A 72,089-nucleotide genomic window follows, 5' to 3' on the forward strand; every position below is an offset into this window, starting at 1 on the left:
TTATATTTTTTATAATATTGTTTTGAAACACTGAAAATTCAAGGAAAATAGTAAGGATTTAATCTAAATTAAAATTTATTTTATCATTGTATTAAATATATTACACATTTATTCACCATATCTTATGTAGCATTCATTCACAAAGGTTCAATTTACACTAAATGGTTAAATTTACACTATATATAGTCTATATTTCTATAAAGGAAAAATACCTTTTTTCCTAAAATAATCTAGGCTAATTAATTAAATGTACACAAATCAATATAAATTAATCTAGGTTTATTAATATTAGTTGGGAATGTATAATTTAAACACTATTTAGAAAGCTAAATGTAAAGGGTGAACCACTTAGTTCTGGGAATTGGGATAAAGAATACATTTGTTCCATGTAGAACTTAGTTACCCAGTTTCAACAAACTAGATGTCTATAAGGTGATAATTGTCTTTAGCCTCTACACAAATTTGAAACTTTTTGTGGGTTGATCTCATGATAATTAATTATACATGTTGTGGCTTTGGGTTGTAACCCAACAAGCTCCACTTATAATATAAAAGCATAATATCTAGGAGCTCTCCAAGAAAAGATGATCATTGTACTCAACACTACAAGCCTCATTGCAAACCATAGCTGACGCTCCCACAACACGATCAATGTATACTTCAAGAATTCCTTATAATACCATAATTTACATCCTCATAATAAAGAATCATATGTATTTAAATGATAAATTTTCACATAAGAAAATATATCATGCATATATTCCCATGTTAGGAGAGGTGTTTCAATCTTGCAAAATAATAAAATCTAATTGTTGGGTTGTAAAATTTAATTTTGGCTATGAAACCAAACTTTAACCAACTAAATTGGGTTACAACAACATGGAGCTCTATGGGATCTTCAATTAAAAAAGAGCTCAATCCTATTCTCAAATCAAAAGTTAGGGCCTTTACAAGTTAAGCCACCATATTAGAAATGTAAGAGCATCTATAACACATATAAGAGAGTTGCAAGCTTAAGAGTTACACATGGTGACCAGAAATGTTTACTAACCAATGACATGTTAGTATAATTTTTAAAAAGCATATTTGGAGGGTTTTTAAATAATGGAATGCCCAACTTATGGAGTTACATATAACAAATTATGATAGCTTAAGATAGGTCTAAGAAATATACTATTTTAAAATGAAGACTCTTCTTGGGATTTTGAGTATTGGATCTTGATTGGGGCATTTAGGCATCACTTTGAGGTGTTATTAGCTCATGAATTTGTAATTTTCCTTTGTTTTTTATTTAAAAAATAGCGTTAACAAGGGCACTGATCCTTTACATAGCCAAAAGGCTATAAAAAAGAGAAGAATCGATAGGAGTAGAGTGTGCAGCAGGAGCAACAGATGTAGGAGCCAAAGGGGCAGAAGGGTCCACAGTAGCAATAACATCGATAAAGGCTTCATTACCAGTAAAGGGAACCTCATCATGGGAGGAGACATCATCCTCTAGAGAGGAGTTGACAGAATCATACCTAGAAGCATTGATCATCAAGTGATCTTCAGTAGCATCCTTCCACCAAGTAGCAACACCTTTGTGATGGGAGAGAGAACAGTCTGAAGCTAAGTGACCCATTGATAAGCATCTTCTGAAGTGAAAGGGGAGGTCTTCATAATCCAATGATTAAGGCCATGGCCTATCCCCAACCATTAGAACCACATCCCTAGGGAGGGGCAGAGATATGTTAATATTGTTTAATAAGAAGGAAAAGGTAGAATGAACCATAGAAGTCATGATATCATCAACCTTCAAGAAGTTGCCAATGGAGTTATGATGACCTCAAAACAAGAAGGCTCCCAGAAATGGAGGGGAAGATTAGGAAGATGGACCCAAACCAAGATGAATAGTAAGGGGTTCAATATGGGGATTGAAGGAAGTTGTCTAGGGCTTAATAGAGAGAGAATGATCTCCCCAATTCGACAACTTACCTAGAACCAAATCGCGATCAAGAGTAGAAGTAAATGAAGAAATGAAGAAGCCTTTAGCACAAGTAAAAATCTCAATACCATGAGCAACTAAAGGCTTCCAAGAAATACTCACCCAACGATGAAGGTTTGGAAGTGAAGGCTAGAACCTGGTAAATCTACAAACCAAAGTGTAGTGTTGATAAAACAACATTTTCCACCACCTCCTAGCCACAAACCACAATAGGGGAGGTCTTGGCACAAGGAAGAGGATGAATTCCCTTGTGAGGAAAAACAACAGATCTGACCATGCAGGCAAAGCTTCACCTAGGAGCAAAAGAAGGAAGTTTGGGAGGAACAAGATCACCAATATAACAGGGATCTTGGCACCAGCAACACAAGAAGCAACCAAACCCCCGAAGTCAACACCCATAACCATAGATGGACCAACCACAACAACAAAAACTCCCTTTGAAGCAGATGGAGCAACCACAACTCCAGCACCCATAGCAGCCAAATCCACGAGTGGAGGAAACTCACCCATAACATTAGAACAGTTAGGCAAGGCATCCACCTCCCCAACGAAAAACTGAGGAAAAGGGGCCATCAACGCCGCTTTTGTGGCCCAAATCAACAAATTGGAAAGTTCTAGGGTTATGCTAAACCCTATCTTCAAACCCTCCAACTGATTTGGCCAATTGACAAGAGTAACCAAATGTGATTAAACTCCCCTGCACTTTAGGCTCTATAGGACTTAGGCAGGTATACCTATTCACCAACTGACATCTTCAAAATGATGCTTTTTATAGAAGATTATACTTAACAATGTATTATGATTTTGATGTTTATCTCCAAGTGGCAATTACTTATGAGATAAGATTCCTTTACTTCTATTTATTCCTACTTCCTACTTTTATATCCTACTTATATCTCCAAAACCGAAACTAAAAATATGTAAATGTTTTGAATATTATTAAATATAATTTAATGGTTGATCAATGCCTTTCCACCTCTTAGGCTACAAAGTCACTACCTCCTAGAATCTCACGTACAACCCCTATGAGACAATTTTTAAATCCATTGCTGGAATGGATCTATCAACTATTCCAACCTCCAATACTAATCCACTATTTCTTGTTACAACAATCAGTCTAGCTAAATTCAACTTTTACTTGAAAAGACCAGTAAGACAAGAATCATAAGGATAAGAAGGTCTCAAATGAATCTTGTTTGTCAAATTGCTATAACAATGAATAATTTTTTCATAAGGAAGTTTAAGACAACAATCACTTGCTTGAAGTAATAATCACAAGAGAACTGATATCTAGAATAAAATATTTTCTTTTAGCACAATTGAATTGAAAACACTGGATCATCCATTGGAAATAAAAATTTCAGAAATAAAAGGATTGTCTTCTATTGATTTCTTTTGAAAATGACCGTATTGCATATTTATAATAAATTGAGGGGTCAAGCCCCTTTCAAAGAGTCTATTGAGATTGAACTAAATATATGATAAGTAAATGCTTTAATATCTAATTAGGAACAAATAGACTTTGGTTAAATGATCAACGTATCCCTGGCTCAAATAAGTGTCAAAATCTTCAGTGATGCCTTTGATTACGCTCTCTGCAACGAATATCTCGTCTACACAATTGTTGATCGTGTCAGGGTCTCCCTTTTGAGTTGCCTTCATTGCATCACCTAGATACTTTTGATATTCTTGAACCCACACAATTTGTTCCTTCAAATTTCCATCCTCGCTTGTTAGAGGAGCTATTCCTTTTCTTGCAAATAAAGTAAAAAATCTTGACTCATCCATGAGTTGTTCTACATATTTTTTGTAGGCTTTTATTAACTCTTCAATCTCTTTGATCACAGTTGGATTTGGGTTACTTCTTTCTTGGACGACATCATGTATGGTTGGTTTTCTTTCTACAGCTTCACCTCTTATCGATATGATTTAAACATGTCCTCCCGAAAAGTTCCAGTGTTGTTAGTTTGAGGGACCATAATGTGATCGGTATGACTACGATAAGGTCCTACTGATTTACTTGCTTTGAGGTTCTTTTGGTAAAAGGAAAGCTGAGCTTGATCATTATGCAAAGTATTTGTATTTTAAAAATTGTAGACGGTTTCAAACACTACCACTGAGGTTTATGAAGACCAAGGTGTATGGTAATGGGGATTTTAGGCCTATGTGACAATCCTTGCAAAGGGAGATCATTTCATTTAAGTGCTTTTGGTCTTTTCATGGCTTTATGCTGAGTTCCACCTTGTGGGAGCCCATTTAATCCACATATAACACATTTGTTATTTATGTTTTTTATTAATGAACTTGTAACAATAATAACCTCATCTAGTAGGTAAATAAACCATTCTTCTCATACCAGTATCACTAGCTCAAGAATATGTATCAGCAATATAGGGATGCTTTTCAGGTTAATAGAATATAAGGATTTGATTGATGGAAAGGGTCATGAAAAATGACTACACGAAACACCTAAGGAGGAAATTATTAGTTCCAACCACCGCTGAGGAGGAGGAAGAAGACTTCAAAATAGCAGAGGAGGCCCAAAATGATCACAAGGTAGATTCGATAGTAGTATCATTCGGAGCAAGGGATTCATTGGGTAGAACGGGAGAGACGACCATTTCAACTTGTAGATTTAATTTTCCTTTGTTTGTTTCTTGTATTGATTCCTCTATTTACTTTTTATTTGAGATGAAGTTTATATAGTGTATTTATGAGGTTTTTCATATTGCTCATATTACTCTAGATTTTATTGTGGGTATTATCTCTTATGAAGGCTCCTTGCTTGAATTGTATTGTAACAAGTATATACATGATAATGCATTCATGTCACTACTGTGCTTTCTCTTTGAATTTGTGACTAATATCCAATCCTTCATGAATTATGTATAACACTCTTTGATGCATGCAAACACATAGTGGGGAGCAACTTTTATTATTATTTTTATATCTATTTATTACCTTACTTAGTCCTAGATGAATGTATTATTCCTACCCTTCTTTCATAATATTTGGGTATAACACAATATATTAGGATATATCACCCCTTGTATGTCAACCCAAATATTATGGATACATCTATTCTTACTACAATTTATATTTATTTCTACTTGTTTATACTCATGTGCTCTCCATTTTATGTCATTATTGCAAGTACTACATTCTTCCTCCTATATATCCTTGGGGATGATGAAAATTTTAGAGCATCAAAGCTATCTTTGTATTAATCTAGAGTATCAAGTTAATATAATGGCTACGAATTCTCCTTTGAGCCATCGAGTTATGTTATCCATATAGTTTTTAATAGGAATATATGTCTACAAACCAATAACCACTGGCATCTAAACCTGACACAAAGCTTACATATTGAATATGTAAATATGTTCTACATTAACTCTATGAGGAGAGAAATACATGTATTCAATGTAAGAAAATTTTATAGTATTCTAACATGTAAAGGAACATCTAGAAAGGAACAAGAATAAGAAAAGAAGAACAAACATATATAAATTTGTTACAAATATACCTTGCAAAAATAATTTCACGAAAAAACTATCCTGTAATACACATGTACCTAATGTAAGATTCAAACATAATGTTATAATACTTTCATAGAGCCACTTTGCTTCATTTCTATTAATACTACTCAATCCTAGAGAGAAATTTGTGGCATAACCTTGTAAGAAATAACACATAATGCTTCCACCTCAAGCCCTCAATATATAGATTTAAGAAGATCTAAAAAAGTCACCTAAAGGAAATATTGCGTACCTTAAAATTATCCTAAAATATCATGTTAAGAATCCTAATGAATCATTACAAGAGAATGACTTCCAAAATAGACTGTAACTCCTTACACAACCATATTTAACCATGAAGACCATAATTGGAAAATGAAACAATCAAGAACTTCTTCGTGAAACATTAATTACATTGCACACCCCCTAAATAAGGAAGATGCTCTTAAAACTTCCTTATATGATCACATAATTGGTGCCTCATTATGATTTTCCAAATCCCCAAGGAATAATGAAATAATGAAATATATGTGCTCACACTCACATGGGAATCCTATTTTTCCCATTCCATAGTTCTTGGATATGCATACATAATCTATGAACACTTAAATTACATCAGAACTTAGGTTAACCAGTGTGAACAACACATTTAATTCTAACAATTTTTCAACCTCGTTCTCATTAGTATATCATATTCTCTCTATTTATAGCATCATAAGCTATTAAAAAGTTTTATATTTTTTACCATAATTAAAAATCTTTATTAGTAGAAACCTTGGATTGTCCTTTATGGTCACCTTTTCCATCTAAACTTTTCTTCCATCACAATCAAATGCCATGGTAAATAAATCATATCAAGGGCCAAAATAGTGAGCAAAATAGTGATTTCCACTATTATGTGATCATACTACTAAAAAATAGTAATAACATGATTATGCTATAGTTTGGAAAATACCAAGCCATAACATGTTCAAGAGTTTTTTTGTTCTAAAACACAATCATGTTATCTGGAACATAAAAATTGATCACGTTTTATATTCAATAAAATGTGAAATGAGATCACATTTTGTGAAACATAAAACCTAATGGTGTTTTAAGTTAAAAATATGGACAAATGTGACCACATTTTGAAAATATGATCATACTTTGTAACATTCTCATGTTTATTTTTTTAAAAAAATCTTACCCCTTTTTCTTTGGAATGGCTTTGGCTAACGATCTTAAAGGGTTAAGCTTCTATTTTCCTTCAATCGATATATTTTATCTTCAATAATATTTTTCAATTTTAACGTCATCAAATTTATCCATTTTATAAAATCTTATAGAATTACTACCAAAATGTCACACATCTTCTTAGCTTTCTAATCATATATTTTTTTCTATATGAAGTACATTAACATATTTTTAATTTTTTTACTAATCTTTCTATATTTCTAAAGTGCATATATATTGATTTTTCTTTATAACTTTTTGATCCACTTATCAAAATTTGAAAAAACATATAGAATTATTCTAGGCATTCAAAAAATAATTATCTTTTTTGAACAAGTACACACTTACACATGCAATTTTCAAAATGCATTGAATCTGAAAAAGCACAAATATATATTTGCAAATTGTTACCTTATGAGTAGCTCCTATTATATTAAAATTCAAAAATAAATGGATACAACACATATCTTTTGCGTGACAATAAATTGTTACATTCCAAGAGTATTATAACTTGTCAATGGCCTATAGATTAGAAGACATCTAAGCCTAGAGTTTAGACATTTCCAAAAGTCAATCTCTTTGTGGTGGAAGTTGAAGCTTCTCATGGTGTTCAATAAATAAGAAAAATACATTCATGTTTCCTTAAAAATTGTGATCACTTGTTTCAAATATTCAGTACCGTGGGTGATTTAAAAGAAAAAATAAAAAAATGCATCGGTAGTGAGACTTGTGTTTGAATTAAAGTTAAATGATGATATCCCATTTATCACTTCATTTTTGAACCTCTAGTTGAGGAAGTCATTTACAACCAACATTCCCTGGCTATCACTTCTTAGAGCTAGCATATAATTTGTTAAGAGCATCTCCAATAGAACCATTTCATAGATTTAATTGATATTTAGGGCATTCTACCTGACTACCTTCCAAATCACCCTCTCCACATACATTGATTTGATGTGAAAAAATTGTGCAACAATCTTTAGAGATCCTATTTCTTTGCATGAATAGATGCAAATAGAGATACATATTTGGTCTGGCATCCATGTTGCTTATGAAATGCATTTCATGCTAATGGTTTATAGATTACATTCAAACACATGTGAGACAATGGGTATGGATAGAATTCCTAACTATTGATTTACATCCATGCCTAGGAGCATGAGAGTTGTTATGTCAAATTAATATTTTCTTGCTTGGTTTCTAATTTTTTTTTTTATACTTATGATTTTGTCACGCATCCAAATTTTCTGAAAATATGATTTCCCTATACTAATCAATGTCATGATTAGACAAGATGTTCATAGCCTTTTTTTTAATGATAAATTTATGTTTGAAATAGAAGTCCCCAATCATATCTGAGTATGTGAATAAATTTTTTCTAACCATATGGAGAATTTTTAGCTAATAAGCCTTCACATGGATAATGTTCTTATTATAATTTGTTAGTCCCATTCAATATCTATCAAGACAAATTTATTTGAAGTGCACATTCAAAGGCCATCAAAATGGGAAACAAATTTTGTCTCATTGTTTGTGCCATCTAGCAAGATTTTAAAGCAATCCCAAAGGATAATTTCATTATCATTTCTTATTTAAGATCCAACTCCAAAGACCATGTGATTACCTCTAAAGGCCATGTCAAAGTGAAGTTCTACTCAAAGGGGCCACACACACACATACACACATTCTAGTACTCACTCTTCACTATATATAGATCATGTGAATCTACAATATACTAAATGCAACAAAAAAAATGGGGTGCATAATGAACACTATGTTATTTTCAATATGAAAAATAGGAACACTTTTGTGTGCTTACAATATTTAACCCTTTTAATCTTAAACATTATTCTTTTAAATAAGTTAACAAACTAGATTCAAAGTACTATAATTCTTGTTCACGTGATAACTTCAAATTTTGATTGCATAAATAGCAATTATTTATCTAATATGAGTTTACTTGATTTCACAAAAATGGTAGCCACTTTGCCCCCCTTTTGTCTACCATTTATATGTACTTACCCACCACTTTTGGTTGGATCAACCTCTTAGATTTTTTTTGTCAAATCTCCTATTTTGAAGAAATCACTTACGTTTTCACTAGGTTTGTACACACACTTGGCAATCTCCCATATATACTTTTTTGGAAAATTTGAAATATACTAAATAGATGATTGACTAAGATGGTTTTCTATAAACATAGCTAATGTTTTCTTGTTCTTAAGTTTATGTGTGCATATCTCTTTTTTAGGGAATGCACAAAGGTTGATGCAAAATGAAATAAGGTCTCATAGTAGAGGAGAAGGTCCCCCAAAAATTTAGAGTTATTTGAATGAAGATCATATGCACCACTCTAGCTCAACTACAACATAGTTCAAGAAGTAGTAACACCTTCTAGTATGACAACCATACCCCATTTAATTTTTTTTATCAATTTGCTTCCATATTTCACCTTCAATAGTTTCCAATCTATTTATAGACTTATAAATGACAACTTACATGTGGATATATTTCGTGTTTAAGTTTCATTTCATAAAAAACATTTCTAGTTTCAATGTTTCTTATTCTTACCTTTTCGTTTGACTAGTATAATTAATTAATGGATTGAATGTTTTTTTTTTTAAAGCAAAAAGTGACGAGCACTTGATATATTAATAATAAGAAGACCTAGTTCGAGAGCTCATCAGAGAAAGAACTAGGAAGAAAACTCTGAATCCCGGTTCAACTACAAAAAACTAAATCTACGCTGTATGGGGACAAATCACCCAAACTTACAAAAAAAGGGTACATCAAAATATACATGTTTATGATGTGTAGATTTTGATCTTGTATATCAAAACTAGAACATATTCTAAGTAGCAGAAAACAAAGAGCCATAATCTTTTTACTCTTCCATGGCTGCGTCACCCAGGATTTGATTTTCGGGGCCGTTGAAGGCTGAAATATCTTCCTCCCATCACACCGACTCTACTTCTTCCTTAGGGCGACGAATGACCTCGCAGATATTGACCTCTGTGTGTTGTCGCAGTCTGGCTTCCCTCGAAGGAGTCGATGCTATATTTTCCCACTCCTCTGCCACTTCAGGCTGTGAGAAGCTATTAGTCCATCCCGAGGCCCCATCCTGCACAGGTGCATTAAGGTCTGGCACCCTATCTGAAGTTCATCCTCTTTCCTCCGGTTGTGAAATTGGTAGTTTGGGATCAACATTTTCTAGTTCCAAGATCACCATGAGAGCCCCAACTTTGATCCTGACTCTGTGCACAATATGCTCATCCAATTGTCTGCCAAATTGCTACAGACCATTCTTCACATGATGAAAGTTTTGCCTTTCGAGGGAATGCTTGATTTGGTCATAAAGAACCATGTATGCATGGATGGATTGAATAAAATGTCGTGGAAACAAGCCCCCTAAGAGAGCCGACCCTTGCCATAGATTATAATTGACCAGAGCTTCATGGAACGTGGCAGGTTCAAGCACATTCTGCCTTACCAACTTAAAAAACACTATTTTGAGCAGAGGAATCGATTGCAACAGATCAAGAGCATTGGACAGAAAAGAACTGAGAAGTTGATAGGGAAATAGAATTCTTTTGGCTTGAGGGGACAAAATCTCCTCACCAGTGAAATCTTTGACTGCTCTTCTTAGTTGTGGGTTATGCAGATGAAATAGTTGATCGAGGTCCCCATCATCAATGTGTCCATGGAATGCCGCCGAGGGCTCTGTAATACGCATTGGAACACGATCATTCCATGGCATGTACTCCCAATGCATTTGCCTGCACCCTTCGCAAGAGCCATTCTCCATATTTTTGTACATTGAGATGCTTCAAAATTCAAAAACTTCGAAAACTTCTGCTGAAAACTGTGTATATGAAAACAAGCAAGTTTCCATTTATAAACAAAACCTAAAATCTCATAATGCAATAATTAGTCGGTCTTTAAAAATCAAGTTCAAGATTTCTTGCATTAACATGTGACAATAATGCAGCTGAGAGGATGTGTGAGAGGCCAAAATCTTCTTTACCCTGTGTGAAATAACATCATGAAAATCTCAGAGTACTCGCACTTATCTCTCATTCATACCATCCACAAGCTACATTTAAATGCATATATGCAAGTGTCCTATCAGTCATCATATCCGCAGGCTTCAGGTTAAATGCATACATTCGAGTACTTTTTAAGATATAATTTGTAATTTAAATGTTGTACTTTCCTTTTTTACCAATTCAAGCAATTCGGGGTATGAAGATAGTTTGATGGGAGATGCAACCAACTCAACTGAAATGCCATCACAACAAATTTGTCAGCTACGGAATTGCCTTCCCTTAATGTGTGGCTAACAATGTAATCTGAAAATGTGTCAAGTAAATCCAAAATATGCTTCAAAACATACGATAGGTGCCAAGTCTTAGATCTTTTTGAGGTAATTGCATTGATGATAACTAATTAATCCCCTTCTAAATGTATGTTGGAGAGACCACATTTCCTTGCTAACACCAGGCCAGCTAGTAAGGCATTTGCCTCTACCAAGTTATTGGTACCCGAAGGGATAGGAGATTCTTGGAAAGCATACATTTTGCCAAAATGATCTCGAATGCAAACTCCAATTCCCAACTTCTCTGGGTTTCCACGGGAAGAGCCATCGAAGTTGATCTTAAAGAAATTAGGTGCAGGGGGTAACCATTTTATGGAAGACCTATCTCTAACATGAGTTGAAGACCAATTCAGAGGAATCCCTATTGGCATAATAATACCATTCCATGATTTTACAATTACCTTGTCCCACTAGGTGAATGACTGAATGTCCTTGGAATTAGTGAGAGAAGAATTTATAATTTCTGCAATCGAATTTTCCAACTTGACCAAAACTCAATCCAGAGAAGAGGATGCTTTTTCTGAATTTTATTTTATTCCTCTCCCACCAGATGGCCCAAATGATGAGAGCAGGAGCACATTTCCAAATGCCTGAGAAAGTTGATGATAAAAATAAAAGAGGCCAAGAGTTAAACATATCCCAAAGTGATTTCGGGAAGGGCATCATAACTTGGAGTTTATTCATGATGAAGAACCAACATTAGGAGGCAAAAGTGCAATGTAAAAATAAATGATTAGCTGATTCTTCCTCTAAGCCACAAAGCACACAATTAAAAGCTTGTGAAATGCCCAATTTTACTAGTCTATCTGTTGTTAGGATTCTTTTGTTCAACGTTAACCATGCAAAACAACTTGCTTTTGGTAGAACAATATCATTCCAACAGAATGAGTATGCCTAACTACTCACCTTACTACTACAACCTTGTTGTATGGCTTTGTAACCTTCTTTAATTGAATATTGCCCTGATTTAGAAGCTGCCCAAATTAACACATCTTCCCTATCAGACATGAGAACTGTCATATTCAATAAGATAACTGCCAAGGAAGAAGATTGCTGAGTGGATATTGGGAGAAGAATTGGGTCTTTCCAAATTATTTTACCTGAAAATATTTTTACAGCGGACACATAGTCACTCAATTTTGTACCCCAATGAGCTATAGCTATATTCATAATATCTTCCATATTATCCATTTGAGCAATTGGAGGATGCCCACACCATGAGTCTGTCCAAAAGTTAGCATTGAAACCATTATTGACTTGCCATGAAACATACCTAGTTACTAGATTTCTTGAATCCATCATAAAATTCCAAATAGCTGACCCTTTTGGAGGATCCAAAATTTTCAAAACTCTAGATGGTTGATTGTTGTCCAAATATTTAGCTTGCATAATTTGGCACCATTTGGAAACATGATTAGTGTACATTTTCCAAATCATTTTTCCTCCAAAAGCCTTGTTGCGATGCTTTAGATTATGAAGACCTACTCCACCTTGGGATTTTGACATGACATGTTTTCTAGAGAGGCTAAGGGGATTTTCCTTTCATTTGTCATATTACTATTCCATAGAAAATGTCTTACAAGTTTCTGCAATTATTGAATGACAAATGAGGGTGCTTTGAGAACAGACATGTAATAGTTGGGTATTGCTGTTAACACTGACTTTATAAGAAGAATTCTACCTGATAATGAAAGTCACTTTACTTTCCAAGCTAAAATTTGAGCCTTGATTCTACCAATAACAACAAACCAATAAGAAGATTTGTTTGTCCCCATAAAGAAAGGAATGCCAAGGTAAGAAGATGGCAATTGATCCATTGGGAAGACCAAAATCTTGGATATTTATAGTGACAAGATTGGAGATGTGTTAAAGATGAAAATCTTAGACTTAGCAGCATTAATTTTTTGGCCCAAAGCAGAAGAATAGACTTCCAAAGTTTGCTTAATGTGCCTAGCTTCTTTTAAAGAAGACCTACCAAATAACAATGTATCATCAGCAAAAAGAGAGTGAGTTACTGCTATTAAAGTACCTGGTAGACTGGCTCCATGCCAAAGCCCTTTTGAAGATTGAAAAATTGATGCATCTACTAAAGTCATTTGCCATAAGAATGAAGAGAAAAGGTGATAAAGAGTCACCTTGTCTTACTCCTTGTGTACCCTGGAAAAACCCTGAAGGATGTCCATTTATTAGAATAAAAAAGTGTGCACCTGAGACGCAAGTTTTGATCCATTTGCACCATTTGTTTGAGAAGCCAAATTTAGATAATACCTTAAAGAGAAAATCCCACGTAACCTAGTCATATGCTTTCATCATATTGAATTTGACAACAAAATTTTCTTACTGGTTTTCATGGATAGAATGTAAAACCTCATGTGCTACTAGAGCTCCTTCCATAGTCTCCCTACCTGGAACAAAACCCCCTTGTTCTTGCGAGATGATATTAGGTATGAGATAATGTAGCTTGAGGTAAATGGCCTTAGTTACTATCTTATAGATCGTGTTACAGAGTGAAATAGGTCTGAACTCTGCAAATGTTGATGGAGAAGGTGTTTTTGGGATGAGAGCAATATTTGTTGCTTTAAGTTTTTTTAGCATTTCTCCCCTTTTCTTGGATTCTTCCATGACCGCCAAAAGGTCAAACCCTATCACATCCCAACACTTTTGGAAGAAGAGGGCGGTGAACCCATCCAGACCTGGAGCTTTATTCGGGGAAAGAGAGAATATCACTTTGTGGACTTCCTCCAAAGTGAAAGGGGTCAGTAAGACTCTATTATCCTGGTCGGAGATCAAAGGAGGGATAGACTGCAATAAAAGCTTAACATTATCATTCCAAGAAGGCTCTAAATCAGAAGGTACAAGGGCTAATAGATTCTTAAAAAACCTTACTCCTTCATCTTGAATATCTGCTAGATTTTTAATCAATACCCCTGTGTCTGCATGCTTGATTGAGAATACAACATTTTATGCTTTTCTTTATTTTGTGGATGCATGAAAGAATTTTGTGTTCTAATCTCCCTGCTTCAGCCAAAGCTCTCTTGATTTCTATCTCCAATATTCTTCTTCTCTCTTACAAGCCTCTTCCCACTCACTTTGAAGACCCTTCTGTGTAGAATGCAAAAGCTGGTCCAATCCCTTGGAAATTATATTTTGGTTAACTTCTTCCAATTGTTGTGCAATGATTTTTTTTTGAGAAAATACATTCTTGAAGACCTTTCCATTCCACTCCTTAGCCTAAACCTTAATAAATTGAAGTTTCTTAAAGAATTGGTGCATCTTTGTTCCACTACATGCAAGGGCAAATACCCACCACTGTCTTAATAAAGCCTGAAAGTGTGGATGTCTAAATCACATGCGCTCAAATTTAAAAGAAGAACCAAAACACGACATGGGATTCTGATTTTGCTATTCAAGTACAATTTGAACTGGAAAATGGTCTGATTCTGAAATAGGAAGAATTTCTGAACAATAACTCAATTGATTAAGGCGCCATTCCAAAGGAATAAAGAGCCTATCAAGTCTCTCTACAATCTGAAGGAAGCCTGATCTCCTGATAGTCCAAGTGAAGAGACCATTATTGGGAATCACATCCAATAAGTTGTTTTCTATGGTGAAGTTTAGAAAATCCTACATAGTTCGTGGGGGTGGGCAGATTCCTCCTTGTTTCTCCTTGTGAGACAAAATTGCATTAAAATCAACCCCAATGATAAAATTATTTGCTTCTTCTTGTTGGAGAAAATGAGTTAGTTTGTCCCATAGATCTTTCTTTTCCTGAGAGGGGGTAGGACCATAAACATTGAATACCATAAAGGTCATGTCATAACATACTACTTTCAACATTTGCCAATTATGATCTTGATCTAATAGGTGAACTTGAACTTTTTTAGGATTCCATAATGTGAGCAATCCTCTCGAGGTCCCAACACCTTGCATATGGGTAGATCCAAATTGTGTCCATTTAGCCACTATTTTGTGATACATTTCCTCTGATAACTTTGTTTCTTGAAGTATAAAGATGTCAACCTTTGAAGAATCAAGATGAGACTTGATTATCCCTCTTTTGTCAGGAGCATTAATGCCCCTGACATTCCAAGAAATCATTTTCATTGTGAACAGGGAGTGCCTTTCGCACTCCTTGTAATTCTTTTTGATACCTTGAATTTTCCGTCTAAAGTACTCTGAACACCTGCCTCTATTTCTTCTTGAATCTTCACAGAGTTTGGTTTTCTACCTCTCTTTTTAGGAGTGGTAAACACTTCTGATTTCATACTGGGGCTTTGCTCAACTGATAAGGACAATGCATAGTCAATTTTTTTTATCTTTGTCTCACCATCATGTGGAGGGGCTTCCATTACTTCCTGCCTAATTTTGTGCGAATGGATATCTAAGTGAGGGGAGATCAGAGATAAATTTTGATGGATCTACTTTGAAAGATTTAATTCAACAGGTTTACTCAAAAAAGGAGATTCTTTCACCAAGGGAAGTTTCCCTTTCATTGAAAAGTCAATAGTTGAACAACAACACCTTGCCTTTTGTAAGGGACACATTACATTTGTCATACTAACACCTTCCAAATCTGCAATTTCCTCAATCATAGCAACAGCTAAAGAGGACAGAATATCATCTGCTAATTCCTGAATATGACCTTCCTTACTTGAAACAACTACCCTTGAAACTAAAAAATTCTGCATTAAACTTTGAATATCAATCAGGGATTCGTTAAACATTAGGTCCCGAACTATAACTTCTTTGTCATCAGATGTTTTGTCACATAATTGGAAAACCATTGTGGGCATGATGGAAGATTTATAGCTATAGAGAATCCAGCTATACATGATACAGAAATTGGTCAACTAAATAATCCACTGAACATAAGATGGCTCAAGACTTGAGTCATCATGAGGCTCAAAGGGATCATTACATGGTTGTACAGAATTAGAAGATAAAATTGCCTCATGCTGGTGGACAGTGCACAGTAGAGGGTCTAAGCAGTGATTTTTACAAACTAAAAGCTTTGAACACTCGAGACCACTACAGGCATTAGTAAAATGTCCTAGTTTATGCTGATATTTGCAAATGTCCTTTGCGTTATCCATAACAATGTCTTGATACTATAAACCCCATTTTGATGTGATAGAGAATTGCCTTAGCAGGGTTTTATTTGAGGCAAGAAGAAGGCAAACTCTAACATCTCTTTGAATTACTTCAAAGGGTACAAGATCATGAGAAACAAAAATTCCTAGTTGATTAGCCATGATCTCAACAATATCCGGATCTCTATATTCCAAAGGCAAGCTCGGTAAAGAAATCCAGTAAGGGTAAAATCTACATAGATTAGCATCTGGTTTGAAGTTTGGAATCCAGGGCAAGGTAAAAAGACCAGCCCCTTGACAAAACCAGCCTTTGTTTTTATGGACTATGTCTCTATCTTCAGATGAAGAAAACATAACAATAAAAAACCCCGAATGGCTATCAATATAGAAAAGATCAAGAAAACCTGACTAGTGACTATTAGCCCATGAAAGAAAAGTTTGAAAAGGGATCGATGAACTAAAATTACCAATGAGAGTTGACTTTCAGAGAAATGAGACCGACTGAGAGAGAACGTGCTTAGGAAAAGTTATCTTGATGACAAAAGCATTCTCTACTGAAGCCGGTTTGGGAAAAGGGGTATCCACCTCCTTGAAATTGGCCTATTTTCTTTTCCACACAAGGTGCACAGGTTTTAACTTGAGGGGATCTCCATGGTCACCTTGATGGTTTGCTTCATTATTCCGTTCAACAAAACATCCCTTGAGCAAAGATTGTTGGGATACAGATGGAGTTTCTTTACAGATGTCAAAAACCGGTTGTTTTTCTTATTGTTTTGACCGATACGCTTTCGAAGGTAGAAAATTTTTGACAGGGTTTTGAATTTTTTTTCTGGCCCGAATGATTTTTGAATAAACGGGCGATGGCCTGAGTGTCCTTTGAAATCATTACGAGCCCCTTGTTTGTGTGAAGCTCCTCGTTCATAGTTGTTGAAGTTCAAATAATTCTGCAGATTACCTTTTTCTTTACGAGATTGTTTATGAAATGAGTGAGCCAGTTGAACAAAAGGTTGATTGAAAAAAATGTCAGGGATATCTGACTGATCTTGGAGACATGCAAAACGATTCAACCATTGGTTCCCTGAAGGTAAATCTGAAACCGGTTTGATAAAAGGTTTGTTTCTGAAGATTTTGGTAAAGGGATTGATATCAAAATTTGAATGTTGGGTGAATCGAAGGGCACCCTTAGTCTGTCCTTGATGAGCCTACTAAAGATAACTGAAACCTTGCTGCCATCTTCCATTTCCTGCAACCCTACTGCTCCCTGCGACCCTACTAAACATTTTATATTTGTAGCTATTCCTAATTTATACACTTTGAACACTTAGGATGTAAATGTTATGTCTTCATTTCCTCGTTATATTATTATTTTGCAACACTTTTATTTATGTATTTTATTTATCATCATTTATTATATGTGCTAACATGCTTATTTCTTGTTCATTTTTTACAAAATCTTATTTGATTGCCATATCTTAGCATTGACATTTATTTATATGCCTATACTTCACATGATGTTTTATTCTTTTCCTACCTTTGATTCCTTGCATCCTTTGTTAGCAAAGGTATCTCAACTTTCTTCCTAAATTTTTTGGTATGACTAGGGGAAGAGCACTAGTTACCGCTCATGTTCTAAATATCGTTCACTCCTTGCTTACACAACCCCCCCAACTACTAACTTCAAAGAAACCAAAAAAGTGATAATCAAAAGCCCATTAATAAAATTTACATGTACCAATAGCCGCCCATGTTCTTTTCCTACCTTTGATTCTTTGCATCCTTTGTTAGCAAAGGTAGCTCAACTTTGTTCCTACTTTTTTGGTATGGCTAGGGGAAGAGGACTAGTTACCGCCCGTATTCTAATTGTTCACTCCTTGCTTACACAACCCCCCAACTACTAACTTCAAAGCAACCAAAAAAGTGATAACTAAAAGCCTATTAATAAAATTCACATGTACCAATAGCCACCCACTTTACCCCTAGTGGTTTGAATTTTTGGACCTTCATGGGAGGAGTTGTGCAACTCTATTGGTGTCCATAGTGCACAACTATTGGGGCATTTGTGAATAAGTATTGGTCATTTTTAAGGTGGTTGCAATGCATGGTTATTGGGGCATCTTTAAGTAGGCATCGAATGACAATTAGAAATGAGCACTTTCTGACCCTTGCACACATAACGGATTCCACAATGTGCATCGTTGCTAGCTAGAATCCAGAACAATAGCTATAAGCAACTAAGTCGCATATGAAAACAATAAAAAAAATCATTGAAATTGAATGTACCATGTAAGATCTATGAATGCACAAAATTAACTATAATGCCTACTAATATACTTCCCCTAAAATCATTGAATACCATTTTCACTTGATCAAAATTCTTTCACATTTTCTAATTGCTTCCCATTTTTTACTTGATTGAAGCCCTACTACTTTACACTTAGTCAAAACTACTTAATCAAAACTACTTACTAAACGACTTCTTTTTCTTTTTAGTTTTTTTTCGCAATTACTAAACATTTTTTTTTTAACAAATTTATACTTATGGTTATGTTCATTTCCAAATGCTTGGTGGATACTTCTCATTAGTTGTAAATTCTGCGAGTGAAGTACTCGCGATGAGCCTCTGTAAGCGATTATCTCCGTGTTTTGTGTTTTGTCTTCCAGCAGCTGTAGATTTACTGTTGCACTTTCTATAATCGTCATGCTGTAGGCTGATGTTCAGTCATCTTCTGTCACTTTTTTTCCTACCTGTCTTATATGCTGTACCTATTTGTTTCCTGTATTATGTTTTGCTTTTAGCCTATAAAAAAATACACTAAATTCTCCATCCAATTGTACTCGTGCATACATTTTTAGTATGTTAATTTAGATTCACTCCAGAACCTAAATTAAAAAAATACTTTGTAACAGGGTTCTCTTGGCAGTTGGCAGTACCATCCTTACCATTCTAGAGAGAACAGTTTTACTACAGTATGACGTTTTGTAACATTTTCTGACTTAACTTTGAATCGGTACAGCATAAATCAATAATTGACCGGATGTTTCTAATAAGAATTAAAAATAATAATAGAGCTAGCGTATCAATAGTCTTTATAGTTAATTTCGTGCATTCACATATTCTAAATAAGAGAAAAGATTTAGTAGTTAAGCGCATTCCACCCCATATTTGCGGATTTAATGTCCAATTTTTGTACAACATTGCATCAATAGTTGTGACTTTAAAGTTGTTATTGCTGATGATGAATACCAGTACTTGAATGAAATATACCCTCTGTTGTAAAAAACAACCAATCATGTGATGCCACATCAGCTGCACAGCGTCTATTGGTCTCACCTTTTTTGGGTTGTTTTGGACACCTTGGCAAAGAGCATACTGATGTGGCATCGTATTTGATGATGTGGCCCTGAAACCTCAGTTATAAGCAGGGGACTTGCCAAGCAAGCTGCTGTAAAAAATTGAGAGTGATTTGAAATTTCCACATAAGATTTTAAGAAGCGTGGAGTTAGGGTGCACAACTACTGGGTCCTCTCCCCTATTACATCGGATTTTGACAAAAAAAGTTTTGGTTGTCTTTTTAATTTTTGTGTAGTAATAATGCACGTTGTGAGATCCGTTATGTGTGTAAAGGTCAAAAAGTACATATTTCAAAGTGTCATCGAAACCTGCTTAAAGATGCCCAATAATCGTGCACTAAAAATTGCCAATACTGTATGCTATGGGTACCAATAAAGATGTACAAATGAGTCAATTATGGTCCAAAAAACTTAAAAAATGAGGGTCTATTGGTACATGTGAAATTTAGTAAGAGACTTTTAGTTATTGTGATTATTGATACATGTGAAATTTATTAAAAAACTTTTTAATTGTTAAGTGTGCAAGTAGTGATAGGACTATTAGAACCTGAACAGTAACCCTAATGAAACAACCATCTTAAGAGAAAAGATTGTGACCAGAACGTCTTCATGAATATCAACTATCACTTCCTGTTCTTTTAATGACTACGTAACATTCATACCAATGTTGAAAACTGGGATTCAGAAAAAATATACGTTACTTAATCATGCAATTCATTACATTACTGATCACTGATAACTTGATAACTTGCTTAAAGTAAAAGCCCGAAAAAACCCATAATAGATGAAGTTCATCAAATTGAATGTAGATCTTTTGCCTTCCCACCCTAGGTCTTAACCATATTGAACAAATTCAAATCAAGAAAGTTATGACTTGATTTTGGCAAAATCAATCTTCTTCCCTTCAAGTTTGCCAGAAAAGAAATTCTGCATATACTCTGCACGAATAAATCTTCTGTATTGACAGGGATGCAACTCATCTATGAGCTCAGGAGCAGGACCCACTTCTGTTTTCATACTTGGAGCACAAAATGTGGCAATGGAGATTCGATCTCTGTCCATGTTTGTGACCGCCCTGTGCTCAATACTCTTATATATTCCATTGCTTATTACCTGAATAAAACACACAAACCAAACTTACATTTTGATATCAATCTGGTGGCATCAAACATTACTCCCCATTTAGTAAACAGAAACCTAGGTAATACGTCATCAAGAATAAAGAGGGGACAGTTTTGTTTGATACATGAAATCTTTAATCGAGACAAACATTCACAGCTTGGATGAAAAAGTTCAGAATTATAAACCTAGAGAAATTATCTTGCAAACAAGTTAGCAATATTTTATAGGTCCTGCACATTGTTTTGCCCCAAAACTTAAAATCCATCATTCTTACCTCAAGCATGTCCCCAATATTGATAACCAGGGCACCGGGGATGGGTTGAACAGGAACCCATTTGTCATCGTTAGAGATATGTAGCCCTACCGTTTCATCATCCTGCAGCAACACTGTCAAACCAGTTGCATCTGAATCTTAGTTATCAGAAACGAGAAACGAGAAACGCAACCACAACGGCAACGTGACGAGAAACGGAATATTTAAAGGTTGCGTATAAGAAACATATATATATATATATATATATATATAAAATTATTTTACATAAATGAAAAAGCATGGAGTTTTATATATATTTTCATTAAAAAACTTTATTTCACATAAATAAAAAATATGAAGTTAAAGTTTCTAAAATACAAAACAATAGATATATACGCATGTAAGTTTATTATAAAAATATATGTATATGCAAGTTTTTATTATAAAATATTATTCTACATAATTGAAAGGCATCTACTAGTTAATCTAAAGTTAAGCCATGAAACATGCAATTTTACATGCCAAAAAAAATCAATGTGTCAATGTTGAATCAATAAAAAACAATTAGTTTACTGTCAAATCTGTTTAAAACATTTACTTTACTATAAAAACCTGTTAAAAACAATTACTTTACCATTTAAAACATTTACTTTACTTTAAAAACAATTACTTTACTTCAAATTGATAGTGCATGCATCTATTGCTTAATCCAAGTTAAGCCATGAGCCAAAAAAAAAACTCAACCTGTCAATATTAAATCATTAAAAAACAATTACTTTACTGCACTTATAGTAATTGGTACGAAGTAAAGTGAAAGAGTTCGTTATTTTAAGTGCTAAAGATTTCTGCAAGTCTCGCATGCAAAGTGAAGATAAATCGAAAACACCCAAAAAGGAATTTGCCTGCTGGAAACGGCCGTTAGAAACGAGAAACGCGTTTCTCGCGTTGAAACGCGAAACGACAGGAGACCGTCGCGTTTCTGGCAACTAAGATCTGAATGAGGGCTTATGCCTAAAACCAGATCTGGTCTTGGGCAGGGTGGGTAGTAATTCATTCGCATTGTCTGTGACATTTTCCCAAACATGTTAATGAAACAGTCTGGTTTTAACCCAACAACCTCTGATAAAAGGGAAAGAACTGTATTATCAAGCTTTTGAATTTCAACAGCATATTGATCCACGGTTTCTCTGCAACAAATGGGCAGCATAATCAGATAGAAAATGAAAATGATAGAAGTCGGATAGATAGAAAATTAATGAAGCAGATATGCTTCACACATCCATATGAAACAAATATTTTGAAATGGAATGAAAAAGGGAATTGAAGAACTAGATATGCTTTACATATCTATAGCCATCAGGGACTTAGCAAAGCAAAAGAGGGAAAACAGACTTTATATGAGATCAATCCAGTGATATTTTATAACATTCAACCACAAATATTTAGGTACCTAAAATCCTCTGGCTTTCTTGGCCAAGAATCCATTTTCCTATTCTCTGGAGGTAGTGTCGTCAAGGCTATGATGTCTGCCCAGTCCAGTATTTGATCATCTGAGGTTACAAAGGCCTGCCCATAGCCTTCAATCTCTTGCATTTTGTACTTCAGTTTTTCTTCCAATGGTAGTTGAATGAATTCTCTCATAATTCCCTTCATCCTGTTCAGCAGAGACAGAGGAATTCCATGATTCACAGCCTGTCATGGAGACATATGTACCATCTTAGTAAAATAAGCAAGATACAAGAATAGAGATGATATGAGACCCATTACAGGGGTAATTCCACATCACATGGATAAACGACCATATCCTATAAGGAAACTTCAAACAACATCAATAGTCTAAGGAGGGAAATGTTTTTCTAAAACCCTGATTTCTATGCATAGAGAGGAAGCCTTTATGCTGGCCTTATAGCCCTGTGACTTATTTTGCTTTACTTGAAGTAATGTAGGATGGGTTGTTTAAGCTACAAGATCCTGTTTTCAAATTGTAACAGCTTTTGATATGTAAACAAATTCTTTCTAGCAATTGTTAGTCTAATATATACTCAATTTTGGTGTACCCACCTGAAAAATTCCCCATTGCTGGCAAGCGATACCAAGTTTTTCCAATTCCTTTCGTCTGCGGAGATCAGAATCTTTCAAAAGAATGTCCATATCAATTATGGGGATGTCCGAATGATGAGGAGGAAAGGCATTTGGGCGCTCTTTCTCTGATCTGATATATCTTTCAGGAAGACTTTGAAGATTCTGAGATGCCAATTCCTGAACAACGGGAACTGAAAACCTTTTTGAAGTTCCAGCAGAGGGATTAAATATCAGGGCTGTATTAAACATGATAGTCTTTCAATCTAGACAAACCACTTTCTTGCTTGTATAGTTCTGAGTTCTGACACATTTTATTCTCAGAAACAGAAAATATATGTACTCATAAACATACCTGTTCGACGATGGTCGAAAATTCTATCCAATGCTGAACTGTGTAGTCCACTTGTCAAAATATTTGTGATCGTCCACATGGATATTTATTTCTGTCATTGATAATGTTTTTTTTTTTTTAAAAATAACGCTCCAGTGATTGTGAGCAGTGGAAGTGTTTAATTAGCTAATATTATTTTGTATTAAGTATCATAGAATCACAAAGTTCATTTTTTGTTCATTCGAGCATCCACGTTACAAACTTCCTTTCGAGCATCAAACTAGAAACAACAATTGGAAGACCAAGGGTCACAACTTAGAAATCCACTTTAAACAATGTAACAAATACAACCAATGGAAGACCAAGAGTCACAACTTAGAATTCCACACAAAGGTGTCCCTCATGGGAGTTGAACTTGGGTCTCCACATTGAGAACTCAATACTTTAACCAAGCTCAACCCCTTGGACTAATTAGCTAATATTATTATTATTCACATTGTTTAAATAACAATATAGCGCGTCTTGATTCAGGGGCTCCTCGGCTGAGCGAGAGAATTCTCTCCAACGTTCCCAGCAAGCTCATCAAATTCTACCATTTTCTGCTTGATCTTACTGGCAAGGATCTTGATAAGCACATATCATTTGCAGGCATGGGTCTTAGATTCCTGAAATGGCGCTTTCTCGAGGAAAATCCGGAAGATTTGGGTAGGGAGGAAGAGCTTCTTGAATTCGCCAAACTTAATGGTGTCTTGCCTTCAAAAACATAAGAGGAGGAACCCCAAGCAAAACAGGGCAGACGAGGTGGTGGCAAAGGTACGGGTCGCAATTTTGGTCGGGGTAGGGGACGTCCTCCGAGTAGAGGCTCTAGAAGAGGCCGAGCTCCAAAGCCTCCATCAGTGCCCGATGAAGACTCTTAATCAGATAGGTGTTTCATGCTGGGTTTTTTTTTTCCTTTGAGGCCATTGCAGAGCCTTTAGTTGTTTGTTTGGGTTTTTAAAAAAATTCTCTGTTAAAATTAAACTCTCATAAACTCTGCTAAGACTTCGTTATCATAGCTTTAAACTTTGAAGATATTTTTGAATGACTGAGGAGGTTTCATAAGGTTTAATGTTTATAAGATAAACTTATGTTCATTCCGAGCCCATAATTTTTTGAGGGCTTTGGAGTTGGTTTCCCTTTCTGTGCATACTCAGGGATTTAGTTTCATACTATCTGTCTTTAGGCCCTCTGGGCTTTTTGGAAATCTGGACTTTTATGCTGTAATCTTTCTTATGAATCAATATATTAATATGGCTTTGCCTTTATCGATCAAAAATAAATAAATAACAATATATTATTTATTTTAAATAAACATAATAAAAATTTGTTTTATCTTAGTTCTTATTAGATAAGAAGTGCAGGACACTGTTAATTTTTAGTCTCTTTAGAATAAAAAATATTTTATTGTCATTGAAGAGGTGAAAAGTGCATATCTTATATTTCTTTCTTTTGTTTTTACATTATTTCATATGGGTGTCATAAGCACTTTGTTTTAGATATGATTTTGATTCGTTTGACATTCTTGTTGGTTCAAACTCAAAATGATCATAAAAACCAAAACATATATTTAACTATGTTAAGATAGTTTATTACCACCAAATCACACATTTCTCTCTCATGTTCAAATTTGCAAGTGTAGACTTGATCCAAGTCAATTTCATAACATAGATACCAACACAAGTTCAAATTTGATAGTAAGCCCAAGTGGACCACCTTTCAACTACTCTTTATTCATCATTTCTCATGTCGAAGCATCCAAATTAGGTACCTAAGCCAAGTATAAAGGGTTTTGCCTCTAGGTCATTATCTATCAATCATTTAGGAACTATCCATCATAAAAAATCCTCCCTCTACATATAATCACTACAAGGGTTTAGGCCACCTTTCTCATTCAAATTTACACATGATCCACATCAATTCCAACATCAACACGCAGTGAAATCCTATCTCTTCCACTAGGTCATTACAATATGCATTGTATCACTCAACTCTCAAGTGTTAATCGCCTAAAATCATTATATCAACAACCACATCCTTTGTATTTGTTATTAGTTGTTTTACAATTTGTTCCAAAATATTTAACTTAATCATGGGATATTATCAAAACAAAGCTTCTTAAATAGCAAACTCTAAACAATACTCATCAACACTACTATGCTTTCAAATTATAAATGTTGATACATGTCAATTTTTGCTTTACAACTACTAAAGATGTGAAGATTAAAAGATCAAATCTATAGTGAAAGATCAATTTTGTGATCAAAGGAAAAATATATAAATATAGAATTGATCTCAAATAATTTCTAAGAACACCAAATTCATGTTTTCTAGTGCCCCTTGCACTTACACCATTAATTAATTAGTCAATAAAAAATTAATAGATGTTAAACTGAATTCAGTGAATACATGAAATGTTGATTATACATTATCTGAAATAGTCTAATTCAATTTGTAATATTATTGATTAAGAGACATCAAGTTTCCACAAATCCATGTGATATTGATCTTGAATGTTTCTGGATTAGATTGTGTTCAAGTATTTTTCATCAATGTTTCGGATCACACTCTGTGATCCATCATCAAGATGAAAATAGAGAGCATGTAGAAGTAAAAGATGATATTTGGATCACACTCTGTGATCCATCATCAGGATTAAAATAGATGATGGATTACGGAGTGTGATCTGAAACGTTGATGCAAAATACTTGCACACAAATTAATCTGGAAACATTCAAGATCAATATTATTGATTTTAAAGATTTTCTTTTAATAATATAAAAATACTTCAAATATTAAATGGAATACAATATTTATAAAATTGTTTCGAGATAATTAAACTTATTAAATGAGATACTCTTTATCCATTTTCAGCCTTTAATGTGCACTTTCTCAAACAACTTGTGTGTAATTCAAAATTTCTAAAATAAATTTACATTTTACTCTATCAATTAATTAAATTCATTAATGAACCTCACTAATATTGTAATATTATAAATGAAATCTATAAAATTATATATACATTTAATTACATTAGAGGCATTATACAATGGTATCAAAGAGTATCATATCATTAACATATAATTTTCAATTTATAAGATGAAACTGCTACAATAAAATCTTCTAAAAGTGCATACAAATCTCTTTTTTTTTTTTTTTTCATATAACAAGAATTACAATATATTATTAGAATTATGTGATTACAAAATCAACAATAATATATAAATCAAAAATAATTTCACAGAGAAATAAACCAAATCCATATTAATCTTCAAAAGAGAGATACATCCAAACACTAGCACTTCAATTTTTAACATCACTTTGATAACACTTGCATATCTATAAAAATAATTAAGTTAAATAACTATCTCATGCTCTCAATATATAACCATAATGAGAAGACAAAACATATAAATAATTTTTCAAAATAGTGGATACTCAAACCATGGTGTCATGCTAAAAAACCCATGCTCACCTTGGACATCATCTTCTAAGATCAGTAAAGGCATCGATAATTTCACATGGACATCACACGAGCACAGTCAATTGGCCACCTAAATAGAAAATATAATAGAAAAAACATCTTTAATATAATTGGATCATATAGCATTTGTCATCTTTCTATAAGATAATATTTTACCATGGTTTTCTAATGGATGGTTGTTGGAATATGATTAGGCTAAAATATTTAATATGTTTCTTCTTCTACTATATGCTAGTTCTATATTTTATGGGAAGTTACCAATTAGTATTCACGTGGGTGATTAAATTAATATTTTATGTACAATAAATATTAAGTTTTTGAAAAACAAATTAATATCATTGCGAGTGTTTAATTGTGTATATTGTGTCTATTTAATTGTGAGTATTTATTTTTTAGGATCATCATTTTTTGTAACATTTATAAATGATTACGAGCTACAAAAGTGTGGGTCTATATTCTTAAAAATAAATTTGATTTGTCCAAGTATTTTGAATTTGAAATTTATTGCAAGGAAGTTGATATTAAAAGACCTAAACCCACAATTTATCCCCAACAAAATGGTGTTGTTGATGCATGAACAAAAATCTTTTCTAGATTAAAGTGAACACTTAGTACTATCAAGTTGTAACAAAAGTTGTAGATAAAAGTAGACACTACAACCCACTATGTAGTAAAGCAATCATTATTACTTGAAACATAATGTAAGAATCCTAAAGAGTTATGGATGGATCATTCTTGTGATTTCTCAATTCTAAAAGAAATGAATTGTGATGCATATGCTCTTATTTTAAGGATTAACATTCATCTGATTACTTTCATATATTTTTTGTTTGTTTTTTATTAATATATTTTTTGTTTGTCAGTTTAGATTCATTTCATAATATAATTAGAATATAATTTTATTCTGGATTGTAAACAAAGTATTATATAAGAAAAACTGTCTTTATCAAACTCCCTTTTAATTCATAGACAATACCGAACATAATATCTCTGTACAAGCAGGGGTCGTAGTGGGTCTGGTCGTGGCCGTGACAGCCCTCCAGGTAGAGGTAGTGGGAGCGCGAGAAATGCTGCTTCTCAATCTGAACCCTTGAATGAAATTCCGAGCTAGGTTTCTAAATTTGGTTCTGTTTAAAGACATTTTCGTTGCTTATCTTTGTCTCTCCTAATAGTTAATTTTGGCCTACATAATTATGTTAAAATCTCTGTTATTCTGGCAGTTGAGAATCTGCTACCTAAACTTTCTACAGTTTTTTTAAGATCCCAAACTACATAATCTTGATAGATTATGATGTTTATGGTTTGCTGCCTGTCTGGAAATCCTTTCTCGAAAATGCTGAGAAAGATTTCAAAAGCACTCTATAAGCTTTTTTGGCATCCCATCATTCAGCTTTGTTAATACTGTAATTATGCATAATTAATATTAAACTCAGCTTTTAATCCACTTTTATTGAAAAAAAAAAAATACAAAACTCCACTTTACCACAAAAGCTCGATAATTTTTCTTTGAAAATCTATGTATAAAATCCGCTATTTGTCTTTTAAATTGTAACTTTTTAATATCGAAAGCCACTTTCTTCTTAAGATTGACATCTATACCAATGTTTAAAACTGCAACTCACAGAAAATCAGCATTACTTAATCATGCAATTCATTACATTACTGATCACTGATCATTTTCATAAATTAAAAGCCCGAAAAAGCCCATTACGTAAGAAGTTCATCAGATCGAACGCAGATGGTCTTAGCCATATCGATCAAATTCAAACAGAGGAAGTTATGACTTGATTTTGGCAAATTCAATCTTCTTCTTCTTCCCTTCAAGTTTTCCAGAAAATAAATTTTGTACATAGTCTGCACGAATGAATGTTCTGTATTGACAGGGATGCAACTCATCTATGAGCTCAGGAGCAGGACCCACTTCTGTTTCCTCACTTGGATTACAAAACATGGCAATGGAGATTCGATCTCTGTCCATGTTTGTGACTGCCCTGTGCTATACTGCATAAATATACAAAAACAAAAAATTACAGTTTACATCGCTGCGGTGGAATCAAACATTAATCTCTATTAATCAAACGTAAATCAATAATAAACTTGGAGTGGGCAAAGTTTTGATTTGTACTTGAATACAGGAAATCATTCATAACTTGGATTAAAAAGCCCAGAATTATACACCCATAGAAGCATTCTTTGAATCAAGCTAACATAGTTTGATGGTTCCTACAGATTGTTTTGGCCGAAACACTGTTAAAATTCATTGTCATTACCTCAAGCATGTCCCCAATATTGATAACCAGGGCACCACGGATGGGTTGAACAGGAATCCATTCACCATCCTTACAGATCTGTAGCCCCACTATCCCATCATCCTGCAACAATACTGTCAAACAACCTGAATCTGAATGAGGGCTTAACCCTAAAACCAGATCTGGTCTTGGGCAGGATGGGTAGTAATTCAATCGTATGTACTGTATCATTTTCCCACACATGTTAATGAAATGGTCTGGTTTTAGCCCAGCGTTCTCTGATAGATGGCAAAGAACTGTTTCCCCAAACTTTTGAATTTCAAGTGCGTATTGATCCACGGTTTCTCTGCAACAAATGGGCAGTGCAATCAAATTAAAAATGAAAATGATAGAAGTCAGATGGACTGAAAAAAGGGAATTGAAGAACTAGATATGATTTACACATTTATATGAGATCAATCCAATGACATTTTATCAACATGAGATCATTAAAATGATAAACCATAATTATATAGATACCTAAAATCTGATAGCTTTGTAGGCCAAAAATCCATTTTTCTATTCTCTGGAGGTAGGGTTGTCAAGGACATTGCATCTGCCCAGTCCAGTATTTGGTCATCTGAGGCTACAAAAGTCTGGCCATAGCCTTCAATCTCTTGTATTTTGTACTTGAGTTTTTCCTCCAATGGTAGTTGAATAAATTTCTTTACAATTCCCTTCATTCTTTCCAACAGAGACAGAGGAATTCCATGGTTCACAGCCTGTCATGGAGACACAGATACTATCTTACTAAAATAAGCAAGATTGGAGAATAGATATGATATGGAACCCATCACAGGGGTAAAGCCTTTATAATTTTTTACATATTTTATATAATTAGTATCCCATCACATATATAAAAGACTATAGTCTAAGAAAGGAAGCTTTTCCTAAAATGTGGTTTCTATACATTATCTGGTTTATGATTTATGATGGCTTTCAGGAAGATAACCCTGTTGTCAATTAATTGGGTTTACTTTAAGTAATTGTCAAAAGCCCTTGATATGTAGACTTCTTTCTAGCAATTGTTAGTCTATTATATAATCAATTTTGATGTACCCACCTGAAAAAATCCCCATTGCTGGCATGCAGTACCAAGTTTTTCTAGTTCCTTTTGCCTGCAGAGATCCGAATCTCTCAAGAACATGTCCATATCAATCACAGGGATGTCCAAATGAGGAAGAAGAAAGGTATTTGGGCGCTCTTTCTCTGATCTAATATATCTTTGAGGAAGTTTTTGAAGGTTTTGAGATGCGAGTTCCTGAACAATGGCAACTGAAAACCTTTTTGAAGTTCCAGTGGAGGGATCAAACACTATGGCTGAGTTAAACATGGTAGTTTTTTTAATTTAAACAAACCAACTAGTTGCTACTTGCTTATACACTTAGAACACTTTTTATTCTCAGAAACAGAAAATATATTTGTAAGAATAGCTATTGAATGATTGTCTAAAATTCTATCCAGGGTTGAAATGTGTATTCTACTTGTCAAAATATTTGTGGTCTTATTTCTGAATTAATTTTGTAATTTGTTATCTAATAAAAAAAATATTTGTGGTCTTCAATTGCACCTCTAAAAAGATTAAGTTAAATTTTAATGCAGATTTTTTATTTCAAAAATAAGATATTATTCTATTCATTCAATCTGATTTTTTAATTAATTAATTTTTATTTTAAATTATTATAAAATGATATTTGTCTTTATTTCTATTGATAAAAGTATATATAAAATTTAATTTATTGTCAACAATAAATTCATACTTAGATTTGCTTTTCAGTACAATTATTCTAGCCACATTATATGACTCTTGAGATTTTGCAAATATTCAATATTGTACTTGTTTATATCTATCTTAGTGTGCATAGAAGTCTGATACTCAATGAATGTACTATTTTTTTAACTTATTTTTTCCAAGATTCATGGACAATGGAAAGATGAGATTATTCTCACAGCCAGGATCATATTCAATCAATGTACTATTTTTTAACTTACTTTTTCCAAAAGACTTATCATAAGTAATAGAAAGATGATGTCAATTATTCCAAATTCTTTTATATTTTTAATACCTGCCAAAACAGAAAATTATTGCATCCATCAATTTTTTTTTTTACATTATTTTAACCAATCACTAAAAAGAATTAAACTTTTCTAACAAAAAAAACTTAATATTTGTATTTAATTTTTATTTTAAATAATTTAAAAAATTTATTTAACTGTATTGCTATTGGTTAGAGTAGATTAAAAAATTCACAATTTCCAAAAAATATTACACAAAATTACAACTTTAGACATTTAACAGTTGAAATGACAAGTGACGTACTCTGCCAGAACAAATTTAATTACTGATTTCACCAATTCCGAGGGCATCTTGAAAATTGAGACTAAATTTGCATAAACGTAGGTAAGTATATATTAAATCTTGAGTGTCTTATTTCCTAATAATATTAAATTATAGTCTCAAAATCCTGCTATTCAAAGTAACCCCTGCACAAAACGTGCTCATCAAATGAAAGCCACTTTTCAAAATTATTATGAAAAACATGTCATAGCATTCAATTCTATATGTCACGTCAGATATCTGGTCAAAGCCTATCCAAAGCTTTTTTTTAATTCGACTTATTTTGTGTAAAAGTGTGTGCAATGAATTTTATTTTATTTTTTATATAGGTTAATTTAAATAATATTTATATTAAAAAAAATTATTTATTATATTTATTGAGCCGATAGGCTTTTAGTGGGGGATTTTCCCCGCAGCCGTCTATCGGCTTCCCTTGTGCAACTGCTAGTATTTACTAGCAATTGCACTTTGGGGTGCAATGGGTACGTCGAATAAAAGATGGGAGTAAGAGAATAACATAAAAACTATTAAATGGTATAGAATAGGTCCTTTGCAATCAATGAGAAAAGTTTGCAATGTTAGATTTTTGTAGTATATATATAAATGAAAATTAGGTCAAATGGAAAAGCAATTTGAACCATGTAGAGAAATTTCACTTTGAATGTCTCATGTTGTTACACAACACAATAGATATGTAAAATATTGTTTTGTAAAGAATAGTTCATTTGAAGCAAGTTTGTAATTGTGTAGAGGTCTTTCATTTGTTAGTAACAACAAGGCTTAGAATTTCTCACGCTATTACAAAGCACAATAAATATGTTAAATATAGTTTTATAAAGCAAAGTTCATATAAGGACAAACAATATTCGGATTGAACAAATGGTGTACATGTATTGTTGTTTTGGTGTAAAGAAAAGAACAAGAAATGAAGAAGATTCAAGGTGATAAGGGGTTGAAGAGCAAAAACTTGGAGAAGTGTTTTCATTTGATAACGTTGTTAGTCGTTCCTCTTCTTCTTTTCGCCGAGCAGCATATGGACTCTTTTGTATACGTGAATATCTTTGGAATGTGAATGGAGGGTGTATGCGAAGACTTGCAAGGTCACGAACCCTTGAAATTGCTGTGAATGTTAACCCTTGATGATCTGTATTGCCGATGTCGATTGCCGCTCTTTGAAGTGTCAGCCCTTGTGATTTGTGAATTGTTAAGGCCCATGCCATTTTTAGTGGTATTTGACGTCGAAGACCACGACTTATTGGAATAAGAGGGATATTTTTTGGGTTGTGTTGGTCCCAAACTGGGCCTATTTATTTTTTGAATTGAACAACAACAAGTAAGGGGAGTTCAGGTGGTCTTTCACCACCATTATATACAATTTCTTTGACTTGTCCAAGTGCACCATTGACAAGTCCTGTTTCCACCCACAAGTTGGCAGATAACATAACTTCTTGGCCAATACATAAGAGGATCTTAGATTCAAGTTGTTCCTCATCAAGATTTGAGCATGTGATTCCCTTGAGTTGTTCTGCAGTAGATAGGGCAATAGGCTTTGCCAAAGACAACAACATGCGTTTGTTATGTAATGATACCATTTCATTTGTTGCAAATAAGTGTGTGGATGATAAGAATAAAGATTGCTCTACAGAGGAAAGTGATGAATTTGCTCGAGACAGTAAAAGTTGCCAATCTGCAATAGTGGGTTCTGCATTTCGTAAATTGGAGAGAAGTGCATGAAAGGCAATTTGTGCAGGTTGATCTCCAATTTGACGAAATATTTTTTTCAATGTTATAATTGTTATGAAGCTATGCCATAGTGTCCCTCCATATGAAGTTGAAGCATACATAGGAATGTCTTTGACAGGTGGTAGTTGGCCCAAGTCACCAAAGAGAATGATTGAGCGTCCTCCAAATGGGAGTTGGTTATGGGCAGGGAATGCCTCACGTAACCTTATATCAATGCGTTGTATCAACCTTGGACCAATGAAGCTCATTTCATCAATTATAACGTAGCGAATGAAGTACATGCTTTCTTGGAAGCTTGCCAATGTTTATCCTTGTAGAGGGTGCATTTCTTTGATTGGAATTCTTAGTGCTGAATGAATTGTTGATGCTTGTATATTGAATGTCGCAACTCCAGTTGGTGCAAGGAGCAATAATGGTGATTGGCCATTTGGTGCTGATCTTTTGAGTGCTAATTTTATGCTTGTTATGAGGTGTGACTTTCCTGTGCCTGCAGTTCCTTGAACAATCATTTTCAATGGTGCTTGCAAACTATTAGCATGTAGATGTGAAATAACTATATCATATGCCTTTTGTTGTTGTATACATAGGTTATTTTGGCTTTGTTGTTGGAGAACATGATGGGGCTGAAATGTTCGGCAATGGGAGTGTATGAAATTTGTAGCTATTTCTTTTTCTTGTGGACTGAAGTGATGTACTCCCCAGTCATTCTTCAAGTCAATATCACATTGGCCAAGCATATTAAGTTCATCCAGGTGAAGAGGAAGTCCTAGGTATGAAGCTGACAGTACTTGCCATTCATTATGGATGTTTTCTGGCAGTTGTTCTATGTCGCTTGAAGGAGTGGTAGGATTAGATCTTTCATCGGCTTTTGTAGATGTTCGACGTACATGCCATGGCTTGTACTTGTGCGAGAACCTTTCCCACAATGCTTGAATTTCATCATCTATTGAGCCGAAATCCATTTGAATGTTGCGGAATGGGTGGTACAATAAAAGTTTAGTCCAACAAAATGCTTGAAAACATTTTTCTTCCTTTGTAGGGATGGTTGTGAATCGTGGAGACACTCGAACTATGACTGATGTGGCTCACTCTTTCCATTGACCATGCTTTCTTGATGCATTGAAGGACCATTTTTGAGTTACTTCGATAAGAGACATTCTCTCTAAATGTATTGGTCTTGCCATGTAAGATGCAATATAGTTTGGATATGTGGTTCTTTCTGTGGATGTAATTGGTACACGTTGGAAATTTTTTTGGTTCACATTTAAAGAAAAAAATGTTCGACTACAAAGGGAGAGTGGTAGCTTTAGCAGAAGGTGGCAACTTTCTTGGGCACCTATATCACGATCCACAAGGTTGTCAAGAAGCATTTTGCAAAAAGCATTAGGAGCTGGTTTATTAGACTCAAAGTTGGTTGATATTCGAGATAACATTGCATGGTATGTTTCTGATTTGTTTTCAGCTTTAGTAGCATATTTTGCAATATATTTGATCACAGCATCAATTGAGAGAATAGGTTGGCAATCTACATTGGCCCTCCATATTGAGAGTATAAATGGGTTGTGAAGATTTAGGTGGTCATCATTACGAGTAGGGGTGTGCTTAGGTTGGCCATTATCATCATTAGAAAGAGACGACTTCTCTGTAATGTTCCAAGGGGCTTTATAAAGGCATTGAAGAGATGTCCCCTTCCTGTGAAGGCATGTTTGGATAGTACATTTTGTATGTCTTTGAACACGGTTGGCCAAATCACAATAGTCAATGAAAGGATCAATTGATACTATCATGCTTGTGTCCATCAAGCAAGGGTCATCAACAATGGATCGGTGGAACATTTGATTTCTCAATGCATGACTTCGTGGGTTCCACGCAGAGACATATTTATCAATGTATGCAAGTGCATTTTGTACTAACTAAATGTCATTCCATTGTAATTTGCCAATGCCAGGTGCTTTTGGTAGCCAAATGAAACCATGGATGTGTGCAGAGCCTCTATGTTGCCATTCATACCTGGGAAAAGAGGTTTTTAGAAAAAAACAAAAAAACTAAAAGAAGGGTAAGAGCTGAAGGTAAAAGTAGTAGGTTGCAAGAATTATACTTATACCAATAGTCATTTGCGCCATGAAGTTTTTCCAACACTTCTTCACGAAATGCAGTAAATCTGTGGTGCATGTACATTGCAGTAAAGTGTGGATTTTGAACTATATTTTGTAATCTCCACCTAGCATTTGCATATGGATTTGTAGGTGTGGTGGTTGGCATGATATTATGCAAGTCTGGCCATTTTGTATCAGCAGCACTGAGTGTGAAAAATAGAGTTGGACAACCAATTTGGATGACCATGTCTATAAGTTCCCTTCTACGTTGATTCCAGAATGGTTTAGTTCCACGAATTGACGAGCTAAAGCGCATTAGTTGATCTGCTAGTTTGTCATCAGGCAACTCCTTTAATCTTTATCGAAGGTCAAAAATTGTTATAGGCATTGAATCATCAAGTTGTTTGTGGACAAATATAGATGCGGTGGCTTGACTTCTATGGCGCATTAGCATATTCAATATGAAGTACCTAAACCTTGGGTGTTAACCAAATCTATTATCATGGTATCTTAAAAGATGTAGACCATACTCATGTAGCTTAACTTCTTTAAGACGTGGTTGTTTGAATGCAACCATACCTTTAGGGAACAAAGTGGGAAATGACATTACAAACAATCCTTCAGTAGTGTATTCATTTATAGGAGATGGGGAAATGGGTGGCCATTTAACTACAGGAGTTGGGCGTCCTTGCCCTAGTTGTAGTAAAGCGCGAACTTCTTCGACCTCTCGACGTGCAGGTGGAAGATTTGCCACAAATGAATCAATCATTTGCAAGTTCTCTATCAATAGACCATCCTCTGTAACATCTTCTTGCATGAAAATTAGGTCAATGGGATCAGGATTTGAAGTGGTCGCATATAGTAGGTCAGATATATTAGTGGGGTTAATGGGTAAAGATGACAATGCTAATTCATCTAATTGTACATCTTTGTAGTATGGGTCATAACAAATCTTATATTGTAATGCCTCATGCACACATCCTCTACTAACATAGAAGTTGTATTATTGTTGGCCACTGTTTGCTTTGTTTACTATTATCATGTCCAATCCATCTATATGCCTAGGCAAGTGGGATGCAATTGAAGAAATATCTTGAGGATAACAAATAGTGTGGCCACTATATTTTAGTTGGCCTCCTCTTGCATAGGTAACTTGAAGGACAGGGCTAATCCTTGCTATCAACATCTCCTCAACTTGAGTTAGTATTTGCAAACATTGAGGTTGCTCACCAGGGTCCATGTTGTTCCAATTTGTTTGTCCCATTTGTGAAATAGTGAAAGTTCAAACTTTGGGCGACAAACCCAAAGCCATATCATTCACATGAGAGTTCGGCCTATAGCAGCCAAGTGTACAAGTGTAATAGATCATTTGTAGATGTGTGTGCATAATGGGATAAAATGATTGCAGGCTTCTCACAAAATGTATGAATTGAAATTTCAAATCTCTTAAACAATTCCAAATACAGATGTATTAGTCTCGCATGAACTGTGTGACAGAAATGTTGGAGTTCAGAGACTTTCAAGCAAATACAATCTGCAAGTATAAATCCAAATCCACCTGCCTCTCTCATGACATGCAAACATCCATGAAGCAGGGACCCCAAGCATCCGCAAATTGTTTAAGTTGAAGTAGCCGATAGCTCTTTTATCACTTTACGTCTTATCAAATTCACAAAGTGTTGAACATTGGCTGATACGTATGCTGAGTATTCAATTCGCATTCAAACTCGAAGTTCTCTCTCCACTCAAATCGGTAACTGCATCAAACTTACTAATGCATGAGATGATATCGGTAAGTTGACTAGAAAGATAAATGAGCCGAATACAAATATCAGCAACCATCTTTCAGATTTAAGTCATGTTTAAAGCAAACTATGAATTGGTTGATATCGGCAACTTGGCAAAGATGATCAACATGCCGATACCTTTCTAATTGAAAAGTGGCACCTCCATAAAGCTCGCCTGAAACCCCAGTTGGCGGAAGGAACTTACCACGTGGCCATGAAGGAAGGCAGAGTTCGGTTTGTAACTACCTTCACCATTTGCTTTGCATGCTGATAAAGATGCATATCGTGCTACCCAACTCCACTTGCAAATATCAAAGATGAAGTATTGTGTTTAGATGTGTATTCTACAGATTATCAAAAAAAATCAGTGAATGATATGCAAGAAAGGAGAATATATGCTTTGCGTGTCTATTTACATATTATTTGCAGCTGAAATAACTATGTGAGCATTACATGAATCCTCTAACTCAGTGGAAGACGTAAAATCCAGAGTTAAAGCCTGCTATTCCTCCTCGTGGATATGGAGAAATGAAAGTCTTGCAGAATGTATCGATGATGCACAAGAAGTACGCAACAATGTATGGAGTCATCAGATGTTCTAGAGTTTCTCAGAAAGGATACTATCTCATGCACAACTATGAATAGCAATACACCACCTTCCTTAGCGTCCTCACTCCTGCATGTAGATATGAAGGCTTTATAACAGTGCGTTGAGGGATTTGTTCAAATATTTCAAAGAGATACGATCATTATTGAGCTAGGTTCTGAGCATGAAAGGCCAATATTCTCTCCACCGGTGCAAAATTCAAGTCTTGGAAGTGGCTATAGACATTTATGAAAGCATAAAGATTAGAGTTTTGATTATAGTCTTGTTAGCCTGCCTGTATACAAACTAGACAATATATGGGGTTGGGATAATTTATTGAACACATCACCGAAGCCTTCAAGTTGCAATATGTGTAGCCTATTTATTTAGTTGGTTTCAAAATCAAGGAAATACAAGTATGGCAATATAGAGACAAGGTACAGACTATGTATAGAATGCCATAATTGTGGAAAGTAGGCAAGCGGTTTAGTAGAAGTTTGCAATCAAAATGAAAATGAAGTAGAATATTCTACATACATGAGATTTTCCTTTTGATAGAAAGACTCCAAGAAATGAACATATGAAGGCATGAAACCCTTTTGTACGAAGCATTGTAGTTTGAATTTTGTAGTGTTGTATGCCGAATATAGAAGCATAAAGGTATTCTGCCCTGAGAAACCAATTCTCACCTCAGATATTCTTATTTTCTCGTGAACATGCTGATACACTGAAGTATAAAAGCTAAAGGTTGTAAACTTCTTCATATGCACATTCTGCGGCTGTAAAGGGGGTCACTAAAGATGTTTTCTAAAGTTTTAAATCCCTGCAATAAGTTGATGTAAACACAGAATACATAGCACCGATTAAAAAAAAAAAAAAACTTCTTTCAAAAGAGAACGTTCCAAAGACAAAGTTTCAGTAACATTGACATAGAGGAATTCAATATAAAGAATCTGCAAAAATACCATCATGAAGTACAAGGCTCAAGAGTATGAGTATGCCCCGATGATCAACACCATGTTTCCGGAGGTTCATGATACCAAGATTGGGCATATTAATTTGCAGGAAATCAAAAAGTTCTTCATGGAAGGTGACAGATCAAAGTTGTCCTGTAGAGTGGTAGGAAGCGGCCTGATTGAAGCAGCATGTTTTCCCATAGCAATTCAATGTACAGATTTGATGATAGAATGCTCAAAAAGATATAATCCAGATGCAAGAGAGATAAGAGCTGTAGATGGATCCTTAATGGCCAAACTTGATGGAATTTCAATAGCTATTATTCTTCGTTTGTCATATAAGGAAAAGTTCACTCACATCGATAAGCAAAAAGCTTACAAATACTTCAGTGATAATAGAAGCAAATGCCCCAACAATCTGGCTAAAGAATGGATGGTTGCACCACGAGGAGGACAGTCTCAGCTTCCAAAAACACTCCATCATTCTCTTTTCATCAAAGAGATTTGTTACTTGATTATCTTACTCCATAGAGTGACAGGAAGTCCTGATTCCATTGAGTTTGAAATGTGGATGTACCTCTTCATAATAGTCATCTCTGTCGGTAAGCAATTCATTGACTGGGGCCATCTCATTAGCAATTGCATACATGACTAGTTAGTGCACTTCAAAACAAGTCAACGCTTCCATATGACCTCTTACTTGATATATGCTATTGCTAATTTGAGGTCATGGCCAGGGTTAAGTACTAATGGTGTCCTGAATCAAGAAACTCAAGTTTACCATTATTACAAGCAATTGCAACTTGAGGAAAGCTTTGTGTATTTCAGGCAGGTGAATGATGCTTTCACAATGTGGGCAGTAAGGTTAGTACAAGGAGACATTGCCACTAGAATATCAAAGGAAGCCGCTAAATTGATAAAGAAATATGGAAGTTTCTTCATCCAGTTTTCGAGATTTACCTATCTTCAAGTAGGAGGATTTGAAGGTTATCCACACAAGTTACCCAGATATGTTGATGATAAGCTCATTTTAGTTGAGCTTTGTCGGCAATTGTTTTCAGTTCAAAAGAAATGTAGAGATAGAAAGAATAAAGGGGTAGCCTTTCCTATTTGTCTTGGGCACTATAGATGTGAAAAAGCTTTATCTAAGATCAACTTGTATCCATACCAGATGAGGTTCCCTTTTGATAGCAAGGATTATGTCAAGAACAACTTAAATTTAGGTCCTGGCTATTTTCATTTTCCTAATCTCGAAGACTTTTGGAAGGATTGCGAAGATGAGTTCGAGGTTAGAAAAAGAGATTGGACGAGGTTAACTTTGAAGCAAATGAAAGATTTCAAGATGGATTGGACCATAGAAGGAATTGAAGATGATGGATCTGATTTGATTGATCCTATCTATTTTGAGCAAGTCCAGTCCCAGCCACTTCCCAGTTTGAATGGGGTAGATCCAGAAATGAGAGATGTCAGAGAAAGAACAAGTTTTGTAATCAAGAATTTTGAAGCCTGGACTAAGAAGAAGATTACTCAAATGACTGCTACCAGACCAACAAAGGAAACTCCAAGAAGAAAATGAAATCAGCTTGAGAGCTCTACGTCACTGCATTCTTCCCATACTCCAGCTAGGGATACTCCTTCTTACCAGAATACTCAAGGAAGTGATGGAGATGAAGACCCTCCAAGGAGGAACAATCTTCAGAACACATGTGGTGATGAACCTCGACAAAAGAGAAAGAAATCTAGAGCAAAAGGCATAGAAGAAGATTCTATTGCAAATCAAGAAAAGGATCAAGTTCCAGTGGAATTCTTAGATGACACAAGATTTGATGATGGAATGCACTCCATATCTCCCTCAGTTCCTATTGAATCCCCATAACAAGAAGTACAACAAAATACTTTAGTCATGGATTCATCATTTCCAAGCAATCCAAGTGATCAATTTGAAGAAATCAGAGAGGTGACAACAACACTGGTAGCAAGACAAGAAATCATCCAAGAGTCTACAGAAAATTCTTCTTTCCCATGGTTAGAACAAAGTCTATTGAAGAAGAGGAAGGTAGAAAAGTTGGTGGTACCTTAATTTAGTAGCATATCTGATCTCTTTGGAAGAGCTAAAAAACCGAAGAAACTCAAAGTATCCTCAAGAATAAAGATTGATCCAAATTCAAGGAATATGTGCTTAGAGATTGCTCAACCCATATCTGAGAAAGATACAAATGAGGCCACCTCTGCGGACTTTGTTGTGACAAAGATTGATATGGGACCTTCTTCTCATGAGTCTGATATTTAGAACTTTAATGTGATGGCAGCTAGAATGGTGGAGAGAAGTGAAAAGGATAAGCAATCCAAGGATCAATTGAAACAACAAGTGCACACTTTGTCTTCTTAGATCCGTAGTTGATACCTCCACTATGCCACTAAGTGTAGATCGCTAGCCAATTATATTGACACCAGAAGGAGTAATTGAAAGGAATGTTATGGATAATCTTCAAAAATACCAAGCCTATGGAAAGGTAATTGAAGGTTGGGTAGAAAAGGTCAAAACTCTTGCATGTGATTTCCTAGTCCAAGCAAAATCTATCCATGATGAGGCCTTAATAAAGAAAAATACTATTGAGAAAGACTTGAAGAATGTCAAGAAAGAGGAAGCAACTTGGAAGGAAATTGTGAATGATTTCAAACAAATGATAGAAATTGGAATGGACACCCTTGCAATTGAGAAAATCCTGCCTAGTAATGAAAAAGATTATCTAGAAATATGGATAGAAAGCATTAACTGGAAACTAGTGATCATAGATCAAGTTTCATCAGAGTTAGAAAAGCTCATGCTTTCATGGGATCAAGTGTGTACCAAACTCCAAGGACAACTCATTGCTCTTCTTCCAGATGTGACATTGATGGAAGATTTGTAGGTGTTACAGAATAGCTTCCAGAACATGGTAGATCAACAACTTTTTAATAGGACAAACTTCAATGAAAATACCATGGAAAATTTATTGATATTTACTCTTCCTTGAGGATCTCTATGTCTCAGATACTTAGCATGGTGACAGAACTAAGTGGCATTCATAGAAACTTGAAGACATGGAAAATGAGGATAGCCAACATCCTAATTCCCAAAGGAAAATTTGTCACTTTAGCCATCCAACTTTTCAGAATCTTCAGAGACAAAGGACCTAGACAACATAATGTGCCTATAGAAGCAACAACCTCATCGGCAACACAAGGAGTTAGCTTAGAATAAGTGCAGGGATGCATTTTGTATAGTCTTCATTTTTGTTGTGTTACTCGCATCATGTTTTTGTCTTTCTTTGTAAATAACTCTCATGATCGAGTTTCCTTTCTCTCATCTCTATTTCTTTATTGTAATAAAGGATAATCTTGGCTCTTTTCATATGAGGTAGTTATCCTAAGTTCTCATTTTGGGTAGTTATTCTAAATAGTTATTTTTGCCCAAGTTGAGGAAGTTATTTCAAGTAGTTGAGGAAGTTATTTCAAGTAGTTGAGGAAGTTATATAGTAGTTATAAAGGTGGTTAGGGTAGGTACCTCAGGTGGTTATCACTTCACCTATATATACCTCATTATTATTCAATGTGAGGGGGATTCCACTTTTTCACAAGCTTTGTATGAGAGACTTGGATAGTATTATTCAAGCAATTAAGCAATAGAGATCAATTTGGATGTGTGTTCAACTTATTCTCATGGGTTACTATCAATGTTCTTATGTTTATTTGATGATTACCTAATGCTTTCCCTTTAACATTGAATGCGAAGAAGATTATTTCAAGTTGTGGTATCTCAAACTTGATTATATGGAATTTATTTTAATCTAGATTCATACCTTGTATGGCGTTCAATCTTTCTTTATTGTCCGTTCTTTAAAATTTTTGAAAAATCCAAATACCCCCATTATACGAGGGAGCTGCCCCTCTCAAACATAGAGAAGAATTACCATTTTTTTTTTTTGTGATTCTTCAACTGTTGTGAACGCTTTGTTGCTAATTACAGGGCAAAACAAAGTTTTTCAAGAAAGTTTCTTAAAGCAACAAATCCGTTTACCAACACAATTTGAGTAGCGGTGTCCATTTTTTTCTGTTGTGCATCTGTAACAAGTATTTTTTCCATTGAATTTTTTAGTTTTAATTCCTCGGTATCTCTTGAAACATATTAGACATGTTGAAATCTTTGAAAGCTTGTCCAATTTTGAACGAAAGTTATTTCTGGCGATGCAATATTTTTGACAAAAGTTTGGGGAGCTATGGATTTCGGCAATTGGGGTAGGTTGATTTGGGGTACATGTGTTTCTACATGGGGTGGAAAGTGGGGAGAAGATACTGTGGATGTGGAGGGTTGTCCAGCTAAAAAGTGTTTGGTTTCTCTTCTTCTTTTGTTAAGAATAATTTTCCTCTCATGGTACCTTGCGCGTTGCATTTGATTTCGATGAGCATGTCTTTCTTCCACTGTATCATTTTGTATTTCCATGGCACAATGTGTTGAGAATGAAAGGTATATGATATATCTGTGAATGAAAATCTTTAAAATATAAATATATACCAAATTAATAAAAATTTCTATATACCAAAATAAGTGCTAGTGTAATGTGAAATAGCATATGAAACGATTATAAAGAAAGTTGTGAGATTAATTGTTTGAATAAATAAATTTTGATCATAAATGAAAAAAATAAAACATATGTTGATTTATATATGATTTTTTGTATTGTGTAAATTTAAGTATATTTAAAAGCATTTTTTGAAGTAACATGACTAAGTACAATACATGATGACGACATAATACTGTAAACATAATATGGACAAGTGAAATACATAATATTGAATAGATATACAAAATGCTTTCATATATGGACAAGTGAAATACATATTATTGAAAAAGATATACAAAATGGATACACATCCATGAACCGTATTATATGTAACTTTTAGGTAGGCTTAATGGCTGTAATAACAATGCTTTATGTTTCTTGGCCAGCAAATGGAACCATTTTGATGTTGAGATCAAAGAAAAATTTGCAATCAATAACATTGCTCAATATAGGTTCCACAGCATTAGGTTCTGCTAGAAGTAGCTGGAAATCTTCTGCAGGAACACCCAACAAGGTATTTGATGGTCCTTCGAATGCAGTAACTTTAAGAAGCTCACCTGTTTCATCTTGCAAGTCCATTTTAAGCATGTAGCTAAAATTGCATTCAAAGAGATCAATAGAACACTTTGGACATTGGAATGTGTTGGGTGAACTTTGCACAACTTTTTTCTTACTTTTTTTTTTGTCCACTACCTGTGGACAAGATAGGTAGTAAAAGTTGTCTAAGTGAAGTTTTGTAATAGTGGCCTTCACACATACATTCTTTTGGCCAGGAAAGCTTTCATCAGTAATAGATGAAATATCTATTGTATTTTCAAATGTGTGGGGGGAAAGGTTGGTTTGTGACAATGAAATGTAGGGTTCGTCAACCCCTTTCTTGGCATACCATGTTTGTAATGTTGTGGTTTCCAATAAATCTGGATTGATTAAAAGTGTAGTTGAAAAGATAGTATCAAGTGATTTTCCATTCCAAGATACTATATGGCCAGAATTGATCAAAAGAACAGGAGGATTTGGTTCTAGGGACATTTCAAATATTTGTTTGCCCTCGATTTGATAGTGGCAACCCCAAAATGTAATATCTATGGTACAACTTGACATGTCTATGATTGTAGCAGTACACTTTATTGTCTCAGTGCCATCTCTTTTACATATGGTTGATGTAGGGGAGATTGATAAAACTATTCCAATGACATCTACAAGGGCATTAATAGGGAATGATTGTAGTGAATCTATGCTCTTAATGTGGAAACTATGCTTGGGTATGGTAGAGTCTATGCATGTGGTAGGAGTTACTATGGAAGAGTCGTGGAGGATTATTTCAAAAGGGTTTGTAGAGCTACTATATTTTGTGTTTGCCACTTTAATACGACCGTTGGAGATCACATAAAGACTACCAGAGTGAATAACATGGTAAAAGCTATCAACAAGTTCATTAAAACAAGTCACATGTATTTCAGATCTTAACATGTCTACAAAATCAAATCCAAAAACTTTCCCATCACGTCCTACATTTTTGAAATTGTGAATAGGGGTTTTTGCTAATGCTCGACCTTGAATGGACCATTGTTTGTGATATGGGGTCAATGTTTTAAAGGGAATAATTGGGAAAGGGTTCAATGGGTCTTCAGAACTATTTGATGGAAAGTAGGCAATAGCTTGTAGGAGTGGAGTTGGAGATCCAATGATAGTTGCATTATTTGAAATTACGTCGAAGCTAATAATTATAATAGCCCTGCAATAAAATGAGATGTTTATTTAGTGAGGAGGTCTATAAGAAGAAACAAGAATATAAAAAAAAATTAGAAAATGTGGACATACGTGTATTTATCGAATATCTTGCAAGAATATTCTATAAGGCAGAGAATAGAACTTGTGACTAAAGCTTCTTCTAGAACAGGACTATTCATTTGGTCAGGAAGCAATGTTGGATGGGTGTGCATACCATCAGAGAGTTGTAGGCGGTATTTGACATTTGTAGAATGAGGTTGTTGAATGGAATGTATTGCTGTAACTTGTAAAGAAGGGTCAACAAGAGACATGCCTGCAAGAATGTCTGCTATGGCATTTGCAGTTAATGTTGCCATCATTCAATTCAAACTAAGTGGAAGATGTTGGCCTGTGAATAAGTTGAAATAGGACAATTAGGTTGCGACAAAGAAATTGTGGTCAACATGAAATTGAAATTGAGTGGGAATAGCATGTTTGTTTATATAAATTGAAATTTGTTAATTTTTCTTTCTTTCTACAAATGTAGTATTAAAAAAAAAAGTCTTCAAAGTAGTATTCAAGTTAAAATTAGTATGTCTGAAAAAAAAGAAAGTGTTTGAATAGTTGTTGAAGTTATGCACCAATGTTTCCTATTTTTTAATTATCTTTATAAACAATAATAGTTCATCAAACTTAATGCATCTCATCTAAGCTATTTTTAAAAGATGGAGAGTATATAATGATAACAAATATTTTTTAAAGTATTCCTTGTGATACAACTCATCTAAGCTATTATTACACTATTTAGTTCAAAAAATAAAGTTATGAAGTAAACTTTTTAAAATTGTGAGTAAAAAACATCTATTTCTAAAATGAATGAGTGGTTGAAGCTCAAAGAATCATATTACCAAAATAAAAGTTTTTTCATTAACTTATGTTGATGATTTACACTGATATATTAGGTAGGTCACATAATACCAAAATAGAAGTTTGTTTTTTTACTTTTTAGTATCTGTACTAATAGTTGTAGCGCAAATATATGATTACGATATTTACGTTCTGAGAAGCTAAAATAGCTAATCACATTTTTTTTAAGTATGCCTCATACGCATCAATGAAAAAGGAGACAGAGGACTCTTTATCACTTGAATAGTGTCGGTGACAGTATATCTCCTTAAGGAAAGTGAATAGCGCATCTAATTTAGTGTAACTGGCTTGGAATGTTGACATCGTCTCCTGAAGTTTTTCAATATCCAATTCTTCCACAAGAAGTGTTGATTGACATGTAAGTTTGAATTTATGTACAATATGATGACAGTTGGTGGACACAATTGAAGCAAGATTTTGGACATCAGTTGCAAGACAATCTGGTTTATTCACAGAAAAACATGATTCTGCTGGTATGGTTGTGATATCCATTGCCAATAAAGGGTTTTCAATACTTTTGGTTGTATCTCCAGTAGGCAGTTCAGTGATACCATCACAATTTGTATCTTCGGCCATTTCCTGATAGGAGTAAATTTGAAGAATGTATAAGTATCAAATAAATTTGATTCTCCATGTTATTAAACTATGAAAATTAAAATTTCAAATTCTAAATAAGTTTTTAAAATGGAAATAACTATTAAAATGTTCATATGCACTAGTTCTGTGGAAGAGGTGTGGAAAGGCAGTAAGGAAAGAAATGGATCTTTTTGTACAAATATATTTGTGTATCACATTAGGGCTATTGGTACGATAGTTAGTGAATGATATTATGTATGCAAGAAGAGATTAGGTTTCATTTTTGCCAGTAGAGCATTTCTTTAGTCACATATAAATTTGGTTGCAAAAATAATTTTCTTCATTCCTTTCATCAATACATGAGTTTATAATTTAAGATAATTAATAATTAGGATCACAATCATAATATATAATATAATTGAATCAAATAATTATAAATATTTTATAATTATGTTTAAATTTGAATTAACAATTGATAATTTAGAAACATATTTTATATATATAGAACCCTAAAAAATAAATAATTAATAATAAAATAATTGATATAAAATCAATTATGATTATAATTATAATTAAATACTAACTCTAATTTACAATATTAAATCTTATTCAAACCAATTAAGAAAATTCTAATTCATATAATTATGATTTTAGTCTAATAAAAAAAATTCATAATTACAATTATAACTTAAACTACATTATTAAAATTCTAATAATAAAAAACAATAATAAACTTAATTTAAAATCTAATTCTTAATTATTATTTTGACTTTATATTATTTAATTATATTTATATAATATGAACCTAACATAAAATTTATTATAAATATAATATCAAGTTTAATCTTAAATAAGCTTACATTAAATTAAAGTTGTAAAACTAAAACTGAATTCTAATTAAATTTTATTTAGTTAGCTGTTTACTGTCATTTACTAAAGGCACAGAGAAAGTAGTTAATAATAATAGCCTCATTGTCCTGTATTCAGCAAAAATCATTTTTAAAAACCTATATAGTTGTCTTCTCAATCGTGGATGTGGCACTTAGGTTGTTTGCATGTGGTGAAAGGTGGAGGATGCTAGTATTCTCGGGGAACTTGCTTCTGGAGTTCCAAAACCAAGACATGTTCAAAACATTTCATACATCCGTATTAGAGTTGTTTTAACATTATTACAAAGCTCCAGTTTCAGCGTAGGTAGGCCTTTGTTGCTACACCATTTTTGTAATTTCTATATTGATTGTCATCTATTTTTGCGATTTAATGTCTTCCAATCTCCTGCTAATTCACATTCGTTTGCTCTCATTCACTATTTCTTCTTTTCCTCTGTGGTTTAAATCTAATGCCCTCCGTTCTTACAGTTTGTAATGGTTTTTTATTCAGATGAGGATACATCAAGGGTGCAGAAATTAGGTTGAAAATAGCAGGAAGAGGACTTGGAGGCGTAGAAAGATGGTTCTTCTTTTAAACCCTCTAAAATCCTTCATTTCTTTGTGAAAATCAACATAGTAACGGAAAAAATGCATACCCTAAGTTGTAAAATCTTCTATAGGAGATTGTCGTAGTAACGGAAAAAATTCATACCCTAAGTTGTAAAATCTTCTATAGGAGATTGCCGAAGTTAATAAGCTACGTATTATGTTCTAGAAGGAATTTTAAAAATGACATCTTGCAGACAAATCGGTCTTTTAAAAGCATCCTAAATTTTACTGTTTACATTGAAAAATCAACGGCTATATGAAATAATGAATCAGATAGGATTTCCAGTGCACTCCTCTGGGCACGGAATATGATGGAGTGAAAGCAATAATACAATTAAAGAAGAGATGAGCTTTAATTGGAGAAAGACGTATAGTTCCTAGGCGATATATTAAATCTTCATTGCCATTTATTCTCTCTACGATTAGGAAAGTCTTATCAATCACATCTCATCCTCCTTAGCATATACTATGATGGTTTGGCTTTTATAGAAGGGAATGACCGCTATGTTTTGGCCTCTCTCAACTGGAATAGGTATTTACTTTTGTCCGCCAAATTTTGCTTTGCTGTCCCTCGATATGGGATAGATTTGAGTTTAGATTTCAAAATTGTCACGCGTCAATCATATTAGTTTATGAAAGACGTGATGATAAAAAAGATTTAAGGTGATAGAAGTAAAGAAGAAAGGCAATGGATGGTAGACGAGTGGCAAGGGGTGGTGAGAAATTAAATTGAAGGCAGTTGAGATATATAAATAACCTCCTCTACGCTGTCAAATATTTACTTTATGAGAGCACATTTTACACAGCCAGCATACTGGTAGCCACCTAAGGTACACAATCAGTCATTCCTAGGTCTCTGCCATCTGCAATAATTAGAACATCAGTCCAACCTGGTCCAAGAGGAGTTACCCGTAGCAAGAAGAGCTACCAGCAGCAAACTAGGCATCTTAATATAGGAGTAGAATAATGATAACAAGGCTATTGAAACCTTGTGAAACTTTAAATATTATTTTTTTCTTATTATTTAACAGCCATCTTCTCAACATCCCAAAAATTGAGTCCCCATGTAACCCTACAGGGCCTATACCCAAAACTCGGTGGCACGTTAATCACAAATATCTCATGATTTCACAAATCTCATTTCTGAATAAGAGCATCTCAATTTTGAAACAAAAATGAAGCAACCTTTAATCAACTATAGGATTGATTTATGTTATCAACAATAGGATTGATTGGTAATTACCTTTCCTACCATGAATATAGACTATTCACTGGTTCAGAGAGTGGAGAACTTATGATGTCTAGAAATGTGGCCATGTACTTAATCTACTCGTGTATAGGAAAGGGAGGATATAGAAGCTAAAACGAATTAATTATAGGATGTAGATTTAAACCAATCAATAGCTGTGGTTATTTTGAACTTCTATGAATTTACAGTAGACCATAAACCCCAAAATTTGAGTTGATTATCCTCCATGTACCCAAAACTCTAAATAAATGGAAAAACTCACTTAAATATAAGTAATCTGAGCATAAAAACTTCAACAACATAGATGGTAAAATACTTGTTTGATGGGAAAATGTAATAATAGCATATAAAGTTTAATAGTCATGGAAAATACCTGTGGCAAAGAAGTAACTTGATGGATGAATGCAAAGCTGAAAACAATACATCCCCAAATCAATTAGTTAGGAAAACAATTTATAGTCAAGAGGAATTGAATAAATAGTATGAACAAAGAAAACAAAGTATAATACACATACCACTGTAAAAAACTCAGAAATTACAAGTAAAATAAGTGACTGTTAAAATACAGGAACACCCAAATATTTGTAGCACTCCCAGGTTGGTTAAGCATTCCTATTAAATGCAAACCAACCATCTTCCTAAGTCACATCTGATTTCTTTAAATGAACAACTACCTGAATAAAATATCTCTGCGATCCCAATGAAGAGAGAAAAAATAAATATCTTGTTGATTAAAAAGTAATTAAAAAGTAAGATTTGGTTAGTTAAAATGTTAATTACATTAAATTTAAAAATTTGTATTAAGAATTTACCAAAATATATAATATTTATACTATACAACAAATACATAGTACATTAGCAATTTAAAATAAAATTATACTTATTTAAAATATAACATGTTAATAATAATCTTTTTGCAAGTTATAAAGAGTTTACTATAGTCTTTTTAAATATGAATATAATTAGGATTGTTAGTCTAATGCTTAATAGTTTTTAATAATATTAATACAATTGATATGAAGCATTAAGAAAGAGGTGAAATATTTATAGAAAAAATAATAAATATCTGTTAAATGATTTTATTCATAGATTTATTTTCTTTTTAAATATGAATATAATTAGGATTGTTAGCGAGCATGTATATAAGTTTAGAAACCTAAAGATTTTATGGAGATCCCATTTTACCCTAAGTGTAAGAAAAAAGTAATGATGGATTGAAATATAATTTAAGATTAGGGTTAAAATAAGTCATCCCTAATCTTAAATGATATTTTACTCATGATTAAACTCTCATATTTTAATTGTAATCTTAAATGATATTTTACTCATGATTAAATTCCCATATTTTAAGATTAGGAGATAGGCTTTTAGTGGGGGATTTTCCCCGCAGCCGTCTATCGGCTTCCCTCCTGCAACTGCTAGTATTTATTATATTTATTAAGCCGATAGGTTTTTAGTGGGGAATTTTCCCTGCAGTCGTCTATCGGCTTCCCTCCTGCAACTGCTAGTTTTAGTTGTGTTAAGATGTTTGATAAAACCTAGCATATATATCTTAAATTTTAATTTATTCTATTTGACTTTATGGTAAAAGTAGGTGCCTCTAAAAGGATATCTCTCAGTATATTTTTATATAGATTAAATAAAAATTTAAGGTATATATGCTAGTGGCAGTGGCGCCACAACATGGAAAACATAACATAAATCAATATATAGTTATATAGTCTCTTTTATTAAAAAAGATTATGTTATAACATTATTATATTATTATGTAGAGAAATATGAAATTTTATATATCTATTTAGTCTATTTTTAATAATATATATGTGTTGCAAGATCAAAGCAAATACTAAAATGTAAGATATATTAAACTTTATTTAATGACAAGTATTATGGTAATGGTTAGTGTTAGGGTTAACCTTAGTGTTGGTCAAGGATAAGGTTTGCGTCATGGGTTGGGTTAGGGTTATGATAATGGTTAGGGTTAGCATCAATGTTAGGGTTTGGTTTTGATTTAGGATTATGGTTAGGGTTAGGGTTATTGTTATTGTTTAATATTAGGGTTACATTTATGGTTCGGTAAGGGTTTAGTGTAAGGTTTACAATTATCTTTAGGGTTTACATCAAAGGTAGGGTTAGGGTAAGCATAATTACAGTTAGGGTTAGTGTTAGAATTATAATTGGTGTATGATTAGGATTAGGATTTGGTTTATGGTTATGTTTTGGATCAGAGTTAATGTTAGTATTATGGTCAGGGTTAAGGTTTACATCATGGTTAGGGTTATGATTAGGGTTAGGGTTTAAGGCTAGGTTATGATAATGGTTAGGGTGTATATCATGGTTAGGGTTAGCATCAAGGTTAGGGTTTGGTTTTGGTTTAGGATTATGGTTTAGGGTTAGGGTTTAGTGTTAAGGTTAAATTTATGGTTAGGGTATAGTGTTAGGGTTACAATTACGTTTAGGGTTTGCATCAAAGTAATTCGGGTTAGAATTATGGTTATGGTTCAATTACATTAAGGTTAGGATTAAATTAGTATTAAAATTCAATTAAGATAAGGGTTTGGGCTAGATTAATGTTAGGAATAGATTAGGATTAAAGTTCAATTAGGGTTAGGGTTAAGTTTAGGGTGGGATTACTGTTAGGGTTAGGGTCTAGATTATAGATAGGTTAGCATTATGATTAGGGCTAGGGTAATGATTATGATTAGGATTATGGTTAGGTTTATTGTTTACATTATGGTTGGGGTTAAGGATAGGTCTAGGATTATAGTTAGGGTCATAGATAGGATTATGGCTAGGGTTAGGGTTTACATCATAGCTAGGGTTAGGATTAAGGTTTGGGTTACAGTTAGGGTTAGGATCATTATTAACATCATGGTTAGGTTTAGGTTTAGGTTTAGGGTTAGGATTTACATCATGCTTAGTGTTAGGATGAGAATTATGGTTACAATTAGGGTTTAAGATTGAGGGTCAGGTTAGGATTAGCATCAATGTTAGGGTTTGGTTTTGATTTAGGATTATGGTTAGGGTTAGGGTTAGGGTTATGGTTACGGTTTAATATCAGGATAAAATTTACAGTTAGGGTAAGGTTTTAGTGTCGGGGTTACAATTATCTTCAGGGTTTACATCAAAGGTAGGGCTAGGGTAAGTATAATTACAGTTAGGGTTAGGGTTATAATTATAACTGGGGGTATGTTTAGGATTATGATTTGGTTTATAGTTATGTTTTAGATCACAGTTAATGTTAGTATTATGGTTAGGGTTAAGGTTTACTTCATGGTTAGGTTATGTTAATGATTAGGGTGTATATCATCTTTAGGGTTAGCATCAAGGTTAGGGTTTGGTTTTGGTTTCGGATTATGGTTAGGGTTAGGGTTTAGTGTTAAGGTTAAGTTTATGGTTAGTGTATAGTGTCAAGGTTAAAATTAAGTTTAGGGTTTACATCAAAGTAATTCAAGTTAGAATTATGGTTATGGTTCAATTACATTAAGGCTAGGATTAAATTAGTATTAAAGTTCAATTAGTACATTAGGGTTTGGGCTAGATTAATTTTAGGAATAGATTAGGATTAAAGTTCAATTAGGGTTAGGACTAAGTTTAGGGTAGGATTATTGTTAGGGTTAGGGTTTAGATTATAGTTAGGTTAGCGTTATGATTAGGGCTAGCATAAGGATCATGATTAGGGTTATGGTTAGGTTTATTGTTTACATCATGGTTGGGGTTAAGGTTAGGTTTATGATTATAGTTAGGGTCATAGTTAGGATTATGGATACAGTTAGGGTTAGGGTTAGGGTAAGGGTCATGATTAACATCATGGTTAGGGGTATGTGAAAGATCAAGGGGGGCCAAAAAGTGGCAATAGAAAAAAAATGCACTTTCAACCTTTCCAAACACGCCAAAATCCGCTTTGACTTTTTGTTTGGGTCGGGCAAAATTTGAATTTGGTTTGGTAATACCAAACCAAATCGGATATCTGATTTGTGATGTCACTATTGTGATGTCACCAATGTGATGTCACTAGTGTGATATCATACTTTTCAAATCAAATATCCGATTTAAATCGGATATCTGATTTTATCAATATAAAAAATATAGTTTAGTAAAATGGCCATAACTTTTGCGTTTCTTATCGAAATTTTGATTTTTTATAGGCGTTGAAAAGGTAATTCATAGAACTATCAAATGGATGAGGTATTTTGATGATGTTATAGACCAAAAAATAATTATAATCATTTAAAGTTAGTCCTTCAATTTTAAAACTTTAAATACTCACAAATTTTGCATACAAAGTCTCATTTTTTTTCCTATCACCTCCTTTATCTATCACTTGTCTATCTATACTTATATAATATATTTTATATATCTCTTTGTTCTCTACTTATGTCACTTATTTTATCATTCCATGTAGATAAATAAATTCCCAAGTTACATGCGTCTCTGCATATATCTCCATCTTTCTATTCATATCTCTTCCTCTCCCACTCCATCATTGTCACTCCTTATTTCTATATTTCTCTCTAATAATCTCTTTTCTCTCTATTTATCTCACTCCTTTACCTTATCCTACCTATACTTATATATTACTTGTCTCTATCACCTCCTTTCTCTCCCTATCTTGCCCTCTCTCTCTATATATATATCCCTATAGATCTATCTTCATGTATATTTATATTTCATTATCTCTAAATCTCACTTATTCACTCCATCTCTCCCTCCATTTATCGTACTCTCTCTATCATGTTATATCCATATCTATCTCTATCTCCATCTTCACATCTGCATCTCTTTCCCTATCAATATCTCTTTTTATATGTTCCTCTACCTTTATATATATTCCTCTATACATGATTAATCCACTTCTTTCTCTCTTCCTCTATCGCCCTCTTGAAGTATCTTTCCCTTTCTCTACTTTTATCTCTTTATTTACTCAATCTTTATATATCTTTTTCTCTCTCCCCACATCCTTCTCTATAGTGCCTTTATATATCTCTATATCTTCCTCTTTTTCTCTCTGGCTCTCTATCTATCCCTATCTATAATCTCTATCTCTCTTTCTCACTCTCTTGCACTATCTATATATCTCTATCTATCGATATTTCTCTTCCTTTATATCTCTCTATCTCTTCCTTTTTTATCTCTCTCTTTACCCCTCTCTATCCATTTTTCTCCATCTCTTCATATATTTATCTTTGTCTTTACCTCTCTCTTTCTCTATATCTATTCACCTCCCTCTCCCTTTATCTTCATCTTTTATCTCTATCTTCCTCTCTCCTTTTCAATATCTAGATATGTCTACCTCTTTCTATCCATCCTTGTCCTTTAGTTTTTCTCCGTCTCTTTAGTTCTTCATCTCTCTTCACCTTTATATCTCTCCTTATTTGAAAATTAGTATGTATGGTCTCCTAAGGGGTTATATCATGTCCTAAGGGGTCATAGAACATCATATGACCCCTTAGGACACAATATGGTCTCCTAAGGGGTCATATGGTGTCATAAGGGGTCATAAAACACCATATGATCCCTAAGACACAATAAGACCCCTAATGACACCATATGGTGTCCTAAGGGGTCATAAGACACCAAATGACCCCTTAGGACACCATACAACCCATACCACCATATAGTGTCCCAAGGGGTCATATGGTGTCTTAAGGGGTCAAAGAATGTCATATGACCAATTAGGACACAATACGACCCATGACGAAACCTAAGGGGTCATAGGATACCATATGACCCCTTATAACACCATACGATCCCTTACGACACCATATGGTGTCCTAAGGGGTCATATAACACCATATGACCCCTTATAACACAAGAAGACCCATAACGACATGATATGGTGTCCTTAGGGGTCATATGGTGTCAGGAGACACCATATGACCCCTTAGGACACAATATGACCCCCAACGATACCTAAGGGGTCATATGGTGTCCTAAGGGGTTATATGAAGTCCTAGGAACCTTTAGGACATAATATGACCCCTTAGCACACCATACAACCCCTAATGACACCATATGGTGTCCTAAGGGGTCGTAGGACACCATATGACCTGTTACGACACAATATGACCCCTAACAACACCTAAGGGGTCATAGTGTGTTCTAAGGGGTCATAGGACACCTTATGACCCCTAACGACACTATATGGTGTCTTAAGGGGTCATATTGTGTCCTAAGGGTTCATAGGAGACCATATGACTTGTAACGACACAAAATGACACCTAACGATACCTAAGGGGTCATATGGTGTTCTAAGGGGTCATAGGACACCATATGACCCCTTAGCACACCATATAACCCCTAATGACACCATATGGTGTCCTAAGGGGTCATAGAACACCATATGACCCCTTAGGACACCATACGATGCATACTGATACTATATGGTGTCCTAAGGGGTCATAGGACACCATATGACCCCTTAGGAGACCATATGACCCATAACAACATAATATGGTGTCCTAGAGGGTCATAGAACACCATACGACCCCTTAGAACACCATACAACCCATAATGATGTCATCTAGTGTCTGAAGGGGTCATAAGACACAATATTACCCCTTAGGACATAATATGACCCCTAACGACGTCATATAGTGTCCCAATGGGTCATAGGACACCATATGACCCCTTAGGACACCATACGACATCATACCACCCTTTACGACACCATATAGTGTCCTAAGGGGTCATGTGGTATCCTAAGGGGTCATATAACATCATATAACCCCTTAGAACACAAGATGACCCATAATGACATGATATGGTGTCCTAAGGGGTCATATGGTGTCATGAGACACCATATGACCCCTTAGGAAACAATATGACCCCTAACGATACCTAAGGGGTCATATGGTGTCCTAAGGGGTTATATGATGTCCTAGGAACCTTTAGTACACAATATGACCGCTTAGCATACCATACAACCCCTAATGACACCATATGGTGTCTTAAGGGGTCGTCGGACACCATATAACCTGTTAGGACACAATATGACCCCTAACAACACCTAAGGGGTCATATCATATCCTAAGGGGCTATATAACACAATATGACCCCTTACAACACAAGAAGACCCATAACAACATGATATGGTGTCCTAAGGGGTCATATGGTGTCAGGAGACACCATATGACCCCTTAGGACACAATATGACCCCTAACGATACCAAAGGGGTCATGTGGTGTCCTAAGGGGTTATATGATGTCCTAGGAATCTTTAGGACACAATATGACCCCTTAATACACCATACAACCCCTAACAACACCATATGGTGTCCTAAGGGGTCGTAGGACACCATATGACCCATTAGGACACAATATGACCCCTAACAACACCTAAGGGGTCATATTGTGTCGTAAGGGGTCATAGAACACCATATGACCCCTAAGGACACTATATGGTGTCTTAAGGGGTCATATTGTGTCCTAAGGGGTCATAGGACACCATATGACCCCTAACGACACAAAATGACACCTAATGATAACTAAGGGGTCATATGGTGGTCCAAGGGGTCATATGACACCATTTGACCCCTTAGCACACAATATGACCCCTAATGACACCATATGGTGTCCTAAGGAGTCATATGGTGTCCTAAGGGATCATAGAACACCATATGACCCCTTAGGACACCATACGATGCATAATGACACTATATGGTGTCCTAAGGGGTCATAGGACACCATATGACCCCTTAGAGGACCATACAACCCATAATAACATAATATGGTGTCTTAGAGGGTCATAGAACACCATATGACACCTTATAACACCATACGACCCATAACGACACCATGCGGTGTCTTAAGGGGTCATAGGACACCATTTGACCCCTTAGCACACCATATGACCCCTAATGACACCATATGGTGTCCTAAGGAGTCATATGGTGTTCTAAGGGGTCATAGAACACCATATGACCCCTTAGGACACCATACGATGCATAATGACACTATATGGTGTCTTAAGGGGTCATAGGACACCATATGACCCCTTAGAGGACCACACAACCCATAACAACATAATATGGTGTCTTAGAGGGTCATAGAACACCATATGACCCCTTAGAACACCATACGACCCATAACGACACCATGTGGTGTCTTAAGGGGTCATAGGACACCATTTGACCCCTTAGCACACCATATGACCCCTAATGACACCATATGGTGTCCTAAGGAGTCATATGGTGTCCTAAGGGGTCATTGAACACCATATGACCCCTTAGGACACCATTTGATACATAATGATACTATATGGTGTCCTAAGGGGTCATAAGAAACCATATGACCCCTTAGAGGACTATACAACCCATAACAACATAATATGATGTCTTAGAGGGTAATAGAACACCATATGACCTTTTAGAACACCATACGACCCATAATGACACCATGTGGTGTCTTAAGGGGTCATAAGATATAATATTACCCCTTAGGACATAATATGACCCCTAACAACGTCATATAGTGTCCTAAGGGGTCATATGACACCATATGACCCCTTAGGACACCATACGACCCCTTGCGACAACATACCACCCTTTACGACACCATATGGTTTCCTAAGGGGTCATATGGTATCCTAATGGGTCATATAACACCATATGACCCCTTAGAACACAAGAAGACCCATAACCACACCATATGGTGTCCTAAGGGGTGATATGGTGTCATCAGACACCATATGACTCCTTAGGACACAATATTACCCCTAACGATACCTAAGGGGTCATATGGTGTCCTAAGGGGTTATATCATGTCCTAGGAACCTTTAGAACAAAATATGACTCTTTAGCACACCATACAACCCCTAATGACACCATAGTGTGTCCTAAGGGGTTGTAGGACACCATATAACCCGTTAGGACATAATATTGCCCCTAACAACACCTAAGGGTTCATACGACACCATATGACCCCTAAGGACACTTTATGGTGTACTAAGGGGTCATATTGTGTGCTAAGGGGTCATAGGACACCATATGACCTCTTAGCACTCCATACGACCCCTAACAACACCATATGGTGTCCTAAGGGGTCATATAACACCATATGACCCCTTAGGATACCATACGACACATAATGACACCATATGGTGTCCTAAGGGGTCATATGGTGTCCTAAGGGGTCATAGGGAACTATATGACTCCTTAGGAAACCATACAACCCATAACAACCTAATATGATGTCCTAGAGGGTCATAGAATACCATACAACATATAATGACACAATGTGGTGTCCTAAGGGGTAATAAGACACAATATGACCCCTTAGGACATAATATGACCCCTAACAACATTATATAGTGTCCTAAGGGGTCATACAAAACCATATGACCCCATAGAACACCATATAACCCCTTAGAACACCATACGACCCTTTACGACACCATATGGTGTCCTAAGGTGTCATATGGTATCCTAAGGGGTGATATAAAACCATATGACCCCTTAGAACATCATATAACCCCTTAGAACATAAGAAGACCCATAACGACATGATATGGTGTCCTAAGGGGTCCCCTTAGGACACAATATGACCCCTAACGATATCTAAGGGTTCATATGCTGTCGTAAGAGGTTATATGATGTCCTAGGAATCTTTAGGACACAATATGACCCCTTAGCACACCATACAATCCCAAACAACACCATATGGTGTCCTAAGGGGTCGTAGGACACTATATGACCTGTTAGGACACAATATGACCCCTAACAACACCTAAGGGGTCATATTGCGTCCTAAGGGGTCATAGGACATCATATGACGCCTAACGACACAAAATGACACCTAACGATACCTAAGGGGTCATATGGTGTTATAAACGGTCATAGGACACCATATGACCCCTTAGCACACCATACCACCCTTAATGACACCATATGGTGTCCTAAGGGGTCATAGAACACCATATGACCCCTTAGGAAACCATACGATGCATAATGAAACCATATGGTGTCCTAAGGGGTCATAGGACACCATATGACCCCTTAGGAGACCATACAACCCATAACAACATAAAATTGGTGTCCTAAGGGTCATAGAACACCATATGACCCCTTAGAAGACCATACGGCCCATAATGACACCACGTGGTGTCCTAAAGGGTCATAAGACATAATATGACCCCTTAGGATATAATATGACCACTAATGACATCATATAGTGTCCTAAGGGGTCATAGGACACCGTATGACCCCTTAGGACACAATACGACCCCTTAGGACATAAAATAACCCTAATGACACTTAAGGGGTCGTAGGACACCATACGACACATAACAACACTAAATGGTATCCTAAGGAGTCATATGGTGTCCTAAGGTGTCATAGGACACCATATGACCCATAGCACCATATTGTCTCCAAGCATATGGTGTCCTAAAGGGTCATATGACACCATATGACCCATTAGGACACAATAAGACCCTTGATGACACCTAATGGGTCATATATTGTCGTAAGGGTTCATAGGACACCATATGACCCCTTAGGACACCATATGACTCCTTGCGATACCATATGGTGTCCCAAGGTATTGTATGGTATCCTAAGGGGTCATATAATGTCCTAAGGGGTCATATGGTGTCCTAAGGGGTTTTAGGACACCATATGACCCCTTAGGACACCATAAGACCCATAACGACACCATATGATGTCCTAAGGGGTCATATGGTGTCCAAAAGGGTCATGGGACACCATATGACCTCTTAGGACATAATATGAGCCCTAACAAAACCTAATGGATCATATGGTGTCTAAGGGGTCATACGATGTCTTGTGACCCCTTAGGACACAATATGACCCCTTAGCACACCATACAACCCCCAATGACACCATATGACCTGTTCAGACACAATATGACCCCTAACAATACCTAAGGGGTCATATAGTGTCCTAAGGCATCATAGGATACCATATGGCCCCTTAACACACCATACGACTTGTAATGACACCATATGGTGTCCTAAAGGCTCATAGAACACCCTATGACCCCTTAGGACACCATAAGACTTATAACAACATCATATGGTGTCCTAAGGTGTCATATGGTGTCCTAAAGGTTCATGAGACACCATATGACCCTTTAGGACACCATATTCTCTCTCACATTGTTTCTTTTCCTCAATTACCCTCGATCACCTCTCTCCTCCTATGGGTTTATAGATACTTCCCTCTCCCCCTCTACCCACCCCCTAATTACTCTCTATGTCTCTCTTCACCTCTGTCCCCATCTCTCATCTCTCTTTGTTGATACTTTCCCCTCTTCCCCTCTCCTCCTACCCCCTAATAATCTCAAACTATCCCTCTCATTCTCTCTTCACCCCAATCACCCCCTCTCTCTCTCTCCACCTTCCACCTAATTACCTATATCTCTCTCTCTCTCTCTCTCACACACACACACTCTCTCTTCCCCCCAATTAATCTCTCCTTCTCACCTCTCTCCCCCTCTCCTTTTTTTGATACTTCCCTATGCCTCTCCTTATCCCCTTTGAATTTTGTTGCTAGAGATGAGAATGAAATGTAGAGAGACTAGTCTAGATCTTAGGGAAGCGAGAGTGACATAGAGGAGGAAATTATGAAGAGGTAGAAATATAAGCACCTTTTAGAGCTTGAGAGATTTAATGAGGTATTCATTGATAGTTAGAGATATAGGTCTAGAGAGAGATGTATAAATATGGACAAAAGAGAGGGAGGAAGAAATAAATAGGTGGTGTGATAGGTTTAGGAGAGAGATGTGGAGAAAGGAACAAACATAGATAACATGGTTTATCAAAATTTATCGAACTCAATAAAATTCATAAATTTTCTATTATTAATTAATTACTTATTTAGTTTATTTTGAGATGATTGTTACAAAAATTCATGCAATAGGGAAATCATATGAAAAAGTCATGAGTTTTTTATGTTTTAAAAATGAAGGATGAATTTAAATCAATTATAATTATTTTGTAAAACAAATAATTGAAAATATACCTATTACATATCATAGATCTCTTAATTACCTTTCCAATGTTTGTAAAAAATCAAAATTTCGATATAAAACGCAAAAGTTATGCCCAATTTACTAAAATATTTTTTTTTTATTTTTTCAAAAATCGGATATCCGATTTTATCCAATAAAATCTGATATCCAATTTTATCCGATATCTGATTTTATCCAATAAAATTCGATATCCGATTTTATCCGATATCCGATTTTATCCGATATCCGATTTTATCCGATATCCGATTTTAAAACATAAATTTTTCCCTCCATATTTTGGTTGGGGTTTGCTTTGGGATTTGGCTTGGAAGTGACAAGCTTGGAAAGTCAACTAAAAAAATGTGTTTTTCAGTATTCCTTGATTTTCCAGACTTTACACTGGTGGCTGACGTCTTTTTTTATAGCCAAAATTGATAAAATGAAAAGGGTTTTTTAAGGACGTTCTCAGCTTTCCAACAATATAAGGCTTTTCTTATTTCGACTTTAATAAATAATTATTATTTATTTTCTAATTGAATTCTTATAAAAGTCCTGATTGATATACTGATTGAAAAATACTCATAACTTTCAAACCGCATAACATTTTTTGAATCTGAAACATGCATCACATCCTATGCTTCGTCTACTATAGGGAAAAATTTAAAAAAATTGAATTTCATAGGGTTTTGACCAAGTTAAGGTGGTTAGACGTAGGAGTTTCTGAATTTTTGAAAAGCTGTAGTAAAAAATTCATAAATAATTATTTACTTTATAAAAAATTATAAAAGAATATGTGTCACATTCGGACATGAGTCTAATACTTATATTATAAATCTTATAAAAAAATATTATGATTTGATTGTGAATAGGGTGGTCAGACATACACCTACTTCTTATCTTTTTCCTGAAATTTTTGTGCCACTGCATTGAAATTTGAAATTTTCATCAAATAGAATTTTTTTTTTTCAAAAAACAAATAGTAGCTTAGAAACTACATTCAATTTTCTATAGATTTTCTTCTTACATATTTTAAAAATAATGTTCTTAACTTATTCAATTTTTCATGTCAAGTTGCAAAACTCTGATTTTTTGAAATTTCATTGCCACTTAAGGGCCTGTTTTGGCACACCATGATCTTGCACATACCCTTAGGGTAAGGGTAAGGGTCATGATTAACATCATGGTTAGGGTTAGGGTTAGGGTTAGGGTAAGGGTCATTATTAACATCATGGTTAGGGTTAGGTTTAGGCTTAGGGTTAGGATTTACATCATGCTTAGTGTTAGGGTGATAATTATGGTTATGATTAGGGTTTAAGATTGAGATTAGGGTTAGGGTTATGGTTTGGGTTAGGGTTTAAGGTTAGGATTAGGATTATGGATAGGATTTGTAACTCTTAGGATTAGGGAGATATTTCGAGTTAGGGTTAGGGTTATTTTTAGGATCATGCTATAGGGTTAGGGCTAAGGATTATTCTTAGTGTTAGGGTTTATGGTTATGGTTAAGTTAGGGTTAAGGTGTAGAGTTATGGTTAGGGTTATGGTTTACATCATGGTCAGGGTTGTCCAGTTAGGGTTAGGTTTATGGTTAGGCTTAGGGTTACAATTATGATTAGGATTATGGCTAGGGTTAGGGTTTACATCTTGGTTAGGGTTAGGGTTAGGGTTAGGGTTAGGATTAATGTTAGTGTTTATATGTTTATGGTTAGGGTTAGGGTTTAGGGTTTGGGTTATAGTTAGGTTTAGGGTTATAAATATGGTTATGGTTAGTGTTAGGATTTACATCATAATTAGGATTAGGGTTTACATCATGGTTAGAATTATGGATAGGGTTAGGGTTTACATCATGGTTAGGGTTAGGGTTGTTTTTAGGGAAACAACTATCCAACCCTTAAGATGCACAAAGATATTAATACCATTCTTATATTATGAATACATTGTAATAGATGATTAATGCATCCTAAGGGTTGTAGAGGCATTTCCCTATTTTTAGGGTTAGGGTTTAGGGTTATGATTAGGTTAGGTTAGGGTTAGGTTTATGATTTGGGTAATGGTTTAGAGTTGTGGTTAGGACTATGCTAAAGGTTATAGTTTACATCATGGCTTGAGTTAGTGTTAGGGTTAATGTTAGTATTATAGCTAGGGTTATGGTTTACATCATGGTTAGGGTTAGGGTTAAGGGTTAGTGTTAGTATTAATGTTAGTGTTTACATCATGGTAAGGGTTAGGTTTAGGGTTAGCATTATGGTTAGGATTTACATCATGATTAGGGTTACTATTAGAATTATGGATAGGGTTAGGGCCTAGGATTATGACCTTAGGTTTAGGGTTCAAATCATGGTTAAGGTTAGGGTTATGGTTTGGGATAGAGTTTAGGATTAGGATTAGGATTATTTTTAGGGATTACATCATTGTTAGGATTATGTTTAGTTTTAGGGTTTGGGTTACTATTATAATTATGGGTATTGTTAGGGTTAGGATTTACATCTTGATTAGGGTTATGGTTAGGTTTAGGGTTAGTATTATAATTTATTTAGGGTTTGATTATGGTTAGAGTTAGCATTAGTATTCAAATAGGGTTTAAGGATAAAGAATGGTGTGAGGGTTAGAATTATATAATAAAGCTTGATTTTAAGGGTTAGGGTTTAAGGATAAATCATGGACAGGGTTAGGGTGTACATTATAGTTAGGGTTAACTTTAGGGTTATTTATAGGGAAACAACTATCCAACCCTTATGATGCACAAATATATTAATACCCTTCATAAACTATGAATACATTGTAATAGATGATTGGTGCATCCTAAGGGCTATAGATCCATTCCCTATTTTTAGGGTTAGGGTTTAGAGTTATGATTAGGTTAGGTTAGGTTAGGGTTAGGGTTAACATGAGTATAATAGTTAGGGTTACGGTTTACATCATAATTAGGATTAGGGTTAAGGGTTAGTGTTATGATTAATGGTAGTGTTTACATCATGGTTAGGGTTATGTTTAGGGTTAGTGTTATGGTTAGGATTTACACCATGATTAGAGTTATTGGTAGGATTATGGATATGGTTAGGGCCTAGGATTATGGTTAGGTTTAGGGTCATTTACTACCGTAAACCAGTCATGTGGGCATTTTGGGTTAGAATGCCCACATGACTGGTTTACGGTAGTAAATGACATAGTTACAAAGCTATTCAATTTAATCTATAATTATAATTAAACTATAACCATAATTCTAACCCTTAGCATTGACATTTACTGCCATACCTAACCCTTAAGATTGGGAAACTACATTTATTGTCATACCTAACCCTTAAGATTAACTAAATAATATAAATATATATTTAAAAAAAAATCATTTTGTTATTATATTGAGATTTGGAAACATAAAAAGATATTTTAAATATAATCTAAATTTATTATTATATTATTATTATTATTAAATATTATATTAGTATTATATTATCATTTAATTATTATATTTTAAAACTATCTTACTTTAATTTCTTTCCATAAATAATGTATAAATAAATTTAGTTATTCAATAGTTGTTTTATTTAATCTTGAATTATTGAGAATTATATATTATATAATTAAGGTATACAAACATAGAAAATATTTTTGAGATATAGAAACATATTAGAAAATCATTTTGAGATATAGAAACATAATATATGAAACATTTTAAATATCAATTTTTATAAATAAAAAATAAATTTTGTCAATTATAAAAATATAAATTATTAAAAATGATGCTTTGTATTCAAAACTTAAAATGCAGATTCATTGTGATTGTAGCATTTCAATTTGAAATGAGTATAATTGAAAAAACATATTAATTTTAGTATGTTTCTAATTTAAATCTGATTTTTTTATATTCTTTTAACATGGAGTTTAGTAAATTTGCATTTTATTTATTTGTTTTGATTGTTTTATAAATAAATGTTAAACTCTTAATTATGATTATTTTTAAAAGAATTAGTATAAAAATGGTTTCTAACTTTTAACTATAAAATAAAGAGGTTTCCCCATGAAAAATAAAATATTTACAATATAATAAAAGACCATAGAATGTTGAAATTTGAAAAAAAACAAAGAATGATAAGATTTTACCTTAATTTTTTGCATGCTTTTATGTGTAATTTTGTGGGAAATAAAAGAAATTAGATCGATTGCTCAAAGGCTCTATGGTTTGGAAAAACATACAGATTTAGGCAATCTCTTCAAAAGTATTCTTGCTTTCACAATAAAAATAATATTTATTTTAAAACTATTTTATAATTTTATTTTTTTAAATATATAGATTGTGATTTAGTTTTAATGTATTTGTCAATATAAAACCAAACAAGTACTTTGAAATGGACTGCAAAAAAGTAATTGAAGATATGTTTCTCATACCTATAACCATTAGAGACCTAGTACAGTAGAAAAGGAAACAAAGTCTTTACATGAGGTCAATAAAATGACCAACATTGTTTGAGTTTAAGCTTTTCATTCTTCCTATGTCGAGAGGGAAAAGTTGAGCATGAGACTAATTGCATATATCATCTCTAATAAAAAAAAGATATTTCTGTTTTTGAATAAAAATTGATAAGTATCTATTATGCTCAAATTACTTGAAACACAATCTTAACTTCATCCATTAACTTGTAAAACTGATAAAAGAGGGTAGGCCTGAATATTTTACATAGCTTGTTGAGGGCAGTCTGATGGTCAAGGCTCCTCTTTTTTTGGTATGCAATTTCATAGATTGTTTGAGATAAAGAAACATGTTTTAATATATAAAAAAAAGGAAATTTATGGGCTGAAAAAAAACCTTAACAACTGAATAGTCTAGAGATTTTATCTAGTAAACCTTTTACTGATATTAGATGTAGATTTATGAAAATTGAGGAAGTGAATCTAATTTTGGTTATGTTGGTATTGGTGGTATTGGTCATGATAGTTCTGGTACTAGAAAATTTTGTTTTCCATTGATAAAACGTTTCATACTAAAAAATTACACAGAGGCTCTTGCCATTTTGTATGCTATGGAGAGAGGTTGTACTCTTGGTTGGAACAAGATTATTTGTGAATCTGATTCACAAGTGGTGGTGAATCTGTTGAATATGCGACATCTAGATGATGTGAATTGGTATTTAGGGATGAAATGACAAAAATAAAATGAAACACTTTTCGATTCGTATTCAAGAAGTACTTGCTGCATAATAAAGGCAGCGAACAGTTTGCACAGTTACACAAAAACTGTCGGATGGAACAAATAAGTTATAACTGTACAAAAACTAATAAAATCAAACAAAACTAAAATTAACCTAAAATTACTAAGTTTTAACCTAAAGATTAATACATTAACATCTCCCCCTTAATCTGAAGGAGTTAAACCAATCATTTCACGAAAATTTTCAAACTTAACATGACCCAATGCTTTGGTAAGTATATCTGCAGGTTGGTCTGTAGTAGCACAATATTGAGGGGAGATACTGCCATCTTTCACATAGTGTCGAATAAAATGAAACTTGGTGTTGATATGTTTGGTACGATCATGAAACACTGGGTTCTTAGCCATTTTTATAGTAGATTGATTGTCAATAAAGAGTGGTGTGGAAGAAGCTTGTGGTGCCTGCAAATCTGCAAGAATTCTTCGAAGCCATAAGATTTCTCTAGTTGCCTCAGATGCTGCTATATATTTTGCTTCTGCAGAAGAGAGAGCTGGGACTGGTTGTTTTTTAGATTTCCAAGAGATTACAGCAGAACCAAGAGACATTAAGTAACCAGATGTAGATTTTCCATCATCCATATCACCTGCATAATCTGAATCTGAATAACTAAGAAAAGAAAATTTTGATATCTTGGAGTATTTAAGCCCATAGTTTTGAGTGCCCTGTAGATATCGAAGAACCATTTTGGGCTGCTAAAGCCAACAAAACACGAATAGTAGTCCATTTTGCTGTAGGGACAAATGTTTCATCATAGTCTATGCCCTCTTTTTGAGCATAACCTTTGGCAACAAGGCGTGCTTTGTGTTTATCAAGTGAACCATCAGCATTATATTTATTTCTAAAAATCCACTTACAACCGATAGGTTTACAATAAAGAGGAGGATCAACCAACTCCCATGTGCCATTATTCAAAAGTGCATTATACTCATGTTGCATAGCTTGCCTCCAAAATGAAATATGATGAGCTTCTTTATAGGAATTTGGTGTTGAATCGATTGTGAGATTGAGCTCATCAATAGACTCAAGGTTATCTGAAATATTAGATTGAGCTTGTAGCCTTGCTTTATAAGAACTTCTTGTACCTGTTTTACCTATTTCATCAGGTCGCAAATCTTTCAAAGTTTGTTGAACTTGTTTGGTCCACCTATGAGAGGATTTTTGTGGGACAATAGATGTTTCTATTTGTAGATTAGAATCTTCATTGGGAGGTAATGAGTCAGGCTCATCATTAGTGAGAACATCACTATGAGAAGAGGCTTCTTCTAGTACATGAAGAGGTGGAGCATCATGAGTTGAGGTAGCTCGAGATGCAGGTTCTACACATGTATTCATTCCTCCAGAGTGTAAAATCTCACAAGAATTTTCTATCCAAGGAGAAGATGTGGCAAATTTATCAAGCTGTTTTAACTCATTTTCAATATGTGTATCACTTTTGAAAGATTCACAAAATACAACATCACGAGCAATAAAAAACTTTTTATGAAATTCATCATATGGCGATGATGCACTTATAACTATGATGATGCAACTTATTCCTTTTTTCTTTAGGAATCAAAGCATAGCAAATAGAACCAAAAATTCAAAGGTGTCGAGTAGTTGGAGGATAACCAAACCAAACCTCATATGGAGTTGTTTGGTGAAGAGCAGATGATGGAGATCTATTGCGAAGATAGACTGTTGTTCTTGCTGCTTCAGCCCAAAAATATAACTTGATGCCTTTGAAATATAACATTGCTCGAACCATGTTCATGATAGTTCTATTCATTCTTTCAACAACACCTTTTTGTTGAGGAGTGCCTGGAATAGTGAGATGATGCTGAATACCATTTTGACAAAGATAATCCTCAAAAATTAGAGAAGTAAATTCTCCACCATTATCTGTTCGAAGAGTACCAATTTGAGATTGAGCCTGATTTTCAATCATAACACGAAATCTTTTAAAAGTGTCAAAAGCCTCTGATTTTTGCTGCAAAAAATAAATCCAAGTCATGCGACTATAATCATCAATAAACAACATAAAGTACTTAGATCCTCCAATAGAAGTTACTGGTAAAGGCCCACACAAATCTGAATGAATGAGTTGCAATTTTCTATGTGCTCTCCAGGTGGAATGAGGAAAAGAATTTTTATGTTGTTTGGCAAGAATACATGCTTCACATTTTTCAATTGATTTAGAAAAAAAGGGCAAACCATCAACACCATTCTTTTGCATGGTATGAATGCTATCATAACTAATATGCCCCAATCTTGCATGCCATAAAAGGCTTGGTGATAGACTCTCTTCTTCAGTAAGATATGCAAAATTTTTAGAAGTAGATGCACCATTTAATTTTAATAATCTTCCATCTTCACACCCAATGAAAACAATTTGATTGTTAGATGTTTTTCTTACAACAACCTGCCCATCTTTTAAGAAAATAGAATAGCCTTTTTGTCGAATCAATACTAATGATAGCAAATTTCGTTGTAATTCTTGAATAAATAATACATCATGAAGCACAAGGTCTTGAAGATTAGGCAACTTAAATCGAATAGTTCCTTTTCCAAGAGGTTTCAGACTAGATTTATCTGCTAAATAAATTGGACCATAGGCACCTTCATGAAATTCTTCAAAACAATCACGCCAAAATGTCATATGTTGTGTGGCTCCAGTATCTAAGATCCAAGAATCATACCATGAGGAATTAGATGTAAAATCTGAAACAGAAAGCACATATTGATCACTATCACTGTCACAAGCAAATTGGGCTACTCCTGAAATTTTATCCTCTGAAATTTTATCATCACTGTGCATTTTTGTTTTATCTTTCTGTTTAAATGAATTTTCTCTAAAACTTTCTATCTTGTCCCATGAGAGCTTACATTCATGTGCTTCATGACTACCTTTTCTACCACATCTTTTACAATATAAATACTGCCTATCATTTTGATTATCATGTTGCCTCCATTGACCTCTAGTTTTTCCTTTATCATTATAACTATACTTTGAAGAGATTTTATTGATAGATTTTTCTTTTTGATGAGCAAAACAAACATTTTTAGTAGTATTATCTATTTTCCTTCCAAAAGCTTTTTCACGTTCTGCTAACTTTTCAACCAATTTATCAAATGAAATGGTTTTCAATTGATTACTTGCTTGAAGAGACTCTAGATAAGTGGAATGTGTTGGAAGAAGTGCCTTGATGAAAGCAGTGAGATAGATATCAACTTTTCCACCCGCAGCATCAACATCATGTTTTATAGCTCTGATTTCAGAAGCCAAACTCATAACATCACCATTTTTCAATTCAAGATTAAAAAATTTTAATTGTAACTGAATAAACTCTAATTCTGAATGAGAATCAAATAAATCTTTTAATTTGTGAAGGGCTTCCCATGCAAATGTGCATCCTTGTATATGTCGATACACATCTCCATTAACAGAAGCTCTTATCAAAGCCAAAGCTTTGGAATTTTTATATTGCCAAATTTCTTTTTCTTTAGCATCAATTGGTGTTGTAGGTTGGGCATTTCCATCACAAATTTTAGACCATAAATCATTAAAAATGAGAGTGTTTTCAATTTTTCTATGCCATTCCATCCAAGTATCTTTTCCTGTTAAAGTTTCTCCAATCAATGAAACAATAGACTGCATTCTGAATTTAAAATAAATAGACACAATTTGCAAGGCCTGCAACTTTAAAATAACTTCTCAATCCTTGAAAAATAGAGAATAAATAAATTGATATCACCTGAATCAATTTATTGTTTCTGTAGAATTCTCTGCTCTTATTTCTCCGCTCTGATACCACTGTTAGGGCAGAAATGTAAATGAAATGACAAAAATAAAATGAAACACTTTTCGATTCGTATTCAAGAAGTACTTGCTGCATAATAAAGGCAGCGAACAGTTTGCACAGTTACACAAAAACTGTCGGATGGAACAAATAAGTTATAACTGTACAAAAACTAATAAAATCAAACAAAACTAAAATTAACCTAAAATTACTAAGTTTTAACCTAAAGATTAATACATTAACAGTTAATTGGTACTTAGCTACGGTTATTTGTTTGGTCAAATAGACTTCTGATTGAGTTGAGGGTTGAAATATTATGGATAGGAGACATTTTCCTAAAGATATTTCTCACATATTGGAACAATCAGTTGTAGAAAATAAGAATGTGTAATTCTTTGTTCTTTGGTGGATCATTTTCTCTTCTTGCTTTATAATTATCTATGGTTAATAAATTTTTACACCTTTCATTAAAAACAAAAAAAAAAATTACTATAATCCTTTATATTGTACGAGTACCTGAGGTTGGTCTTCAATTTGTAGAGCACCATATGTATACCATGTAAAAAAAAAGTCCACTGGCTTTGTTGGCCAAAAATCCATGTTTCTATTCTCTGGAGGTAGAGTTGTTAAGGACATCATATTTGCCCGATCCAGTACTTGGTCATCACAGATTACAAAGGCCTGGCCATAGCCTTCAAATCTCTTGTATTTTGTATTTGAGTTTTTCTTGCGGGGGCAGTTGAATGAATTCCCTTACAATTCCCTTCAAATTTTCCGTCAGAGGCAGAGGAATTCGATAATTCACAGCCCGCCATACAGACCATCTTATCTAATTAAGCAAGTTAGTAGGATAAAGATAATATGGAACCTAATCCCATTACAACTGTTAGTATAGATCATAATTTATAATCAATTTTGATATGCCCACTTGAAAAAATAGCCATTCCAGGCATGCCATGCCAAGTTTTTCTAATTCCTTTTGCCTGCAGAATTCTGAATCGCCCGAAAACATGTCCATATCAATTATGGGGATGTCCAAATAATGTGCAAGAGGAAAGGCATTTGGGCGCTCTTTCTCTGATCTAATATATCTTTGAGGAAGGATGCGAAGGTTCTGAGACGCCAATTCCTGCACAACGGGAACTGAAAATCATTTTGAAGTTCCATTGGATGGATTAAATACCAACGCTGAATTAAACATTATATAGTTTTTTAATCTAAACAAACACTCCTGCGTCGCAGAGAAATTCTATCCTGTGCTGGAGGAGGAAACTAGCCTTGATGAAATTGAGAACATGGTGGGAGTCAAGTTACGCTGCTGAATATTTAATTTCATGGAATCGTACATATGCTTCAAATAGCTGTCGATTATAATTTATTTTAATTTCCTGATAATAATTTCTCCTACTCAAAATTCTCGAAAATTTTCCATATATAAAGTAAACCCTTGGTTATTATCATCTCGCTTAATACTAATTTTCACGTAGGTCATACCATCCTTTATATCTTAATATGACTACAATATGGTTTACTTATTGGAGCCATCTATGTTTCATACAAAACAACATCTGATCAAAAACACAAAATCTGCAAATCACAATAGATTTTTAAGTGATTTCTAATAGTTTGATCCTCTTAATAAAGGGAGTGAGAGACCTAGATAGGGGAGGAAGAAAGAAAAGGACAGAAAGAAGATCAAAGAGAGAGAGGACTAAGAATGGAGAGGGAAAGAGATGGGGTAAGGATGGAGGAGGAGATAGAGAGGGAGGAAGAAAGTGAGGGAGAGATCCAGAAAGGTTAGAGAGGTGAGAGAGGGAAAGAATTGGGGTAAGGATGGGGGGGAGATAGGGAGGAATATGGGAATATAGGGATTGAGAGACCTAGAGAGGAGAGAGAGAGAGAAAGAGAGAGAGGGGTGGGGGGGAGTAAAGGGAGTGAGAGACCTAGAGAGGGGAGGGAAAAAG

General features: G+C 34.4%; 3 protein-coding genes across 3 annotated transcripts in view; all 3 read right to left on the reverse strand.

Annotated features, from left to right (window-relative positions):
* LOC131032824 (S-norcoclaurine synthase 1-like) overlaps nt 1-2,557 on the reverse strand; it is an 8,425-nt gene extending 5,868 nt beyond the window's left edge. The window contains exon 1 of the mRNA XM_059220918.1: nt 2,318-2,557. Coding sequence (XP_059076901.1) covers nt 2,318-2,557 — 240 coding nt within the window. The remainder of the gene's footprint in view (nt 1-2,317) is intronic.
* A 17,653-nt stretch (nt 2,558-20,210) lies between these two features.
* Nucleotides 20,211-23,347, reverse strand: LOC131032823 (protein SRG1). The gene is made up of 5 exons (XM_059221681.1): nt 22,967-23,347; nt 22,356-22,597; nt 21,897-22,092; nt 20,927-21,055; nt 20,211-20,643 (listed from the first exon to the last, which is right to left on the reverse strand). The coding sequence occupies exons 1-5, from the start codon at nt 23,234-23,236 to the stop codon at nt 20,398-20,400; spliced, it is 1,083 nt and encodes a 360-aa protein (XP_059077664.1). The 5' UTR covers nt 23,237-23,347; the 3' UTR covers nt 20,211-20,397.
* A 5,064-nt stretch (nt 23,348-28,411) lies between these two features.
* LOC131875655 (oxoglutarate-dependent flavonoid 7-O-demethylase 1-like) lies at nt 28,412-30,543 on the reverse strand. The gene is made up of 4 exons (XM_059220259.1): nt 30,190-30,543; nt 29,607-29,848; nt 29,109-29,433; nt 28,412-28,839 (listed from the first exon to the last, which is right to left on the reverse strand). Exons 1-4 carry the CDS (start codon nt 30,457-30,459, stop codon nt 28,735-28,737), a joined length of 942 nt encoding a protein of 313 aa, XP_059076242.1. The 5' UTR covers nt 30,460-30,543; the 3' UTR covers nt 28,412-28,734.
* Between the last annotated feature and the right edge of the window lie 41,546 nt (nt 30,544-72,089).

The sequence above is a fragment of the Cryptomeria japonica genome, chromosome 5 (genome assembly GCF_030272615.1).
Source record: "Cryptomeria japonica chromosome 5, Sugi_1.0, whole genome shotgun sequence".
Taxonomy (NCBI): domain Eukaryota; kingdom Viridiplantae; phylum Streptophyta; class Pinopsida; order Cupressales; family Cupressaceae; genus Cryptomeria; species Cryptomeria japonica.

Coding starts and splice junctions, on each gene's coding strand:
- LOC131032823 (XM_059221681.1), bottom strand. CDS start 23,236: ATGTTTAATACAGCCCTGATATTTAATCCCTCTGCTGGAACTTCAAAA. Junction 22,598..22,966: donor AGCAATGGGGAATTTTTCAG/GTGGGTACACCA, acceptor TCTCCATGACAG/GCTGTGAATCATGGAATTCC. Junction 21,056..21,896: donor GCATAAGCCCTCATTCAGAT/CTTAGTTGCCAG, acceptor TAAGATTCAGAT/GCAACTGGTTTGACAGTGTT.
- LOC131875655 (XM_059220259.1), bottom strand. CDS start 30,459: ATGTTTAACTCAGCCATAGTGTTTGATCCCTCCACTGGAACTTCAAAA. Junction 29,434..29,606: donor ACAAAGCTATCAGATTTTAG/GTATCTATATAA, acceptor CATTTGTTGCAG/AGAAACCGTGGATCAATACG. Junction 28,840..29,108: donor ATATTGGGGACATGCTTGAG/GTAATGACAATG, acceptor ATATTTATGCAG/TATAGCACAGGGCAGTCACA.